Source organism: Sarcophilus harrisii, chromosome 2 (assembly GCF_902635505.1).
Source record: "Sarcophilus harrisii chromosome 2, mSarHar1.11, whole genome shotgun sequence".
Classification (NCBI taxonomy): domain Eukaryota; kingdom Metazoa; phylum Chordata; class Mammalia; order Dasyuromorphia; family Dasyuridae; genus Sarcophilus; species Sarcophilus harrisii.
The window spans coordinates 491,907,194-491,979,282 of record NC_045427.1 but is presented as its reverse complement, the minus strand read 5'-3'; the positions used below and the strand labels follow the sequence as shown (position 1 = coordinate 491,979,282).

Genomic DNA, 72,089 nt, shown 5'->3' with positions numbered 1-72,089 from the left:
TTAACTCCTCTGTTTGACTCTTAAAACCCTTTGTAACCTAAACCACCTTTCTAACTTCATCATGTTTCTTCCTTTCATGTCTACCAGTCTAGCTAAATTGACCTTTCCATTTCTCCTACATGACACTGTTTCCTCCTTCTCTTCACTCTGTAGAATCTCTTACTTCCTTCAAGATTCAGCTCAAGTCTTATTTTCTTTTATTTATTTGTTTGGGTTTTTTCCCTCAATAATATTTTTCCAAATACATGCATAGTTTTCAACATTCACCTTTGCAGAACTTTGTGTTCTAAATTTTTCTCCTTCCTTCTCCCATCTCCACCTTCCCCAAGACAGCAAGCAATCTGATATAGGTTGAACATATGCAATTCTTCTAAACATATTTCCATATTTGCCATGCTGTGTAAGAAAAATAAGGGAAAAAATCATGGCCAAAAATCCCCAAACAAACAAGCAAACAACATAAACAAAAAAGGTTGAAGATACTATGTCAAGTCTTACTTTCTATATGATCCCTTTAGCATCCTAGAATATCACTAATATATATACATGTCATCTTTCCTGACAGAATGTAAGTTCCTTGAAGATAGGGAAAATTATATTTTTGTGTTTGTATCCGCAGTACCTAGCAGGCTCTTAATAAGGTCTTCTTGATTGATTGATTCTCAAAATAACTCTATAAGGTAGGTAGTATAAGAATTAAAATTCCTATTCTATAGGTGGGGAAATTAAAGTGAAGACAAATACTGACTTATTTAGGGTCACATAGTTCCTGGACTTTTACTCTCCTCTAATGGCAAATCCAATTCCTCTCACTCTGCTATGATATTTATCTAAAAAAAGATTCCAAGGAAGCTCATAAAAGAATTTCTGAGACTCTAAAATTTCTACAAAGGCAATTCTACTTCTTATGTAGAAAGGGTTTGTTCACAAATACTGGTCTGAACATGATTTTTGCAAAAGGCCAAGAATATGTCAACATATGGGCTGCCTCTGATACAAAGCTCCCAAAAGAATGAATGTAGGGTAAGCTAAGATTCAGAGGATTTCATATCTCCCATATCATATATTATGGAGAACATGCAATCTGTTACCCTCTGTACAAATAAACTAACATTTCATATTAAATCAGTTCAAAGGGAAAATTTACTGCATGTACGATTAATACCTTGAAGTCAAAACCATGACCTTTCAAGGTTACCAGCACATCTATTTTGTCCTAACATAAGTTTACAAAAAAGACAAATTATAGATGAAAAGGTTGGGGGAAAAGGGGAAAAAAATTATCTTTCCTTTTTGTTATTTCCAGAGAAGAAAAAAAGGTGCAAAAAAGAGAATACGGTATATATTTGACTTACATAGATGTTAGTTACTGATATTTTCTGAATTTGTTATGTGAAGTTTTGCACATTCAGTAACCTTTGCAAAGGACCCTCCTCCACATCCTGATTCTTTGCTTAGTAAAAACCAGCTTTCCCTTTGTAACTCTCCTCCTCCCACTACTCAGATGAGCAACTGCTTCATTTCTCCTGGGGTTATATTATACATGGCTGTATTGATCTCCTTCCAGGTCCTACAGCATGTTTGTCTGATTTTATTTATCTGCATCTCTGTGTTCATTTGTGTCTCTATCTTCAATGTTCTAGAGATGTATGTAATTTCATAGGTTTTTCTTCAGGGAAGTGAGTCTTATTTTATACATACACTCCCTCTGCAATAGTTTTTTTTCTTACAAGATGGAGCCCAAAGAGAAGCTTTGTTGAGTCTTCAAAGCTTTAGTGTCAACACATTGATCCTCAGTGATGTTGCAACTCCTCCCAAAATTGTAGATTTAGTCAATGCCAGAAAAAAGAGCAATGTCAAAAAAACATAGTTCAAGGTAAGTTTACAATTTGTTAAGAGAATTTACTTTATCAAGGGAATTTAACACCTTATTGAAAAGAAAGGAGTGATAAAAAAGATAATATTTTCTTAGGGTAGGGAACTGCTTTGTGGAAAGTGCTTTGAAAACCTTGAAGTTCTATGTAAATGAGAGCTATAGTTGTTACAAATGTGAATTATATTAATCTTCCTAGGAGCATTTGCATTTTAAATTTTAATGTAACTCTAAGGAATGAAAAACTTTGTTCCTCTTAAAGAAATTTCAAGGATAAACCAGGGAAGAATCCAGAAGATACAGAAAGTTTGCTTTTCAGAAAGTTCAGGAGGTAGGGATGTATGTGTGTGTATGTGTGTGTGTGTGTGTGTGTGTGTGTATGTGTGTATATGTTTGGAGTCTGGATAGAGGGATAAAGCTATTCTGCTTCTTCCTTGAAGTTGTATCAAACAACTCTATTCTACTTATAAGCAAGGTCAGCTCTGTCCTAGAATTACAGAAATTATCTGAGTTATAGTCATATCTAAGTTTGATTCTGAAAATGGGGAATTTCTACAGGAATCAATAACCTATGTACTGAGTCTAGTCCCCTCACCTAACAAGAATTCTCCTCTTTTGAATGATTTTTTTTTTACTATTAGATACAACCCTACCAGTAACTACAATGAGAGATTAAATCATATTAAATTATATTATTAAATATATTAAATCATATGGTATAACAAAGTTTAATATCTGCCATGATAGCAATTTTTCACAGATATAGATTCAAATAAATGTTAAATATAAATATTCTTCTAATCTAGCTCTGAAATTCATTGCATATCTATTTAAGCTTTTCTTTTCCTTTTATCTTTCTTTGGTATGTTGGAATGCAGATGGAAGAAAAAGGCTTTTCATGGCCTACCTTATATTCCTTCTCACTGGCTTTAAAAATGTACAATTTTGATGATTTGCCTTTCTAATCTCAGTATCTTCAGGTCAGTATTATTTTATATTCTAATAACTTTCCATGTCTTCACCACTACCATAAATTTACCTGATAGACTGAAGCACCCATGATTTTGGGCAGAGAATTTATGCTTGTGTTCTATTCATATTTATTCTGTATATAATTATATGGGTACTTCTTGTCTGCCATGTTAAAAAATAAATTTGTAGTGAATAAGGATAAATCAAATTTTCTTTTTTTGTATTCCCAGTATCTAATGTAGTTCCTGGTAAAGAGCAGGCACTTAGTAAGTGCCTTTTGACTTTCTGATTCACCAGGCACTATGCTAGAAGTTAGGGATGCAAAGAATTGAATGATCCCTGTTAAAAACAAGTTTATTTTTTAATAGGAAAGACAATAAATACACATAAGTACAAAGAATTAAACAATCCTTGTTCCCAAGGAGCTCACATACTAATGGGAAAAGCTACAAGTACATTATAGATATATGTACCATAAACATAAAGCCAATACATTCAAAACATATTTGTGCAAGACAATTAAATAGCAAGGTATTTGGAGAGGGAAAGCAGGAAAAGCTTCATATAGAAGGTACAGTTATTCAACTTGCATCTTCAAGGAGGAAGGATTCTGAAGTAAAGGTAATGCATTCCTGGAAGAGGAAAGTGCTTGCGCAAAGGCACCTCAATGGGAGATGGGAACATTGTGAAAACATAGAGAAAGTCTATTTATGCTAAAGAATGAGGGAGGGAGAGTAATATTCAAAGAAGCTGGAAAGATAGATTGAGGCCAGATAGTGTGAAGTTTTAAAAGCTCTAAGGTAGACATAAATTAGGTAGCCAATAATAATTTAAGAAAGTAGCAAAGTGAAGCAATATTCATATAGAAGCAGTTTTTCCTCATGGCTTTACTCAGAGAGGAAAGAAGTCATGATATAGATAGACAAAGAGATGGAGAGATAGATAGACAGATAGACAGATATAGAGATAGAGATTTGTGAAAGAGAGATTTAAAATTTTCAATGTTTACCTATAAGGTAAGCCTGCATCACAATAGTAAGCACCCAAAGAATGTGGCCATAATAGTGAATTGTTAGTTGTCAATTGAAAATCATTTTGTATGTGGTTCAGAGAGAAAGAATAGAGGGAGAGCGATTCGCTTAATGAAAACCTACTAGAGGATGAAACCTTGTACTTCAGAGCCAGAAGGATAACAGATGGCAGCTACATTAAAGAGGATTTAATCTACAAGAAACCAAATTTAGGCTATTTCTGGATGGGAAGAGGGAGAAGAAGAGAAAATAAAAAAGAATACAGGGGAAGAATTGAAAGAATGAAAAGAAAGCAAAAGAAGAAAAATGCAAGAAATAATAGGAAGTTTCTTAATAAAGGCAATTAGGTTCTATATTTGCTATCCCTAACCTCTTGTTAAAATAGCAGAATTTTTCCATCCTGCCATTGACCATAAATTATCTGGTCCATGGCACCTGACAATGACAAATGTTACTCCTAATCCACATGTCATTCTGATGTGGGTTCGGTACCAAAAGGATGTGGGTGATGGAGACACAAATGATGGCAGGCACCCAAAGTGGCAGTTAGGTCATGTGAAGAACTCACAATGGTCATTCTCTTTGGCAAAAGGTAGTTTTATTTAGGGGAAGAGGCTACAGACAAAATGAAGAGATATAATGGACACTGGGAATGGTAAATAAGAAATTGAGTGGGAGAGCATATGAAAGACAAGTGCTCTTTCTTGTGAAAGAAACTCACAAGAGTGAAGTGAAACTCACAATTATCCAATGGAGAGGGAGCACCCCCTGAGGTTGGGGCAGGCTAAATCCTGAAAAGGACTTAACCTAAAAGAGTTAGTTAGAACAATACTATATGATGATAGATTCTGATGGACGTGGCCATCTCCAGCAATGACATGAACCAAATCAGTTCTAAGGGAGCAGTAATGAATTGAAGCAGCTGCACCCAGTGAAAGAACTCTGGGAGATGACTGTGAACCACTACATAGAATTCCCAATCCCTCTATTTTTGTCCACCTGCATTTTTTATTTCCTTCACAGGCTAATTGTACATTATTTCAAAGTCCGATTCTTCTTGTGCAGCAATAACTGTATGGAGATGTATACATATATTATATTTAACATATACTTTAACATATTTAATATGTATTGGTCTACCTGTAATCTGGGGGAAGGGATGAGGGGAAGGAGGGGAAAAGTTGGAACAAAAGGTTTGACAATTGTCAATGCTGAAAAATTACCCATGCATATATCTTGTAAATAAAAAGCTATAATTAAAAAAAAAAAACACACATTAATCTTGATAAGTTTAATGGAATTTTGTGAATGGAATATGACTAACATTTTACATCAGTCTGTGTTTTTAATCATTGGTATAAATTCTACTATATTTAATCTAATAAATAAGGAAGAGGTTAACAAAAAAAAAAAAATAAAAACCACAAAAAAATGTTAGCTGTAAGGTGGAGAAGTGGGATTGGGAAGCATGGTGGAGTTGAGATACCACGTGGCATGGAAGAGGGGGAAGGGAAAAGACACCATGAGGTCCCGGAGTGCCATGGTGGACTGACCCAAAGGAGGGCAGTTGCCATAGGATGGCCCATAAGTACTATTTACAGAGAAAATATGTCCTCCTGGACATGACTGGGATTTTTGACAGAGCATGGCAAGGTAAGACTGCTTGAGACCCCTATAGAGGGTTGGATTTCAGATTGGACAACCTCTCCAGAGAGTGGGACCATGGAGCTAAATTGATCTCTCTCAGTGTCTTCTGCTTGCTTGCCTCAGAGATCAATTCTTTAGTTTCTCTTGGTCCAACACACTATTCAGGACCTCATCAATTTGGTACTTTTAACTCCTTTGGACTTTCTCATATATACCATTAGAATGTGAGATCCCTGTGAGCCAGGGACTGACTATACTTTGCCTTTCTTAATATCCTCAGCTTAGCAGAATAGGTTCTTAATAAATGCTTATGGATTGACTGACAGGTACTATTTGCAGACCTGAGGTATCAGTAACTAATTTAAGCAACATGGATAAGTGTCCATAAAGTGTATTCTGTGTGTAGTGTGCTCAACATTTAGTAAGTGCCTGCTACATATGGGGCCCTGTGCTATGAACTAAAAATATAAATATAAGAAGTGAAGTAATATCTACTTACAGCAAAAAGGTAATCCCTATCTATCCTCAAGGAGCACATAATCTAATGAGAGAGACAAGAAAACAAACACTTACAAACAAGCTGTAACAGACAGAAGATATAGATGGGAGTTGGGAGTTAAAGGGAGTCAGCAAATATGAGTGGAGATGTGGAGGGAGAGCATTCCAAGAAAGGGTGAAAGCCAGTGTCAAATGCCTGTTTTCTCTCCCAGATGCCAAAGGCTACTTATTTCTCACAGGGATATGGACCTGTATAATATTTGTTCAATGTTATACAGAACTCTTAGAAGAGATAACTCCTTCTACTACTACAGTACAGGATGGCACTTTCTCTGGCACTTAAACTCTTAGAGAATCGCCTAGAGCAGGGGTGTCAAACTTAAAAGGCATGCCTTTAATCTGTTGCTGCATATATACTTTAAAATGTAATACTATCTATGTCTTTTTACTTTTTTTTTTCTAAATATTTCCCAATTACATTTTAAAAGGAGCTTGGAGAGATTGGGTGAAGTGAGAAAATGGTGCATTTGAAGCATGGGCTAATTTGTGCAAAGGCATGGAGATGGAGATGAAATGTCAAGCATGTATCCTCAAGGAGCATTAAACAGGCCAGCTTGCTAGAATATAGACATTGTGGAACCAACAAATCAAGCAAAAAGCATTCATTAAGTGCCTACTACACATGATGATATTATACTATGAACTGAAAATATAAATACAAGAAGCGAAACAATATCTACTTACAAAGAGCTCACATTCTAATGAGGAAGATAAATAAAAAATATGTATATATATGTAAGATACATATATATATACATACACATATACACACTCATGCACATACCATACCATATTGTTATATATATCAAAGATTAATCTTATATTATGTATTATGTTATATATTACACAAAAATGTATATAAATGCCTAAAAATTCACATTTGAATATATATTAATATATTCACATAGACATACATGTATGTAAACATGTATAATATTTGACACATTTGTTAGAATCCTTACAAAGTGTTAACTCACTGGAATTAATAGAAACAATGCTTATGAACTTAAGTTTATACCTTTGAGAGTTCACACATTAGCTCACACATTGGAGTTCACAAGTCCAGGAGATTCACAAAGTTATACCTCCCACAATTCCACTCTCTCAGAGGAGGAGTCAACCTTTGGGTTCACACCTTTAAGAGATGATATATAAGAAGCTCTTAGAGCCTCAGTCAGGAGTCAATGGAAGGTCAGTGGAGTAAGTCAGTGGAGGAGATTGAGAGCCAAAATTCAGTCTGGAGATTCAGAACCAAGATTCAGAAAGAGCTGGAGGCTGAAGCTGGCAGAGGCAAAGGACAAGCTACAAGAGCTTTTGGAACCAAGCAGAGAGATAGGCCTCTAAGAAAGCTAACCAGGTTATTTTGAAGGAGACAATAAAAGATTTGAACTTTTAACAGTTGGCTGCATTTGAGGTGATTATTGGTTTCACCCAAACCTAAGGCCTCCTCCAGAAGCCCCCCAAGAAACCTGCTCTCCCAGAGAAACATTATATTTTTGAAAAGAAGAGAACACTACAACATGTCTTCTAGAAAAAATATGTAAAGAATATATATGTGTATATATGGATTGTCTATATATGTGTGTATCCTGGAAAGTAAGATAGATTGAAGCCAATTTGTGAAATATTTTAAAAGCCAAACAAAGAAGATTACAAAATTGTAATGTTCTTCTCTAAAATATAATGTTCTCTGGGAGCAGTTTTCTTGGGGGCTTCTGGAGGCAGCCAGTAATCACCTCAAATGCAGCCAGGGATTAAAGTCCAAATCCTTTATTGTTTCCTTCTAAGTCTTGTCTCCTTCCTTGGGTGCAGTTAGCTTTCTTAGAGGCCTATCTCAATACATGGGTCTGAGAGCTCAGGCTGCCTTCTCTGTTTTGTGAATCTCCTCGAATGAATCCTGGCTGAGGCTCCCAGAGCTTTTAATGGGTTTCTATGTTCTGGTGGGCTTGTCCTTTAGTGGGCTTGTCTTTCCTGGCCCTGAGACTTCCTCCTTACATATCCCACACTGAGTATACATCAATTATTATATCACTAGGAAACCATTATTTGTTGTAGGATTAAATCAATGCTAAACTAGATTTAATCATTGTCTCCTCAATTCTACTTAGCACCTTGTAAGAATCCTAATAGTATTTTATCCTAAAGATATGGAAAAGTCCAGAAGCTACTTGGAACTTCTGGAATAAGAGAGTGACATGGTGAGAACTGTGCTTTAGGAATATCACTTTGGAAGCTGTATGCTGCAGTGAGAAGGAAGAGACTAGGGGCACAGAAAGCAATAAAACTTTAGGAGAAAGATCCGGAGAAGATGGAGGGATTATCACCATTTGCATAGAGGTGATAATGAACCCACAGAAACTTTATGTTGTTGTTATTTGTCCTTTTTTGAAGAGAACCAATGACATCTTGGGGTGATATCTTGATTTGTGGGTAAATTGGATTTAAATGAGGCAGAATTGCACAAAGTTGTCAGCCTCAATCTCGGCTCCAGGGTGATAAAAGTTCAGTAGCAAGACAAAAGTTAGGACTACTAGAGACAGCTTGGGATGTCCAATATCTGACCAAGCTCTAAGAACTCCATAGTGCTTGCTTTAGCTGCCTTCATGGATGCTGGAACAAGTTGTTCTCATTCACCATTCTGACAAGGGAAGTTTTCATGTTCTTCGAGTAAATATCCCCCTTATTATTCATGTATGGATTTGAGGATGGTCGGTTATCTTTAACCTGGTTTAACCCTTTTGCCCTGACCAGTATGTGGCTTCTGGACATGCTTCTCAGAGCCACAGAAGAGGGTTGGGTGGAACGTAAATACCAAACAGCCCTGTGAGGGATGTAGAAAACCCTTATCCAAAATGACTACTCAGAGATCACACAGTAGAAAGCAGCAAAGTTATTTATTAATAAATTCTCATGAGAATGAGCAATTCCACTATGAGGAGGGAAAGAGAGAAAGCTCGCAGTAGAAGGGCTAAAGATTTAGGAAAGATATACAGTTTTTATAGGTTTGGTTACAAAGGATTACATCATAGGTTGGGGAGCATTGAGAAATAGGTGCCCTTTCCCCTAATTGAATGTTAAGACATTGGTGCCAAAGGCAGATTAGAACGGAATGCTTTGTTTCCCTGATTCCAAGAGGAATCATCAGTCAGACCTTCAAACTTCAGATTACTGAGCTGATGGCATTTAATAATCTAAATATTGATAACATTGAACAAGGATAAATGTTATCATTTCTGGTTAAGTAAATATATATAAAGTTTTAAGTAAATATTGGCTTGCACATACCGTACTTATGCAGGTCACAGAGACATAGAAATAATAAAAAATTCAGAAAAAGAATTTAAACATTCCTGTAAGTTCTTCACTTTATCTTTCCATTCCACATAGCCCTGAAAAGGGCTTGATACAATCAAGCCCTCACAACGGAGATCTTTGTCTTCCTGGAAATCCCTATATACCCCAGGGAATTTCTAACATCACTGAAAGTGTATAGAGGTGTAATGGGTGAGATAGACAAGAATCCTGCAAAGTAGAAGGAAAACGAGGAAAAAATAGTATCAAAAAACCCAGTTGATGTAATACTACTGTATTATAAGAAATGATGAACAGGGTGATTTTAGGAAAAAAATAGAAAAACTTGCATGAAATAATGAAGAGTGAAATGAGTAGAACCTGGAGAACACTGTATACAGTACCAATACTGATCAAAGAGCAAGTGTGAATGACCAAGCTATTCTGAGTTACATAAATATTCAAATAAACTACAAAAGACTTATGAAGGAAGGTACTATCTACCTCCAAAGAAAAAGCCCTGACATATAGATCTAGGTATTTATTGTATAGTTTCATATCTATATCTGTATCAAATATTGGCTTTCTCTAATATGGAACTGAGAGGGAGGAAGGAAAATAGATTGTAACTCAAATGTAACAACGACAAAAAAAAATAAAAAGAATATTAAGGGGCAGCTACGTGGCTCAGTGGATAGAGCATCACCCCTGAAGTCAGGAGGACTTGAGTCAAATCTGGTCTCAGACACTTAACACTTCCAGCTGTGTGACCTTGGGCAAGTCACTTACCCCCAATTGCTTGGGGGTAGGGGGAGAAATATTTTTTAAAAAAGGAAACTCAGTGAGAACAGGGTATATAGGTAGAGGTTATTAGCAGTGTTAAATGCTGCACAGAGATCAGGAATAAGAAATGAGAAAAATCAACAACTGATTAATAAAATCATTAGTTTCCCCAGTTGATAAATGGTCAAATGATATGAATAAGCAGTCTTCAGATGGAGAAATAAACGTTATCTATAGTCATATTAAAAAATCTAAATCACATTATAAAAGAAATGTGCAAATTAAAACAACTCTGAGGTATGCCTTCATACCTTTCAAATTGGCTTATAATACAGAAAAGGAAGACGACAAATGTTGTAAAGGATGTTGGAAAATTGAGACACTAATATTGGTGGGGTTGTGGACTAATCTAACCATTCTGGAGAGCAATTTGGAAATGTGACTAAAGGGCAATCAAGCTGTGCATATCCTTTGATCCAACATTGCTACTGCTTGCTTTGGGGTCTATATCCCAAAGAGATTATTAAAAAAGAGAGAAAAGCCTACATGTACAAAATAGTTATGGCACCAAAAAATTATAAATTGAGGAGATGCCCTCAATTGGGCAGAACAAGTTGTGGTTTATTAAAGTAATGGAATACTAACATACTATTGAAAAGGATGAGTAGGATGATTTCAAAAGATTCTGAAAACACTTCCATTAACTGATGAAAAATGAAGTGAGCAGAACCAGTAGAACACTGTACACAATAACAGCAATACTGTGTAACGATCAGCTATTAAATGACTGTGGTCTTCTCAGCAATAAAATGATTTTTTTGGCAATAACAACTGGTATTTATTTAGCACTTTAGAGGTTGACAAAGTGCTTTACATATATTATCTCACTTGACTGTTTTTATTTTATTTTATTAAAGCTTTTTATTTTCAAAACATATGCATGGATAATTTTTAACATTCACCCTTGCAAAACCTTGTGTAACAATTTTTTTTTCCTCCCTTCCTCCTAACCCCCTCCCCTAGATGGCAAGTAATCCAATACATATTAAACATGTGCAATTCTTCTATACATATTTCCACAATTATCATGCTGCACAAGAAAAGTCAAATCAGAAAGAAAACACAATGGAAGCAAACAATAACAAAAAGAGTGAAAATGCTATGTTGTGATCCACACTCAGTTCCTACAATCCTCTCTCTAGATGCAGATGGCTCTCTTCATCACAAGATCATTGTGACCAGAATGATCTCATTGTTGAAAAGAGCCATGTCCATTGGGACTGATCATCATATAATCTTAGTGTTGTATACAGTGATCTCCTGGTTCTGCTCATTTCATTTAGCATCAGTTCGTGTAAGTCTCTCCAGGCTTCTCTGAAATCATCCTGCTGGTCATTTCTTACGGAACAATAATATTCTATAACATTCATATACCACAATTTATTCAACCATTCTCCAATTGATGAGCATCTACCCAGTTTCCAGATTTTTGCCACTACGAAAAGGGCTGCCACCAACATTTTTGCACATGTGGGTCCCTTTTCCTCCTTTAAGATCTCTTTGGATATAAGCCCAGTAAAAACATAGTTGAATCAAAGGGTATGTATGCATAGTTTGACAGCCCTTTGAGCATAGTTCCAAATTGTTCCCCAGAATAGTTGAATCACAGTTCCACCAACAATGTATTCATGTCCCAGTTTTCCCACATCCCTCCAACATTCATCATTATCTTTTCCTTTCACCTTAGCCAATCTGAGAGGTGTGTAGTGGTATCTCAGAATTATTTTAATTTGCATTTCACTGATCAACAGTGATTAAGAGGACCTTTTCATATGACTAGACATGGTTTCAATTTCTTCTGAAAATTGTCTGTCCATATCCTTTTTCCCTTTATCAATGAGAAAATGGCTTGAATTTATGGGTAATCAAAATTCTCATATATATATATATATATATATATTATGTCTTATTTTATTGATAGAAACAAATTACTACTATAATCATGCTCTACCACAAAACACTTAAATAAATTCATATAACTATTATATAAAATCTCTGGATTAAGGATCAAAGACCTAGGTGTCATTAATATTTACATGTTTTGCAACCTTGAACAAGTCATCTTGTCTAAGGGAACTCAAAATTCTTTAAAAAATTAATGTTGGCAGAGATTCCAAACATGGTCGCCATGTGAGGACCCTCTGTCCACTGGACCCTCTGTCCAGTGCCCTCCTTATCTCTACCTTCACCTATCTCCTACTTCTAAACTCAGTAATAAACCTCTTTTATTAATCTAAAAAAAATTAATGTTAAAAATTATTTTTACATGTACTTGGAAAAAATAAAATACTATTTTAAAAATCCCCCAAAATTAGTTATCTTGGGGAAAATCAGTTTCTATTGAAAACCAGAATGTAAGAGGTTGAGAAATGAGTACTGGATAATGTTATAACAACTATTATTTCACCTCTAAGATGTCCTCTCTCTACTCTAATCCAATAATGAATAACCCCTCCTTATCTGAAATCACAGGCCTTTGTATCTCTTTATGAAATTATGTTATAATTCCTGTCTCATTACCTTTATTAGGTTGTAAGCCTTTGAGATCAGAATCAATATTTTGTTTGTTTTGTATCTTCCCTAGTACCTACATTAGTTTATTGTACATGGAAGTAACTTAATAAGTATTTGTTGAATGAAAGAATTAGTAAGTGAAATGGAATTAAGGAAAGAATCATTCAACATGGACTATTTTTTCATTATTGTTATTTATGTATTTATCTTATCTTTCCTTACTGGACTATAAGCTCCAAGAGGGAAAAGGCTACAACTTATTTAGTTTTCTATGCCATAAAACTCTAAGCATTGTGACTCAATCAATTAATTAATTACTAAGCATTTATCAAGTGCTTGTTTATTGATTATTATCTCTTTTTACCTAAGAGAGATAACAGAGCATATATAAAATTCATATATTCATTATTGGGAAAGGATTTGCAGCTGCTAAGTTAAGAAAGGCTTCATGTAAAGATTGTGCTTAAATTGAATTTTGAAGGAAACTGGAGATTTTTTGTTACTGCTGAGACAAGTGGGATTAAGTGATTTGACCATAACTAGTAAGTCTTAATTATTAAGGATCTGAGATTGTGTAATTCTGATTCCAGGACTGGTACTCTTTGCACTACACAACCTAGCTGCCCCAAAACTAAGATTCTAAAAGGCTGAGGTAAGGAGTGGATGGATATCATCAATAAAAATAATTAACAATCCTTTACATCAAGAAGACATAATTTAGGGGCAGTTAGGTGGCACAGCCCTCTTTGAGGACCTGAGTTTAAATTTGATCTTAGACACTTAACACTTAGCTGTGTGACCCTGGGCAAGTCACTTAACCCCGATTGCCTGAGCAAAAAAAAAAAAAAAAAAAAAAAGAATTCATAATCAAAAGTCCCAAACATCTTTTCTTTATTTTTCTAAATTATATTCTCCTTCTTACAATTCACAAGCTTTTACCTTTTCTCGCTTCCATATTTTCATAATATTGTCCAGGCTTACTTCTGGTTATATCATTTGGAGTGTGATAGGAGAAAAGATCTGGCACTAAACCAAATGTGAATGTGTTGACAAAGGAAACAAGAGAAAATAGCAATAAGAAAAAATAGGAGGTTTTCAAATGCCATGAGTAATTATCATTATGTTAACAGCCTTTTTTTGTGGAATGTTATCTTAAAATTTTTTTTTACTTTTTTTTAACATTCTTTTTGTAAAACTTTGAGTTCCAAATTCTCTCTCTCTCTCAACCTGACCCATTGAGAAGAAATGTAATTTCAATTATACATATGAAATCATATAAAACATCAATTTAAAAAATTAGAAAAGAAAAAATTATGCTTCATTCAGCACTCAATGTCCCTTCCTCTAGAGATGGAAAGCATTATTCATCATTAATCTTTCAGAATTGTCTTGGATCATTTTATTGATCAGAATAACTAAATCATTCATTGCTGGTCAACATACAATATTCCTGTTACAATGTACTATTCTATTGGTTCTGCTCATTTCATTTTGCATAAATTCATATAAGTCCTCCCAGATTAACCTACTCATCATTTTCATAGGACAGTAGTATGTCACCACAATCATATATCACTACTTGTTCAGCCATTCTCCATTTGATGGCCACCTCCTCAATTTCCAATTCTTTGCCATAATCATAAAAAAAGGGTTACTTTAATATTTTTGTATATATAGTTCCTTTTCCTTTTTCTTTGATCTCTTTGGGATACATTCAGCAATAGTATTGCTGAATCAAAGGGTATACACAGTTATGAATTACATTAAGGAATATTTCCTGGAATTAAATTATGCATTAAATATTGTTTAGACTTCTGGAACATTTGCTCCCCCTTTCCAAAGTAGTATTATTTGAGTAAAGCATTTCACTTCTCTAAGTATTCCACAACTTTTTTTTTCAAACTCTCCCACCCAAACATTCCAAATCTTGTCAGAAAACGTCTTATTCTGCAACTACAGTTTATCACTTTCTGAGGCCATATTATAGATGGCAAACCTTTATGAAGGAACTTCCTACATTTAATATACAGTATTCGCAAACCAATATTAGGGAAACAGAGAAGAGACTCATTTCCAGGAACATCCCAAGGTCATTTTATAGTTTTCCACTATTTGTCTATACATACATATAGTTGACACTTTACATTCAACTAATATGAAGAGAAAATAGTATCCCTGTACTAGTTAAAAAATAATATCCTTGTATTGTTATCTCTGATTTGCATGAAATTAAAATTATATTTCATAGACAAAAAAAATTAATTGAAAATAAGATTATACAATATACTCTAATGGAGGAGTATAAAATTATATTTCTCCCTTATAGAACATAAGCTCCTTTAAGAAAAGGGATAAACAATGAGATGATTGATACCAGTTCCAATGATCTTGTGATAAAGAGAGTCATCTACACCCAGAGAGAGGACTGTGGGAACTGAGGGTGGATCACATAGCATTGTCACTCTTATTGATGTTGTTCGCTTGTATTTTCTTTTTTCACTCATTTTCTTTCCTTTTTCATCTGATTTTTCTTGTGCAACAAGAGAATTGTATCAATATGTTTACACATATTGAATTTAACTTATATATTTTAACATGTATAACATATATTGGATTGCTTGCCATCTAAGGGAGGGTTTGGGGGAAAGGAAGGGAAAATCTGAAACACAAGGCTATGCAAGGGTCAATGTTGAAAAATTATCCATGCATATGTTTTGAAAATAAAAAACTTTAAAAAAAAGGGCAAGGATAGTTTCCTTTTTTAAAAAAAAATCTCTAACTTCTAGCATAATGCATATCATATAGATATGCACTAATAAATGGATAAAACATTTATTGTTAACTAGGTACTGTGCTAAACTTCTTGCTAGTTTGCTAAAGCTAAGGAGCAGTTTCTGCCTCAAGGAACGAACTTTCTAATGAGGCAAGATAATACATAAAATGGTGCTAGAAAGCTGAAGAAAGTCTGCGGTAAAGTCTCAGGTTCCTAATGACTTCTTAAGAAATCATTGTTAATTGATTGATTAATCCCTTTGGATTGCCAAATTTACCAAATAGCTATCCTGTACCTGGAACACCTATGTGATTGACTCAGTAGATAGAATTCCAGGAAGACCTTGTTCCAATCCTGGACAAGTCATTTAAGGCTGGTTGCCTCAGTTTCCTCATCTGTAAAGTGAGAAAGAAATGACAAACTATTCCATTATCTTTGCCATGAAAATCCAATGGTGCCACAGAGTCAGATCCAATTGAATGACAAATGTGTAAAACTCTGAGCTGGATGTTTTAACTGATTGAGAGAAGAATAAAATATTCTTTGCCAACATGGGATTAAAATCTAGAGTGCATAAGGAAAAAAAAGATTGGCATATGGAATTTATGGATTGCCAAATTTCACTCTTTCAATGTAGGTAAGTTCCTTTCCTTTGAATTTAACAACTTTATTTATTTGGTTTTTTGTTTGTTTTTATTAAAGCTTTTTATTTACAAAACATATGCATAGGTAATTTTTCAACATTGACCCTTGCAAAGCTTTCTATTCCAAATTATTCCCTCCTTCCCCTCACCCTCTCTGCTAGATGACAAGTAGTCCAATACATGCTAAATGTATTTAATACCTTCTATATTATTACTCTTCTTCCTTTTCTCTTTCAACTGGTTGAATTTGGCTTTCTGTAACACATACTCTGCACTTGTGCTGAGACTGGGATCTGGCACCAAATGATGAGGTTAATCACCAAAAGATGGAGCTGAGGTACCGCACCAAATGTTGGGGTTTGGTAGCAATTCATATGTGAAGAATTCACAATAGCTTTCTCCTTTTCAGAGCATATTTTTATTTACAAGAAGCGTTTATGGACAAAATGAAGAGGTAAAATAGACACCAAGAATGGTAAATATGAAATAGATTGGGGAGAACATATAGTTAGCAAGGAAAGTGGTAGAACAATGGAACAGACAAGTGGAATTCAGGATTAATCAGGAGAAAGGGAATATTCCATGATGTGAGAGTACATCACTAACAGATTGGCTATATCCTCAGAGGAATTTAAAAAACGTTAGTTAAGAGAAAGACCCCATGAGGCAGAATGCTGTGGTGGGCTAACCCAAAAGAGCTTCAGGAAAGATAGCATGGGTCACAGACAGATTTATAGCAGGAGTGGGAGGTGGGGTGGGGTGTTTGACTTCATAACTTGGCTTTCTGATTGGATACAGAAAGTTAGGATTACCCCAAACTTCATGAGGGGGTGGGATGAATAGGCTGAATTGATCCCCACCTATGCCCTTCCCTGCTTGCCTCAGGAAATATTATAATTTTATCAGTACTTCAAGGCTTTCTCAACTAATCCCACCTAGTTATCCAGGCTCTTATCATTCTCAAAATATACTTTGTAAAAATGAAACAAGGATAATAAAATTTTCTTACTCCTTGATTTATATGGATGCTAATTCATTTGAAAGGTTGAGGTAGTGATCATATAGCTTTTTCATGTCCTTGAGGTCAATGATTTTCACAGGGCTGTTTTACTTTATTTGTTTGTTTGTTTTTAACCAGGGATTTATAAATCCAACTTCCTCACAATCTATCAATCAACATTTATTAAGTGCCTGTTATTTGCCAGGCCCAGGTGCTAATACACTGGAGATACAAAAAAGGAGACAAAAGACAGTCGGATCTTAAGGATCTTACTCTGCTGGCTTTCTAGAACCCCTCAAATGAATTTCTGTTTTCCACTCCATTCCTGGTCAACTTCTAGCAAGTCTGTAATCATTTCTTTTTCCTTTCCCTCATCAGCATGGAAGTAGAAGGTTTCCTGGAGGAGTTGGTACATCCCACTGCTAGACACTCCCAAATCAGGTTAGACTTTCTTTTCAGGCCTCAATTTTCCTCTTGGCTAAGTAAACTATTATGCAAATTACCTCTGATTGATTTCAGAAACTAGAGAAAGGAGAAAGATTAAATTAGATCTTCCACTTGGAGAAAGGGGGATTTTTGTAATCTCCTCCTCTATTTATACAGAGAATAGGGTGAAAGTCCATAACCATTATCTAGCTTTGCAGTTGCCTAATGAACAGTGTGAGCTATTCAACTGGGTTTGGGGGAGTAAAGAAAAGAGGATTTTTTTTTAGTGGAAGACAGACCTAAAGAGCAGAAAATTCACTTTAAATGGGCAAACAGTTATGGAAAACTGCTTTTTAACTTCTTTAGAGGAAAATCTGCTATTGAAAGGAATGGGTTTTGTTTTCATAGTTTTGTTGAGGTTGAGAAGGGGACCCCAAAAGTTTGAGGTATGTTATCGCTATACATCTCAAAAGAATTTGCAGGCTTAAACTCATTTCTTAGTCAAGGGGCAAAGTTTTATTGTAATTGTAACACCATTACAAGTAGGCTAAATTCTGAAAGAAATTAGAAAGGAAACAAAAACAGAGACACATTTATCCAGTTTTCTATCATTAACATGCTAATTTATGGCCCAGGAGTGGTCTCTAGAATTTGTTTATCACTGACAACAGATTATCTATCTGACAATCAGCAATGAACTGAGGAGTGGTCTATTCACTATTGTTTTAGGAGTTTTTGAGCAGTGGGACTATCCTGAGGCCAGAGGCTATTTGACTGAGGAGTCCTCTGTATGAAATCAGAGAGAATGAGTGTGGGAGTTTCCTGAGGCAGACTCCAAAGCCAGAAGATTTAGGACTACTGATTTGTTAGAACAGAAGCCTTCCTAAAATCAGGGGACCACAAAATCATTGCTATATTACAACAGTGTCATCTAATAACTAATAGGTGACAAAGCAGTTTTAAACTGCTTAACAAATTGTGGATTTAACAAATTAACAAATTTCTTAGAGGAAATCTAGTGAAATCTTCTCATTTGCCAGTTGAGGAAACTGAGACCCAGAGAATTAAAATATCTTGCCCAAGATCTGTGGAAAGAATGCACAACTTCCTACTCTGCAAAGAGTCATTAACAGAAACATTTCAATAATTCTATCATAAAATGTTCATGGTATATAGATTTATCACTTGTCTGGTGTTTATACTATTCTGTAGTCTAGACTCCCTTCAAAGCTGTCCTGGGTAAGAAGCTGGGGCATTGTCCTTGGAGCTCAAAATTTAAAATAAGAGCTCTAAACATGGATCCTGTGAACCTATTTTAAAATTTTCAACAACTATCTCAATATGATTGATTTCTTTTATAATCCTTTGTATTTTACTTTAAGCATTTACAACATTATTCTGAGTATGTGTTCAGGGGTTTCACCAGACTTTGATTTAAAGAAAGAAAAAAAGAAAGAAAAAGCTTATAGGGTCCAAAATTACCCAAACCATAATAAACAAACAAACAAATAAACTGAAGCAAACCTCTGAGCCAATAGCACTTTATTTATAGGAACTTGGGTTCCTATAAGTGGACCTTAGATTTTCTTCACAATCTTGAGATGCTCCCTGACCCTTAGGGCTTTACTTTTATAGGATTCAGTATCAGATCACAAAAGAGGCAAAGGAAAATATAGAATCTCATATGATAGATCTTGACTCTTGACCTTCCAAGAGGCCCAGAAATGAATTATCAGTATCAGAGTCACAGATGGAAAAAGCAGAGGTCATCTCCACTAGTTGATCATAAGATTGTTTCCTCCTCATGCTGGGCAAGAGAGGGTGGTCCAGAAATACAAAAATAAATTGGAAGACTTTTCATATCATGCCAAAACTGGATACCCATGCTGAGTTGGTCACATTAACCAAAATAGAGTGGAGATACCCTCATCAATTTTCTTGTGCTTATGCAAATGAACTTTATAATTAGTAAATAAGTAGTGAACAGTGAATTTGTAGATTTTAAAGTTTGAGGCCTACTATAAGAAAAAAAATCTATCTTATTTAGTTATTTCATATGATATATATAAAATATGCATTGATGTCATTCTCATACTAATATTAGTTGACCAAACTGACTAAATGTAAAGTAGTAGTTAAATATATCATTAATAATTGCTTACAATCATTACCCCTATGAAAACATACTGAATTGATTAATACTAATTGAAATAAAACAGGGATCCAATCATTTCACTTAGAACCTCTGATTTAGAGGACACAAAAATTAAAAGTATAAACTTAAAAGACTGTACAATTTAAAATTTTTTTCTATTATATCTTGATAGCATTGTACTCTTTTAGCAGCATAGAAATGACTGAACTTCTAGATAATATTGGTTAAAATAAGCTACCAAATGGTTCTATTATTAATGTGAACCTGTTATAATCTCATATTATTATTTCACTACTAATTGCAAAATTGATTTAAGTAAGTTTTTCTTGAGGCTTGTCCTGACTGCTAGAGTAAAAGTTAGCTCTAGATTCCCTCTGTATTTCTTCTGTAAAAACGTTCTTCTTCAAAGTCCAGCTCAGATGCTACCTTTTTCCTTTTCCCTTTCTTCCCTCCCTCCCCCCAGAGATTTTCCTCATTACTGTAGCTAGAAGCGATCTCCCCTCTCTCTTATACACTTTATTGTATTCTAATGTGTATTATACCTCTTTATGTGTCTTATTCCAATTACTACAATCTCACTTTTTTCCCCCAGTTATTACATTTTCTAAACTAGCATTGACATTTGTTTTTCTCGATGGTATTTTATTTTCCCAAATCCATGTAAAAATAGTTTTCAATATTCATTTTTGTAAGATTTTGTGTTGCAAATTTTTCTTCCTCCTTCCCTTAAATCCTCCCTCCCAAGACAATAACCAATATAGGTTAAACATGTACAATCTTTTAAACATATTTGCCATGTTGTCATGTTGTGCAAGAAAGAAAAAACAAGCAAACAAATGTGAAAATGCTATGTTTTTATCCACTTTCAGTCTTATAGTTCTCTCTCTGGATGCCGATGGCATTTTCCATCCCAAATTTTTGGAATTGTTTTGAATCCCTGAATTGTTCAGAAGCGCTAAGTCCATCACAGTTAATCACCACAGAATCTTGCTGTTACTGAGTACAATATTCTCTTGATTCTGCTTACCTCACTCACCATCAGTTCATTTAAGTCTTTCCGGGCTTTTTTGAAATCATTGGCTCATCATTTCTTATAGAACAGTAACGTTCCATCACCTTCATATACCATAAGTTATTCAGTCATTCCCCAAGTGATGGGCATCCACTCAATTTCCAATTTCTTGTCACTACAAAAAGAGCTAGCATTGAAATGTAATATGGGATTGTATTGTATTTGCAATATTTGACAGGGTAAGGGTTTGTTACCCGAGTTTTTTGCACACGACTTGGTAAGTCAAAAATACTTTTAAATCGCTGTTATATACCATAGCCTATAAATATGGTAAAATAAAAGGTAATCTTTGTATCCTTCGGGTCTCTATAAAATGAATAAGGCATAATGGAAAAACAGAAAATATATCATTAGGTCTTACAGGTCCCTATCCCCTTCCCATCCCATTTGTTTTGGTGTGTGCATTTTTTTTTTTTTTTTTTGATTCATTCTAGCATGTATGTTGTAGGCAAACACAGATACTGTTTTGCACAATGTGGCAGACACAAAAAATCAAAGAAGTCGGGATCTTTGCTCTGAGGAAGTTTATAATTTAATAGAGGAGATACGGAGTGCTGCGAACAAGGATATGCACAACCTCTCGGGTTATCACCCAAGATAAACAAAAGTGCTTTGGCAAGTCAGAGAAGGAAGAGCCATCTTTAGGATGCTACTGGGTTTGTCAAAGAAGAAAGGCCTGTTTAAAATGGGCTTTGGGTATAGTGGTTTTCACAAGACATTTCCGAGAGGTACAACAGGGGCAAACGCGCAGGAAAGCACAAGGTTCGAGGCACTTGGGGAGAGATTGGGTGCACGGAGCAGAGAAGGAGGGGAAAGCAGGAGAGCCCTCAGATTCTAGAGGCCCTCGAATATCCTCTTTAGGGGGGATTTTGGAATTCATTATGGTGGCAACGGGAAGGCAGAGAAAATCTTTGAGCAGGAGAAACGCATTTGTATTTGGGAATCAGGAATATTATTTCAGCGGTTTGGGAGGGTAAGCTTAGTGGGGGGGCGTGACTAGAGGCGGGCACATAAAGTGGGGAGCTATGGGAAATAGGACATCTCGGTGGCTGTAAGGGGAAGAGATGGAAGCCCAGACTCATGGGAAATCCTGGGCTTCTAGATTGCTTGGCCCGTGTTGGCACGTCATTCACAGCAATGCCTTTCGCGTACACACGCGACCCTCGAAGTTTTCTTTTTCTCTGGTTCTTCCCACCGCCACAAGCCTGTGCTGTGGGTGGGGCATCGGCCGGGAAGCGCGTGCATATTCTGCAGCGCAAGGCGCAGAAAGAGGAGGAGGAAAAAGAGCGATTCTTGGAGGCCAGTTAAGACCCCTCACAACTGCCCCAGAACGCCGCGGGAATTCAGAAAATGGGGCGGGCCTTCGAACTCGCGCGCTGAGGAGGAAGGGGGTCAGGAGGAGCTTTCGCAACCTCCAATCAGAGCTCACTTTTAAAACGAACGAATACCCGGATGTGAAGTCCTGCGCGGATACAAAGGCAAATCTCTCAGTCGCGTCTTCGTTTTCTCCACTGACCAATGAACACCTTTTTGAATACAAGTGACAGTACCTCCAGCCAATGAAAGACCAGTTTCTCCCTGTGGTGCGTAATTATTTCAATTTTGTGTAACCCATCCATGATTTTTATTGGATAAGCCTATGAATAGCAGTAGAACGGCCTAATCAGGAGTAGAGACTGAGAACAGAATCAGCCAATAGAAAGGCCTTCAGGGCTGGGGCGGAGGTCTCGGTTTTCGCGGTGTCGGTGGACGAGACGCGGGGGCCATTTTGTGAGGAGACGGAGACGGAGAAGTAGTAGTAGCGGCTGAAGAGACAGTCTGGAGCAGTAATCCGTTTCTTTACCGGTGTCGGACCGGGGAGGTGGAGATTTAGAAGCCAACATTTTCTCCCTCTCCCCACCGGGTGAGTGGTGAGAGTCGGCCCGGGAGAGTCACTGAGATCCCTGGGGAAGAGCAGGGCGGGGGAGGGGAGGGGGAGGGAACCTGGGGGAAGAGGCGCAGAACGATTCCCTCCATGATAATAGCGCGGCCCAGACTGACTTTTCACTGGCGCGGCTTGAGTTTTTGAGGTTTGGGGGTAAAGGGATTCGAATTGGTCTTAGGTCTGTCGTGGGTTAAACGTAGTTCGAGACATCCCGTCAGCATGTGCTATATAACGGCACCCAGGAGTAGAAAATAACCATCTTTTTCCTTATGTTGGTCTCTCCTCCCCTCCCCCCATATCCTCCCCTCCCCCCGTGGTAACGGCTGCCGACCGCCTCCCCTGTACGACAGAGTCGGCTCTAGGGAAAGACCACGAGATGAAAGTAGTGGGGAGGGAGGGTGGGAGATGCTCATAATATGGATGAACTTGTTCGTGATGCTGATATTTTTGCTTTCAGTAGCTTTATTCCTCTTCTCCTTTTCTCCCTAATTAAAGATTGGAAAGGGGGCGGGTTACCCTGGAGATACTCAGTTCCATTCAGGTCCCTTAAATTCTGGAGACCTGTAGACGGGTGGGGGTTAGCAGATGTGTGGAGTGTGCCTGGAGAAAGATAACGAATTTTGCCGGTAGTGTGCCTTTTATACACATAATCAAAATAGCAGTTGCAGAATACTAACGTAAAATATTTTTTTCTCTCCTCTACAACAGAAAAGGTGGCTTTTGCAGTATTGAGCTTAAATTGCATTTGTTGGGGAAATACTCAATTAATTGAAATCCTAGATTATTTACTATTTTTTGTCTGCAGGTTACAAATCATAGTTAGTGAAGCTTTGCTGTGAGGTAGGTATTACTGCATTTCTTAGATGAGGAAATTGAGGCTTACAGTATGAATTGTCAAAAATCATACTAAGTCATTAGTGGAGACCTGAAAAAAAGTAAAAAATTTAAGCAATAAGGTTTTGTTATGCAGTTAGTACTACAAAAACCGTGTCGGCCTTTACAGTCACTTGCAAAAGTACCCTTTAGAAACCAGTGGAAGGAAACTGATCAACTTCCAAACTGTATTTTCCGCATATAAATCGTCAGTGAGATTTTAAAAATCATATTAATTTGGGTTTAATAATAATTACGATTTTTAGCTTAATTTATTCAAAAATTGAAGCTATAAAAAATTTCCTAAAAATTGAGTCTTGGGGATGGCTATCTTTAATTTTCAAGAAGGGTAAAATGTAGTTAAAGTAGAATCCAGAAAATCCTTTTTATTTTATATCTCATTAGAACTAATATTGTTAACTTTTGGTCACTGGTGACAAAATAAATTCAAGATCAAAGGAAATCTTTTAAGTGAGAGTAGAGGAACAATTTTATGCCAAATGGACCTGTATTGGATGGCTATCATACTAACAACATTTATATAGTGCTTTAACATTTGCAAAGTACTTTACTATGAGATAGGTGCTGTTGTTCTTATTTTATAAGTAGGAAACATTAAATGACTTGATCAAATAGCTTTGTGTCTGAGGTAGGATTTGAACTCATGCCATCCTGATTGCAGGACGACCATAATGTCCATTGTGCCCCCCAGCTGCCTGTTACGAATACTAATAAAAATCCTTTGTACTATCAGAACACAGAAAATAGTGGAAACAGTATTGCAATTTATTCACAAATATTAAACTTTTTCTAGAAATAGAGAATACTCGATGGGTTAAAATGTAATAGGTAGTCTCCATCTTTCATAGAAACTTAACTAGGTGCATTTGTCAGAAGTAATTAGTAAGAGATAAAAATTTTAGAGGACTCTTAATTCTGGCTACATGGATACTGGAGGGTCATTTCTGGCTCCTAGCATCATCACATACACCTTGAACTATCTGACTGGCCATAGATTTTTTTTTTTTTTTAATTTAATATTCAGATGTACTTTACAATGTGGGGTAGAGGCATCATTTTAATATTGTGGTGCCCAGCTAAAGGAATAAATGAGAAAAGAAGAGATGTGTATATATAATATATATATATATATATAATATATATATATATGTTGCCTGCACATTATACTCAACATGTTGTGACACATTTCTACCACCCTGAAGATCTTAGGAATTCTAATAGTCCAGTATCCCAAATTTTAGATGTAGGAGCTGAAGGACAATCATTTAGTGTTCTTGACATTATTTTACTCCTCTTCTAGAAGTTGTTACTTCTGTAAGGTAAAAAAAAGACTAGAATATAATACTTAATAACTTTTTTCTGTGTAGCCATTAGTTAAAGCCTATAACAGAAGTTTGTTATATGTCAGCAGATTTTATAGTATCACATTTGAAAAATGAAAAGTTTTAGGTCTTGATTTATATAAAAGAATTGAATGAATGTTTTTCCTTATTAAGACTCATTGTGAGAAGGAAACTTAGGAATTAACATTCCATGGGGAGGCAGTGTGGTACAAATAAAAAACACTGGATTGTTAGTAGCTCTACTATTAACTAGGTGTTTGAATTTAGTCAAGTTATTAATAACCTTTCTGAACCTCAGTTTATCTAAAGTGAAATAAGAATTAGATGATCTTTAACATGTGTAATGTATGATAGCCCTCTTTATTTGTACAAAAGATTTTTTTAAAAGTGATAAACGTTCATCAAAATCAATCACAGCTACACTATGAAAAAATACTGATTATATCTCTATATGTAAGAGTGGGATTCATTTTCTCAATTTATCCAGGGCCAAGGTTGGTTGGTAGAAGCTTTTGTTTTTGGTTTTTTAAATGAAGTTCCTCAATTAAAAAAAAAAAACAAACAAACAAGAAAACCCCAACCACTCACCTATCCTCTATTTATAAATAAACGAGTGTCCTAAAGCAATCTCTTGAATAATTAGGCTATTTTAAATAGTTAAATTTTCTTAAAGATTTGTTTTTGAGATATATTGTTTGATCATGCCTAACTCTTTTGTGTTATGTTATTTTATATTGGGAATGTTAGAGTAATAAGGACTTAGGCCCCAGGTATAGAAATGGCTTTGGGACAAGAGGGAACTATTTTGAAAAACTGTCCCTTATCCCCCAACAGATTTGTGGTATTCTTGTAATACCTGGTGTCTAAAAATAGATTTAATAAAATATGATATCCACCTTCCCTTTTCCATTTCTTTCTCCCTCTAAAAACAAAACTAAAACTATAAAATTGGCCCTAAGAATTTTCTTTAGTAAGGTACATGGAAATATTTGATTGGTTATGAAATTTTTGGCATACATGTATAGATCAAGATATATTTATAAAGCTGCCTTAAAGGAATACCAATTTTCTTGATTTTTCCCCCCCTTTTGTAATTCATCAGTTTAACAAAATCGAACTTGAGCCTGAGTAAGCATTAGTGTTGAAGATTATTTCTCTTTGTAATACTCCTCTTGCTCTTTTTTAGTTTCTGAGAAAAGGGATACCATTGCAAAAGGGTCTTGAAGTTGACGATTCAAATTGTAAGCACTGGCTCCAAGTAGTTTTTTATTTGGCCTCTCAGTGTTTAAAACTAAAACTAGTATTTGAAAACTAATTAAAGAATTAATAAAATAAAATTTACATCTTCACAACTTTCTAATCCTGGAAAGGTTATTCATCTGACTCCAAATCTGGTCTATATACCTTTTAATTTCTATCTTGCATGTGTAGAGTAAAAGTTAAAATTACAAGTCATGCAATTTTATTTTGGGCATTACAAACTCAAAATTGGCATTAGAAGTTCTTGGCCTGAATGAATTTCTTGGTTTTATTTGTGTTAATTAAAATTTGATTTGGAAAAGAATCTTTTGTTGTATATGATAGAAAATTTACTTTTTTAAGTTCACTGATAAATGTGGAGTGCTGGGTCAATGTTCTATGTCATTTTCATAGGAGATGAGGTAGCTGCTTTTTTCTTTTTATAGCCATAATACCCTGGGTCATAGTAATCCTTGGATACTAACATAGTAACTAGTAGTTGAACAAGCCTGTTAATTTGTCTTTGGTATTGGTACCAAGTGCTGTTTTAGGTGAAGGCTCAAAAGTTTCCTGCATTTTATTCAGTTACCTTATGGGATTTCCCTCCCCCCATTGTCAATAAATTGATGATTCCTTTTTAGCCTATGGAGTTCCATTGTGCATGCCTTAATACATGTTTGTAGAGTTAGTATATTCTGACTTCTTGATGTCTTAAGACTTAAAGATGAGCCTTTCTTTGATATTTCTTTGTAATGAAGTAACTTGAAAATATAATCTTAATAAAAACCTTTATTTTAGTATATAATCATTTCTCCATTCGTGGCCAGTTTTCCCTAACTTTATGATAAACATCCATGTTTACAAATGATCTTTTTTGAGAGTCTCTTCAAGGTATATTCTGTTGCCCCAGTATTTTCTTGATTTATTCTGGTTACCTTCCTGTTTAAGAATTATGAAAGACAGAGGTAATGAAGATGATTGAAGCTCATCTTTTATCATATCTATCCAGTGGGATACTTATTTATATTTGCCAAAGTGGGGTTGGAGTTGAATTTAAAACTTCTTTCCAACAGTCAAGTGCTTCTGTCTTGGGGGTTTTTTAGGGCACAGTATTTCTGAGGAACTTTGACTCAATCTGTCCCTTCTCCTTTCACAGGGCAGCAAGGCGAACCCCATCCCTACTCACTGGAGCTCAGCTTTGATTTTTAAACCCCCTCCCTGCCCTTCCAAAACACACACACTCCCATCCAAAAGCCTGATTTTGTAAAGAAATTTTAAACATAATGATGCAACTTGGCGCGCACTGCGGCAAACTTGTAGGTGTTTTTTTTTAAAAATTGTTTTCAAAAACGAGACCTGGATTTAAGATGTAATTTTTAAAATTTCTATTTCTATTTTTTTTCTGCAGCAGTTGGGTTAGAGGAGGAGGAGCCTTTTAGCCTCTCATAAACTGACCTCTCTACTTCCTCATGTATTTTTAAGATTGAAATGATGATGTGAAAAGGGCTTTGCTTGTCTGCTACTGAGAACTTTATACCCTTGCGGTTTTTGTGGAAACTGCTTTTGGAAAGAAAAGAAATAAACTTTACTGACTTGACATTTTTGCACCTCCCGTTTTTCTAATCTGGGCTATTTTTATTTTTGTTTTTTTACAGTGAGATTTTTTTGATCTTCAGCTACAGTAAGTTATTCCAATTTTTTTTTTCATTTTTCCTGACTTTCCGCTGATTTCCTTTTTATTGTTGTTACTAGTTACTATTATTATTATTATTTATTATTATTATACTTATGATGGTGGTGATGATGATGATGATAATGGCACTGCTGATTTTTAACCGGATTAAATCGAGTTTTTCTGAATGTTCCTGAGCATTTCTCCTGCCTCCTGATTGACTTGGGAGTTTTGCAATATTGGAGAGAGAGCTGAGGCATTAGCATTTTTAAGTGGATTGATCCCATAAACCTTTTCTCTCCCAACCCCACCCTCACCCCCATCCCTTTCCCCACACTCAAAGAATTTGACTGGCTGCTTAAGTCTGTGACCTAATTTTTCCTGATCTATAACTTAACTGTTTTAGAGCATCTCTGGACGTCTGTATTTTTAATTTTTTTTATTTTTATTTTTTATTTTTAATCTTTCATTTGTTACATTTTTAAACTGTGCTGCAATAAAATGTGTGTGGTACTTCTGATCACCTATGGTGGTGATGGCATTTTCCCCGAAAGCCATCTTCTTCCTATGCCCCTTGAAATCCCCTCCTGCTCTTCATGTACACTACCCCTCACAAACTACAAGCTGCAACACCATGGATTCCCAGTCTGGAGCAGCAGCAACCAGGATCACCTGGAGCCAAAGAAAGGGGTTCTTCGGAACAGATGCAAACCCATCCTGGGTGATGGTAAGAGGTGTGAGGTCCAGTTGGTTTCATTGAAAAGACTAGGAAATACTCCCAAGTTCAAGTGTCCTCATAATAGATGTCTTGTGGAAATAACATTTAGGTTATGCCTTCACTTTGGAACTCAAAAGACTTTTCTCTAGGAAAGGTCACCCTCATTTCTATTTTGAAGCTTATAAATCCAGTAAGACTTACTAATTTAGGAATTTGTATTGGGATAATTGGGGAAAAGCAGAGTTGAACTTTGCCTTTAGAATTAAAAAAAGATATTTAAGTAGTATCCTTAAATTTTTAGTATAATTTGTAACATCTAAGAGAATGATTTTTTTTAATACTTTAGAAACATCAATTAATAAAATTAAAAATCTTATTAATCTGCTAATTAAAAACCCAAAGGGACCTCTTAATAGCTAACACTGTGCATTTAATATTAAAAAATTTAGATTTGTAAAAGACTTTAAAGGTTTTCTGTTCCTTGTGTGGTAGATGGGGAAAGCTACATTTCTTTAATTAAAACTCAAATTCCTCACTAATTTAGAATTTTTTACCCAAATTAGTTCAAATTATTTTCACTATAAATTTAGTTGATAGTATAATGTGAGACATCTGATATGAGATATACGATTTTCACTTGTTTTGAATCTTGTAATTTATTGTGAAACCTTTATTATAATTTTATTATTCAAAACACCTCAAAATTCAAAATGACAACCTAAACAAAGTAGTTATAACCAAAATAATTTGTAAATGAAAATATCTTAAGCATTTGAGTAACTCAATCCCTGCAAATAGGGGGGAAAATTTAGTGTTTATAGTCATTCAAAGGAAGAAGCTATCTGACTGTTACTTGTGATTTTTGTGCTTAATTTAGATCCTATTTTAGAATAATGTGAGACAGGCTTTTCTGAGATTAGACATTCATAAAAATTATATATTTACAAATGAAGGTGCTGCCAATAAGTACAGTAATGAGGCTGTATCATTTTGGACATTAAAAAGTATAGAAGATTTATTTAAATAGCATGTAGTGTTGGATGTTCAATAACAATGAAATTCCCTAACTGATTATTGTTAGAAACCTATACTACAGGAGGTTATAACACTTAGCAAATTATCGCCTGATTCTGTTTTTAATAAATTTTGCTTTTTTTCCTCCTTTCAAAAGACCAAAACAAAATCATAAAGCACTCATAACTATATCAATGAAATCTGATTAAAATAAACTGGAGCGAAGGAGAAAAGATGAGATGGGATAAATCAGTAAAAGGCAACTTTGAGTCTTAAGAAGTTTATGAGAAAGGGATTGGAGCATGATAATCAGGAAGGCAACAAACCTCTAGTCCTGATTGATAACTTTATATAGACCACCTCCTTCAGGTGTGTGATCTCCTTAAACACCTTTAAAAATACGGATCCTGGGGCTAGAATTTTTAAATGCTGCCTTTGGATAAGGTGCTGGCATCATTTTGTATATAAAATTATAGTGAGGAACAAATTGGCTAGGTGACAGTGGCTGACTCTGGGGAATTGTTGGTTCGTAAACTTAATAAATTCATTGGAAGTGCTTAGAGGTAGTAATAATAGTCCATTTCTGGCTTGTAAATAAAGGAAGAAAGAATCTGTTGTTTCTTGCCAAAATTCTCAGAAACTATTTTATGGTATTTTATATTATTTACTATTACGCTTTAATGTTGGCCATTCCTAATGGAGGGGAATGATAGCCTACTTAACCTCAAAGCAAAATGATCAAAAGAAATTTGTACATTTGTATGAAGGTATATCAGATAATAGTGATTATATATTTGCACAGATTCCCGATTTCATCAGTAAGGATAAATAGATCTACCCATTTACGCTTTTTTACCTTGTGTAATAATCTCCCCAGAGAAGCCTTTAAGGACCTTTTGTGCAGGGTGTTAACCTTAGCCTTTGATTATTTGGTTAAAAAAATGAATAAACTAGATATTTCACCAAGGAAAAGGTTGGAAAGCCATTAATTTTCTTTGTTTTTTTAAAACTATACTTCTAGATAAATAGCCCCTCCAGCTTTATGCTTTATGTAGTTTAATTGGTGGTCTTTTTTACATTTTGTCTGAGCTTGGGTATAATTTTGTTTTAAAATATATCAACCACCTGGTTAAGCCTATTTTAGGATGGCTAAGCAGATGGTCATATGAACAAGGAACTTTAAAAGTTTATAATTGATGTAATAGAAAACATAAGTGAAAACAATTTGCCACAAGATATAGATAATCCTATTTGCTGACAAGGCCTTATTCATAGGTTTCAAAAGTGTAGCTTTATAGCAATAGGGAAACAGTCACATGATCAGTTGATAGTTGAGTCCCATAACTAGCTCTAGTCTGAGTGATGGTTAGTAGCACCTGGATCAGTGATGATTTAAAGGTTTACTAAAGAAAGCTAGTCTCATTCTGCTTAAATGCTTCTCCAAGATTTTTTTCTTGGGGATTAAATTAATAGTTTAATCTGGGACCTTTTTTTTTTTTTTTTTTTTAATTTAATAGCCTTTTATTTACAGGATATATACATGGGTAACTTTACAGCATTAACAATTGCCAAACCTCTTCTTCCAATTTTTCACCTTCTTCCCCCCCTCCCTAAAATGGGGATGACCAGTAGATGTTAAATATATTAAAATATAACTTAGATAATAAGTATACATGACTAAAATATTATTGTGCTGTACAAAAGAATCAGACTTGAATTATTGTACATTTAGCTTGTGAAGGAAATCAAAATGCAGGTGTATAAATATAGGGATTGGGAATTAATGTAATGGTTTTAGTCATCCCCCAGAGTTCTTTTTCTGGGTATAGTGGTTCAGTTCATTACTGCTCCATTAGAAATGATTTGTTGATCTTGTTGTTAGATGGCCTGATCCATCAGAACTTCATCATCTAGATTGTTGTTGAAGTTATAATGATCTCCTGGTCCTGCTCTATTTCACTCCGATCAGTTCTGTAAGTCTCTCCAGGCCTTCTGAAATCATCCTGTTGGTATTTCACAGAACAGTAATATTCCATAATTTTCATATACCACAATTTATTCAGCCATTCTCCAACTGATGGAATCCATTCAGTTTCCAGTTTCTAGCCACTAAAAAGGGCTGCCACAAACATTCGTGCACATACAGGTCCCTTTCCCTTCTTTATAATCTCTTTGGGATATAATCCCAGTAGTAACACTGCTGGATCAAAGGGTATGCACAGTTTGATAACTTTTTGTGGGACCCTTTTTTTGAGGTCAGAATTGATCCAGTATGCTAGAAGTCTTTGATTGTTAGTGATTGAGATGAAATAATTTCTGGTCTGAATCTTAAGAATGTAGGGATTTTAACTTAAGGACTTTAACTTAATAGAATTATTTCCTTAGCATCAGCTCAAGGCAAAATTTAGTTTTCTAATCAAAACAAACATGCATTTTCTGGCACTTTTTATAACCATGGTGTTTTTGTATAGACATCATCCAAGGCTAGGCTAGAAAGGATTATATTGCAAGTAAAGATAGTAATCTGAGCATTCTTATCTTTAATAGGTAGAGAAATATGTTTGCTAAAAAGATAAACTTTAATTTCTGTTAACTGCTTTAAACCTCATTTACTTTTGGGGGGAATTTATTAGAGCTACAAGATAACATTGCATCTTTTAAAAGTTAAATATGTATTTATACCCTAAAGATAGAAGAATGAAATTCTGTGGGGTTTTTTGTTTTCTTGTAATTTTTAAAAATAAGAGCTTTTTATTTTCAAAATACATGGAAAGATAATTTTTTACGGTTACCTTTGCGAAACCTTATATTCTGAATTTTTCTCCCTCTTAATCCCTTCATTTCTCTCCCTTAGACAGCAAGTAATTCAACATAGGTTAAACATGTACAATTCTTTTAAACATTTCCATATTTATCATGCTACACAAGAAAAATCAGATCAGAAAGGGAAGAAAATTATTTTACATTTAAGTTAGTGATACATAATGGTTTTGAAATGAACAGTTTAAAGAAAATGATGCCTATTTTGTGTACTATCCTGAAGAAAAACAAAACAAAAACCAAAACCTGTTTTAAATATAACTCTTGAGGTTTATAAGGCATTTTATGTAACATTCTCATTCAGTCCTCATAACTATGCTGTGAAGAAAGTGCTTTCCTATATTTTATATATTTAGAAACAAAACCTTGCTCAAAGTTCCAAAACTACTTTGAGTTAGGTTTGCTTGTATAACATCCAAATCTAGTACTCTAGCCACTATAAGATGAAATTTTTGTGTAGTCTTTTCAGTATTGCTAGGTTATGTAAGTTATTAGATTTAGGACTGGAAGGGGTTTTAGAGATTGTCTAGTTTTAACCCTCCCCCATTTCTGCCTCACTTTTACTGAGAAGGAAACTGGAGTCCAGAAATTTGCCTAAGGTAATAAAAATAATGCATTGATGACTAATGATATATCCCCAGATTCTTTTTATGTTGCTTGACTGACAAAAATCTCTTGATGAGTAAGTGAAATTTTCATTCCTGGGTATTAGAATATTGTTTTATTTTAGTACACAATATTGGGAACAAGGTTTAAAGGTAGAGTGGATAAAAATCTGACTGCTTAGGCCAAATAATAACAGGAAACAATTATGAAGCTTCTGTGTTTGAGTACCATATTAAAAAGTGGCAGAGAAGATCTAGCACATTTTTCATTGTTGTAAAATCCTAAATTGGTAGGAGTCAACACCAAATAATTGTTTGATTTTAATTAAGTTTGGAGATTTCAGAAGGGGGTAATGGGGGCAGGACTTCATGGAAGTTGACAGGGATAACCTTGTGGAGTGAATTTGCCGAAGTCATAGGTTAATGATACATATTAGAAGGGGAAAACAAATTTGTGGAAAGGAAGATAAACTGTAACCTACTTAAAAAGATAGGTTTTCTATACCTTGTCCTTCCACTCCATATGGGGTCCTGAAAATAGCTCCTTTAACACAAAAGATCTAGATGGATGTTAAAATTCTTTTATTTCTATTTATATGCAATTGTGACTCGACAGTACCTTTTAAAAAATTATCTTTTGATATGAACCATCTGAGTTTTAGAAAGCTTTTTTTTTTTTTTTTTTTTAAATTTAATAGCCTTTTATTTACAGGATATATACATGGGTAACTTTACAGCATTAACAATTGCCAAACCTGTTCAATTTTCACCTCTTACCCCCCACCCCACCCCCCCTAAATGGCGGATGAATAGATGCTAAATATATTAAAATATAACTTGTACACAATAAGTATACTGACCAAAACATTATTTTTCTTACAAAAAGAATCAGACTCTAATTATTGACAATTAAATTTGAAGGAAATCAAAAATCGGTTGCATAAATTAAGGGATTGAATTCAATGTAATGGTTTTAGTCTCTCCCAGAGTTCTTTTTTCTGGGTATATGTTCAGTTCATTACTGCTCCATTAGAAATATTTGGTTGATCTGTTTGCTGAGGATGGCCTGATCCATCAGAACTGGTATCATCTATATTTTGTTGAAGTATATAATGATCTCCTGGTCCTGCTCATTTCACTCAGCATCCGTTAAGTTAAGTCTCTCAGGCCTTTCTGAAAATCATCCTGTTGGTCATTTCTTAAGAACAGTAATATTCCATAATTTTTCATATACCACAATTTATTCAGCCATTCTCAACTATGGACATCCAAGTTTCAGTTTCGCCACTACAAAAGGGCTGCCACAAACTTCGTACATACAGGTCCCTTTCCCTTCTTTATAATCTCTTTGGGATATTCCCAGTATAACAATGCTGGATCAAAGGGTATCACAGTTTGATAACGAGCATAATTCAAACTACTCTCCAAAATGGTTGGATTGTTCACAACTCCAAACAATGAATCAATGTCCCAGTTTTTAATCCCCTCAACAATCATTTTTTTTCCTTCATCTTGAATTGACGGTGGTTATCTTAGAGTTGTCTTAATTTGCATTTCTCTGATTCTTGTTTGGGCATCTTTTCATATGACTAGAAATAGTTTCAATTTTTCATCTGAAATTGTCTTTCATATCCTTTGACCATTTTCAATTGGAGAAGGTTTTTTTTTAAATTAGAGTTAATTCTCTATATATTTTAAATGAGGCCTTTTCAGAACCTTTATGTAAAAATATTTTCCCAATTTATTTTCCTTCTAATCTTGTTCATTATTTTGTTTTTACAAAAACTTTTTCAGTTGGTATAATCGAAATTTTCTATTTTGTGATCAGTAATGATCTCTAGTTCTGCTTTGGTCATAAAGACCTTCCCCTTCCACAGGTCTGAGAGGTAAACTATCCTATGTTCCTCTAATTTATTAATAATTTCATTCTTTATGCCTAGGAGTTTTAGAAAGCTTAAAGAGTTTAGTGACAGGAAGATACTTAAAGACATCTATTTAGGTTTAATTCCTTCCCTATTCTAAGAATCCAAGGGATCAGTGTTGTAACATCTGTTAACAGGAAAACGCCTAAATTAGGTGTTTCTATTAATGACTAGATGGTTTTTCATCAAAGGAGAAATAACTTTGCAGCTAATAATGATTCAAGACCTGTGTCTGTTGTTCTAATAACCATTTCAGTGTGTTTATAGTCTTCTATGGTTTTAGGAAATTAAAGTTTTTTTTTAATACTTTTTTGTATTTGAGATACTAATTTGGAATAAAAGGAAGAAAAACAAATGTTACATAGCAGTGAAATTTAGGAGGTTTTAGAGACCATATACAGTAACTATACAAGTACAGCTCCCTAAGCCTGTTGAAATTTGCTTTAAAATTTAATAATGTATATATTGTCTTCCTTACAGTGATAATAATAAAGATTACATACCTTGGATTTTCTACTTTACAATTATAGTGTTCTTTGTCATTTTATAAGTTTTAAGTTATTTTCCCTTCTTGTTTTTATTTGCATTGTAAAAATTAATCTTCACTCTTATTCTCTAATAGAATAGGCTAGACAGCATGGAACCTGTTCTATCAATTTTTTAAACTCGTGTCTTAAGAACTTAATTTCCCCTGGTGTATCTGAGCATCTGGGATAAGCTGTATAAGAAAGACTTTTAAGTAACAAAAGCACCTAACTTTTGAAGTTTGCTCTAAACCAGCATCTATTTTATTTTCCTTCCACTTCTTAGACTTAGAAGTAATGTGGGTCTGGAAAATATAGCAACGTGAACCACTTAACTGCACTTGAATTTTGATTTTTCTTTGTCCATCACCATAATAAAAGAAGGAGGGGACAAAGATGATTTTGGGGACATAAAAGGAAGCACTTAAGCTGAACCTTTTTACTTAAGAATTTTTTTTTGACTTCTATAGGATTTGCTGTGTTGTCAATTGTATTTTATCTGCCTAGTTTCTAGTAAAGCCAAAATAGAACTGAAGAATTTTAAGAGCATATGTTTTTGCAACCCCAAATCAGTTAAAAGATGGATCAGCCAACTTTTTTTCATTCTTAACTCTTTGCTGCCATCTGGTGATAAATATTTTGAAAATTCAAATATCTGTGATATCAGTGCTCAGCACATCTTAACATTTTTCAACTCTTGAAAGAAGTATTCATGTTAAACCAGCTTGTAGCTTCTGAGTAATCTGTGGATCTTGTTAGGTCTCTTATTGATATCTACCTATGTTTACGTGTGTGTAATTAACAGAAAGTATAGTCTTTTCCATGTGCTCACCTTTGCATTGAAATCAAGGTATCTTGTCTTAATTTAAAGGTTTATGTCAGATCTTAATTCTCTCCTATAACAAATGTAGATGTATTAATCTGCAAATATTTTCTAATTGTTTTCCATTTCATGGAAACCTTGAAACAATGTTGCCTTAGGGTGCATGATGACACCAACTTGAGTTATCTTTTCATTTAGGTACAACTTCTGTCTTCTGGTTTCAGAATGAAAATATTGATGGATAGTTTAAAAAAATTCTTGTGTATCAGTTCAGTCACTGGGCAAAGAATATACATAGAATACCACAGGTAAATTAATACTTGCAGATACTACCACTGCCCTTTTCCTTCCTCTTACCAAAGAAGGGGGCCAATCATGATTGAAGTCTATTTAGTATTTTTACTTTATTGTAACTTATGTTTTATTACCTAGTGACTTTTGATGCTGAGCTCTGTACTTCTGGTTTGAAGAACAGATTAGGTTTTCTGTTTTTTGCTTTGTTTTTTAACTAACATTTTCCAGTGTAGATATCTTTTAGCACTTGTGTACTTTTGAGTTAAAAATTAAGAAACCGGGTATTTTGATCAAATTTTGTCATTAGAATATGGAAATAAATGTTGGGGAGCTTTTATGTGTCCAAGTGATAGACATGAAAGTATTGGAAGTCCAAGATGCATTGCATAAGTTATTGTCTAAGGAAAGTCATTTGTTTTGTAAGTATTTTTAATTGTAAAAATTTGAAAAAGCTGTTAGAAATCATGTTACTGTGTATGCTTTCTGTTAATTTTTTTGGAATTGGACAAATGAGAAATGCTAGCTTGTGGGAATCTAAAGTGGGGAAAAATATTATTGTCATGTTTTCATTAGAAATATGGTCTTAAGAAGGTTCTTGTTTTCATCTTTTCTTTTTTGCTTAAGCAGTCCAGTTTGTAATCCATGATAGTTAATTTTTGACTGGTATCATGTGTTGGAACACATGATTATACTTAATAATAACATTCAACATTTATTACCACCACAATTTCTTTTACCCATTACAGATCTGGTATTTGTGAATTTAACTAAATTTTATTTAGAAACTTTTTAGCTCTTGATTAGTGATGTGTAAAAGTCCACCATTTTTATTTTTTATTATTATTATTTTAAATAATTATAACTTTTTATTGACAGAACCCATGCCAGGGTAATTTTTTACAACATTATCCCTTCTACTCACTTCTGTTCTGATTTTTCCCCTCCCCCAGATGGCAAAGCAGTCCTATACATGTTAAATAGGTCACAGTATATCCTAGATACAATATATGTGTGCAGAACTGAACAGTTCTCTTGTTGCACAGGAAGAATTGGATTCAGAAGGTAAAAATAACCCGGGAAGAAAAACAAAAATGCATAGTTTACATTCATTTCCCAGTGTTCTTTCTTTGAATCCACCATTTTTATTAAGTAGCACTTATGTTTTAAAGTAATTCTGTGGTAAAGTGTACATGTTTAGGAATGTTGACCATCACTTTATAAAAATTAGAAGCTTTGTTTTATATATTAGTCACTATTGAATGTTTACTTTTTTGTGTCTTTTCCTCTTTATTTGACTTCTTAAAGACCCAAGTTAAATGAAACAATCAGTGATTTATGACAAATCCTGTTTGGCTTTCAAAGCCTTTATAACTTAGTCTCCTCCTATTTCTCCAATCTTAAACCTTTTCTTACAGCTATATACTCTCCTATTCATTGGCTTTCATTTTGTTTTTCCTCAGATTGAAACACACCTATACCTGCAAATTAACTCCTTTCTTGGTTTCCTTCCAGTCTCAGCTACATTCTCACCTTTCCCCGTTGACCTTAATGAGAGTGCCACTAATATGAGTGCCTTCCTTCTTAATCATCTCTCACTTAATGTTTATATATCTTGTTTGTACCTGGTTACTAGGCTCTGAAATCTGGATCTACTAAAATCATTAAACCCTTTTGGATTCCCCAAGTAGAAAGTAAGTTCCTCAATGGCAAAGACACTTTTGTATTTGTTGTATCCTTAATTCCTGGCACATAGGTACTTTAAATGCTTGCCAACTTCAAATGCTTGCAAACTCTTTTCTATAGTAAAATAAAAAACTTATAACTGAAAAACTACAGAAGGCTGAGAAAGTTGTTTTGGACTTTGTTTATGCTTTGGGTTCTAATCAGTTATCTTTGACTGGCATGGACTTAAGTTTGCATCTGATAATTGAGGATATGTTATTAACATTCCTAGAATTTTCAGAACATCATAGTGGAGCTGATAGAGACCTCAAAAATGATACAAGCATACAATCCCTTATACACAAATGAGGAAACTTAGGCTAACAGTAATGACTTCCCCTAGGTCACACAGAAAATAAGAAACAAGTGGGATATGAATTCAGCTCCTTAAAGACTTCAAAACCTATCCATTGTATGATACAAATTGTATTCAGAATAACTTGAAAAAGAGTTACAACAGATACATTTTCTTAAAAACCTATTAAAAGAAATTTGTAAGGTAGAACCACACTGAACTAGCTATCCTGCTACTGAAATTTTCTGTCTTACGTTATTAGCCATTTCTGGAATTACCCGTTTACCTACCTAATCATCACTTGCTGCCCATCCCAGTAATTTTGCACTTCTAGCTACCTTTATTCACAACTGATTCTTAGTCGTCCATCAATCTTGCTCTCATTCCCATTCCCTCATTTAACTTGATGTCCCATTTTAAAGGCTCTCTTTCCCTCTGTCCCACCTCCCTCCCTCTCTTGTCCCAATGGTTTCTGGAATGCACACTGCATATGGAATAAACTAGCTTTTGATCCTAAGTATTTGCCTTTTCATTTTTCATTTAATGAGACCTTGCTTCTTCCTGGTGACATGGCTTTACACTCCATATTTTTCAGTCCTGCACACTTAAGTGTGTCTTATCACTCGGTAACATTTCTTCTCGAAGGTTTATTTAATTTTTATTCAACAGTCAGTTAAGATCCTGGTTGCTATTGTTTTTATTACCTACCAGACTCTTTTCCTTTCAACTATATCCTTATATCCCTCAGCCTATCACCTCTTGAACTGGCTATATATTTGCTTTTTATTTTTGTTTTTTTGCAAGGCAATTACTTGCCCAGGGTCACACAGCTAAGAAGTGTTATGTCTGTGGCCATATTTGAACTCTGCCCATCTATTGCCCCTGTAATTTGCTTCCCCATCTTAACCTTTTAGTAAACCAGTTCAACTATACATTCTCTCAAGTCCATTGCTCCCCTATCCTATCAGAAACCATTACTTTAGTGCAGAAAGGCAATTATTACACCTTCTAAATTGATTCACGAAGACACAGGTGAAAATAGTTTTTTGAAACTTTTTATTCCTCATACCACCCACAACTCTTCCCTCAGTTCCACTTAGTTGAAAACCCTTGTCTCACAATTTGCTGAGAAAAATTAAAGCTATTCCATGAGAACTCTCACTTTTTTTCTTTGTTTTCCCACTTATTCTCCATCCCTGTCCCATGAGAAGGGGTGAAACTTTTATCTTTTTTAAAAAAGTTTTTTATTTTTGAAACATGCATAGATAATTTTCAACATTCATCCTTGCAAAACTTTGTTACAAATTTTTTTCTTTTGCCCCAACCCCTCCCTTAAATGGCAAGTAATGTAATATTTGTTAAACATATGCAATTCTTCTATCTATACATATTTGCACAATTAAGCTGCACAATAAAAATCAGATCAAAAAGGAAAAAATGAGAAAGAAAACAAAATGCAAGCAAACAACAAAAAAAAAAAGAATGAAAATACTGCAATTCTGATCCACAATCCCAATTTTCCTCCCTAGTTACAGATGGCTGTCTTCACATTGGAACTGGTTTGAATTAAGAGGTGGAACTTAATAAGGCAAACTACTATAGCAAATTATTCCTACCCAGTAATTTTCATTTTCTTCCCTGTTTTATTGGATACTTTCATATTGCCCCATCTTCAAAAAAAAGTTTTAATTCATCCATTCCTGATGGTTTTTCATTTTATGAATTTTTTTACTTTTATGGTGAAATCATATGGTGCAATTGACCTCTTAAGTACTTTTCTCATTCTCTTTAATTCTGTTAATTATTATTCAACTGAAATTTGTCTTTAAACTTAGCAAACTGTCAGATTTAATGGCCTTTTCTCTTTTTTGTCCTTTGCATCCTTTGAAACTTGATCAGTCTCTTCTCCTCGATACTTGTAAGTTTTGTGGCACTTTATTATTTCCTACATTTTTGACCATTCCTTCCTGATTTTTGCTGGATCTTTATCTGGGTCACATCCACTAACTGGGAGCATCCCCACAGGGCTCTTTTCAATTTCACTTTATGATCTTTTTTTGTCAAATTTTTTTTCCCATCTTTTAGATCCTATCAGCTCACATGGAATTCAACTTTATGTAGATAATTCTTAGATATTTGGTGTTCCTGATTTTCACTCTTCTATTAAGCATCTCAAACTGAGTATTAATATAAACATCTTGAAACATGACTTGTCCAAGTCTGAATTCATCCCTTTTGATTTCTCCTATTAATGTCAAAAGGTATTTCTATTCTCTATCTCATAAATTTACAATCTAGGTTTCATAACCACTTCCTTAATCTCTTTTCATCATTCCTTTATCTTAAAATTAGCTAAATCCTGTCATTTGTTGCCTTCAATATACCTCATAGATAATGAAAAGGTATGTGCCTGCTTCTGTCTAGTTCATGTTTCTTCCTGGATTATAGCCTTCTGGAATTCCTGGATTATAGCCTTCTGGTTTGTCTTCCTGCCTATTAAAGTATAATTCTCCATTTATCTGTCAAAGTGTGATCTTTCTAAAGTACAGATCTGATCGTATCATGCCCTTGTTGAGTGAACTACAGTGACTTCCTTTCACTCTTAGGATCAAATGTGAAATCCTCATTGGCTTTTTTTTTTTAATAGCCTTTTATTTACAGGATATTTGTATGGGTAACTTTACAGCATTGACAATTGCCAAACCTCTTGTTCCAATTTTTCCCCTCCCTCTCCCTCCCCCAGATGGCAAGATGACCAGTAGATGTTAAATATATTATTAAAATATAAATTAGAACATAATAAGTATACATGACCAAACCGTTATTTTGCAGTACAAAAAGAATCGGACTCTGAAATATTGGACAATTATCCTGTGAAGGAAATAAAAAATGCAAGTGGGCAAAAATATTGGGATTGAGAATTCAATGTAATGGTTTTTAGTCATCTCCCAGAGTTCTTTTGCTGGGCGTAGCTGGTTCAGTTCATTATTGCTCCATTGGAACTAATTTGGTTCATCTCATTGCTGAGGATGGCCAGGTCCATCAGAATTGATCATCATATAGTATTGTTGAAGTATATAATGATCTCTTGACCCTGCTCGTTTCACTTAGCATCAGTTCGTGTAAGTATCTCTGGGCCTTTATGAAATCATCCTGTTGGTCATCCCCTACAGAACAACAATATTCCACAACATCCATACACTACAGTTTATTCAGCCATTCTCCAATTGATGGGCATCTACTCAATTCCCAGTTTCTGGCCACTATAAAGAGGGTTGCCACAAACATTCTTGTACATACAGGTCCCTTTCTTTTCTTTATGATCTCTTTGGGATATAAGCCCAGCAGTAACAGTACTCATTGGCTTTTAACGTCTTGCAGTAGGCGTTCTCCTACCTTTTACAGTATTGACAAACCTTATACCTGCCCTTGTCCTCTTCACTGCAGTGATACTGGTCTCTTGCCTCTTCTCAGTATCCATATATTACTTCTCTGGGCATTTTCACTGACTGCCTGTACCTCTCTCTTCATTTTACCATGTGTATTCTCTGACATCCTTTGAGTCATAACTAATAATAATCTACCTTATACAGGAAGCCTTTCTTAGTTGGCATTAGTGCTAGTCCTTTCCCTTTGATAATTTTCAATATAACATAGATATATCTGGTTTGTGTCTAGTTTTCATGTTGTCTTCCTCAGAGCCTCCCGGGAAGCCTTTGAGAAGGAATGGGAAAAAGAAGGAAAGGGAAGTAGTATTTCCAGTGCTTACTTAGTATAGATCTTTTTTTTGTTTACTTGGGTACGACTCTATGGACTAGTAGTACATTGGCTTTTTTTGGCAGAGACACTGGAGTAGTTGGCCATTTCTTTTTCCAGTGGATTAGAGATTCAGTGACTTGCGGGAGGTCACACAGCTAGTATCTGAGGGTGCATTTGAACTTGGGTCTTCCTCATAAGCCCAATTCTCTATCCACTGAGCCATCTTCCATGTACATACATAGCAGGGGCTTAATAAATATTAATATTAGTTCATTATCTTTTGTAATATGTTTATTTGAAGTCTTAGGCCGTTTCTATGATATCTTTTCCAATTCCTGCAAATTAACCATTTTTGTGTCACATGACAATCTGAGTTTGGGTTTGAACCAAGTCAGAATTCAGGTAGTGTGGCATTTATTTCATTGAAGTTTGCAAATATTCTCTTTTTAGATACTTAATTTCTTAGTCAACTACTTTTTAAAATTCAGGATTTATATAATAGTAATTTGAACATGTTCAGATTGTTCCTCTTGATTATCTGGGAAGACTTAAATTGTAGAATTTTTTGGAAACAAGGTAGTAGATTTCATGCTGCAAAGAAACTAAAGTTATTTAGATCAAATCCTTATCTTCTGCCCCCCCTCCCTTTTATTTTTTAAGAAACAGAAATTGAGACCCACACCTAGATAGTAAGTAGTATAGATAGGAATTATATCCTCTGCAAATTCATTGCTTTACCCCAGCCTATCATATAGTTTCATTCCAGAAAAAATGACTTGCTATCCTTAAGGAGCATTAATAAGCCATGAGCCTATTACGAAATATACTATGTAACAGATCTGATATGATGTAGTTTACAACATTCATTTTTGTAAGATGTTGTGTTCCAAATGTTTCTTCCTTTCCTAACTTTTCCCCCTCCCTAAGACAACAAACAATCTGATACTGGTTAAACGCATAATCCTTTTGAACACATTTCCATATTTGTTATACAAGAAAAATCAGGTCAAAAGAGAAGAAAATGATGAAAAAGAAAAAGCAAACAAAATACTATACTTCATTGTACATTCAGTCTTCAAAGTTCTATCTCTGGATGTGGATGGCTTTTTGCATCTCAAGTTCATCACAATTGATCACATAATATTGCTATAATTATGTATGATGGTTCACTGATTTCTGCTCACTTCACTCAGCATCAGTTCATATAAATCTTTGCAAAAGATTTTTGTCTTCTGAAATCTGCCTGCTCATCATTTCATATAGAACAATAGTATTCCATTACATATATTGGCCACAATTCAGCCATTCCCCAAGTGATGGGCATCTCCTCACTTTGCCACCACAAAGAGAACTGCTTTTGTACATGTGAGCCCTTTTATATTTTTTTTTATAATTTCTTTGAAATAGCTAGTATTACTGGATCAAAGAGGTGTGCAATTTTATAGCCCTTTGGGTATAGGCAATAAACTCTTTTATTAAAACCTAGTCATCCATTTTTATACCAAAAGGCTTAAAGTGGATTTGAAAATAAAAAACATGAGAATTTCAGAAAAGACTTTTAGGTAAGACTAATGATTTATTTGAAATCAGAATAGGCAGATTATAATGGGTTTAATAAACATCAGGATTACTAAAAGCCCCATTAGTAAAGCAGAGGAACCTGTTGCTGCTTCAAGCCCTATTTAGAATCAAAACACTATTGTATATTGTTGGAGTAAAAGGACAATGGAAGGAAACTTGATAGTTTTTGAAATCTTCAGCTTTGTTGCTACAATAGCATTTATGTAGCATTTTTGGTGTTTGCCAAGCATTTTAAAAATAATCTCATTTGATCCCCGGAACAGATCTGAGAGATGTTATTCCTATTTTCCAGATGAAACTGTAGCAAGGTTAAGTGACTTGATAGCTAAAGAATGAAAGTGTTCCTGATTTGACATCCTTCTATTCACTTTTGTCACCTAGCTGCTTCCTCAGATTTAGATATTTGTGCTGTGTCACAAAAGCAATTTAGTGTTTTACAATCTTAGCTGCTGCTAGGTATTTTGGGCAATTAAAAAAAAAAGCTAGAAAGGACTGTGTCTTGGAAGAAAACGTTTTTCTATGTGGTCCAAATGTTCTTGTCATGACCTTTTTAATCGGTGTGATTCAAATGGTTGAACACCATTTGTAGTTTAGGGCTACTAACTGTGGCTATTCAGAAATGATTGCTTGGTTAGGTGAATTCCCATCAGATCTTTTCAAATTATATATAATTGTCTTAACACCAGAATTGACTGGGCTATCCTTTGAACCCACAGATTAAATGAGTTCAAACTTATTCATAAGATCCTTTAGAAAATCTTGGCATGGCTAGAATGCCTTTAACAAATTTAGCTTTCACTTACAGTTCCATCTACAACATTTCTTTAACTTCTCTTAAAACGCTTCTAATAACAAGGAACTTAGAACCTTGTAAGACAAGACAATTCTATTTTTTGGTAGAAAATTGTAGTTTACAGAACTTTCTTACTAATTAATGCCCACTGGTTCTAATTAAATTTCTATTGCTTAAGGTTTTATAAAGAACTTTAATCAGCTATGTTGTAGTAATAGTCATGGCGGGTAGTAATGCTAAAGTGATAGTTGTTTTTATTTATGGAAGTGAAGGTTAAGGAAGTAAAGTGACTTCATCAGTGCTCTGGTAAAATTGCAGATTGAGATTTGAAGTCAAATGCTGTTATTCCCAACAGGATGCCTTTTCCCTCTATACAGTTAAATCGTTGTTTCATAGACCACATATATTTGGAGATACCTAGTATTATTTCCTTAGACCAAATGTTGCAGTTTGTTCAGTTACAATTTTTCCAGTCTCCGTTTACCTTAACTCCCAAACTAGATTTTCTTGAATTAATGGTTTTTATGATGACTTTTGAAAGCTTTGGAAAAAGTGAAATCTTTCCTATAAAGATAAAATTACATGGGACCTACGTAGCCGTTTGCCAAGGAATATAGTAACTATCATTTACTGTTCCAATAAGCATGTGATAGGTATGTACACATATATCCTTAGGCTTACCATATCTTATGGCATTATTGCTTGGATTTTAGCAGTGAGCCATTACCCTATTTCTATTCTAAAACTTAATTCTTATAATTTAAATGGCTAATCTTTGCCTCTCCCTCCCCCCAAATGTATTTACTATTTAATCTTTCACACAATATATGTGTGCAGAACTGAACAGTTCTCTTGTTACTCAGTGAGAATTGGATTTAGAAGGTAAAAATAACCCAGGAAGAACAACAAAATTGCAAGCAGTTTACATTCATTTCCTAGTATTCTTTCTTTGGGTGTAGCTGTTTCTGTACATCCTTGATCAATTGAAACTAAGTTAGATCTAATCTTTGTTGAAGAAATCCACTTCTATTAGAATACATCCCCTCATACAGTATCATTGGTGAAGTATATAATAATCTCCTGGTTCTGCTCATTTCACTCAGCATCAGTTCGTGTAAGTCTCGCCAATCTTCTCTGTGTTCATCCTGCTGGTCGTTTCTTACAGAACAATAATATCCCATAACATTCATATAGCACAATTTACTCAACTATTCTCCAATTGAGGGCATCCATTCATTTTCCAGCTTCTAGCCACTACAAACAGGGCTACCACAAACTTTTTGGCACATACAGGTCCCTTTCCCTTCTTTAGTATCTCTTTGGGGTATAAGGCCAGTAGAAACACTGCTGGATCAAAGGGCATGCACAGTTTGATAACTTTTTGAGCATAGTTCCAAATTGCTCTCCAGAATGGCTGGATGTGTTCACAATTCCACCAACAATGTATCAGTGTCCCTGTTTTCCCACATCCCCTCCAACATTCTGCTATATCTTTCCCTGTCATTCTAGCCAATCTGACAGGTGTGTAGTGGTATCTCAGAGCTGTCTTAATCTGCATTTCTCTGATCAATAGAGATTTGGAACACACTTTCATATGCGCGTGTTTTCTTATTCTTATAGTCTTGATTAGAAATAGGAAAGTATATTGGTTGATGCACACAGATGTCACTGCCTCACAATGAAGGGCAAAAAATGAAGTAAACAGCAATTTTTGGGCAGTGTTTAATAGTCCTATATCTTGTAAGGATTTTGCACAAAAAAATAGCTTATAATGATGGGTCCTGAGTCATCAAGAAAATATTAAATTGTGTTCAATATATTGTATTGAAGACAATGAGACATGACTTTTTTTTGTTAAAAGCTTTTTATTTTCAAAACATGAATAGATAATTTATAACATTCACTCTTGCAAAATCTTGTGTTCCAAATTTTTACCTTCTCCCTTACTCCCTACCCCTTCCCCTAGATGACAGGTAATCCAATATGTGTTAAACATGTACATTTCTTCTATACATATTTCCACAGTTATGCTGCTGCACAAGAAAAATCAGATCAAAAGGGGGGAAAATGAGAAAAGACAGACAATGGAAGCAAACAAATAAAAAGTGAAAATACTATGTTGTAATCTACACTCAGTTGCCACTGGCCTCTCTTCTCTAGGTGCAAATGACTTCATCACAAGACCATTGGAACTGATTTGAATCATGTCATTGTTGAAGAGAGCCACATCCATTACAATTGATCATCTAATGATCTGGTTCTCACATCACTTGGCATAAATTCATGTATGTCTCTCCAGGCTTTTCTGACATCCTGCTGATAGTTTCTTAAGGAACAATCATATTCCATAGCATTCACATACCATATCTTATTCAACTGTTCTCCAACTAATGGGCATTCATTCAGTTTCCAGTTTCTTGTCACTACAGAAAGGGCTGCCACAAACATTTTTGCACAAGACGTGACATTTTTGAAAGATTTGTTTTAAAGCTGTTTAATTAGCAATGTTTTGGAACTTAAACTTCAGTAATCTGAGAATTAAGCCTGACATTTCCTTGAATGTTCTGAGTAATTGAAATCTTATGATACTGTTAATGATAGGCCTTTGAGTTTTTCCCCCCAGTCCATGATAGTGTTCACTAAAAAACACAAATAGGGAGCAAATAGTGGTTTTATTTATTTATTTATTTTTGATGATGTTGCCTTATTTTCCATGTATATTTATAACAACAGTGCTGGCACAAATTTAAGGAACTATCCAGTTTTCCTACTTCCAGGCAGAAACTGCTAAATTACTCTGGATGAAAAGGTAAATTTTAGTTAAACATTGTTAAGGAATAATTTGCAATAATTTTCCCCATGTTAAGTGTGGCTGTTGGAATACATTAACAAGGACTTTATAAATGATCTTAACCATTTCCCCTTTCCATTTTCACATTTCAATCTTTTTCTTAGGACTCCTATTAAAATAAACTTTGAGCATCAATCCTGAGAAATGGTTGTGAATAATTAAATTAGAATATTTTATTTAGTACTAGACCAGAGCCAGCCCATTTCCTCAATTCTTAAATGTTCTGTGGCTTACTTTGTACAATAAAGTTTTCCTGAATTATGTAAATTAAAATTTGTTTCCTTTACATATCAAATTTTTAAAATATTAAAATTTTTTTTTAAAATTTCAATAAATTTTTAAATGTCAAAGTTATTAAAGAATTATTTTAATTTTGTAGTTTCAGTTTGATAGGAGGTTATATGGTGCTCTGCATATTTCATCATGTTGACCGGTAGTGTCTTTCAGTAGTCTCCCATTTGTTCTTATATATCACTTTGAAAAAAGGTAATACCTCATGATTTATATAGGCTGTTGAGAAGAACTGTTTTCTATCCTATTCTTAAACCAGTGATTCCTATTGCAATTCTAGAATTTAGGGAAATTGAGTTTACAGATTGCCTTGATGGTTTTCTTAGGGCAATCTCAGAAGGTAATGAATGGCACTATTTTGGGGGTCTCCAGGAACACAAATGGAAGGTAATTTTGATTCATTTGCTTCCTGTTCCTTAGTTTCTTTAGGGACAATGCACCAAGCCTGAAATTATATCACTGTCTTTGACAAGATTTTTTTTTTTTAATGAATTTTGATCCAGTTTGAGAGTCATTCTAATTTAAATCTTTCAGTTACTACTATTTTATTTTAAGATACTCAATCTTAGAAGCATTTATTGAACATCTACTCAGTGCTAGCTGTTGGGAAAGGGGATACAAATATAATGAAATAATACCTACTTTTTAGGAGCTAACCTACTTTTAAATGATGTTGCATTGAATACTTATTTCTTTTGAGATTTTGGTGAACCATTGCTTTAGTCCTCAATTTTTGTTAACTACAAGTTTGTTGTGGTTGATAGGATTTAGTGGATTATATTTTCAAGTTTTTTGGGGGAGGGAATGCTATCTTATATCTTGCCATAGAAAATTGAAGGTGTGATTGGGAAAGAAAAGGGGAGAACCTGTTGGTCCTAGATATATTCTGATAAAAGATCTCACTTTTCTGCTTCCATTGCCTCATGCAGTTTTTTTGTGTACAAGAGTAGTTGAGTTCTTGGTGTTCTGGCTTTACTTAAACTCAGGATTGAATGATAGCAGGCTAGAAAATCTACCTCTTAGTAAGGCTTGTATTAGTGTTTTGTTTGTTTTTTAGTAAGGCTTTCATTAGTTATTTTGTTGTTGATTTTTTTTTGTTGTTTATTTTTAATGTAGAGACTTAATCTTATTTCTCTTATATCCAACTAGTTCCCATTATTGTAAACATTTATGAAGGTCATCCAATATGCAAGATACTGATGAAACTAAATTAGAATGGAGTGTTTTTCAATAAGAAAATTTAGAAGGGAGGGGATAAAGGTTTATGAAGCTGACTATTTAAAACAGTGATATTAGTATCATGATGGTATCAATTGCTTAAAATCTGTTGGAGCAGCCTTAGGAACTAAATTGAGTGTCAGATATTTTCCCAATTATTTAATGATTTGAGGTTTTTCTGAACATCTAAAGTAAGAATTTGTATGTAAAACTGCTCTGTACATAGAGCAGGGTTCATTTTAAGGATCTAAGGTGGCTTAGTTAAGAAATATGGAAAGGGCTTGAATGTTCTTAAATGTAATGCAGTCTAAACAATTTGGCTTTTCCCTCATCTACCACAGAATAGAATCCAGTATATTTATAGACTTTTGTTCCAAAATTGTACAAAAGCTAACATGTATGTATAGACTACTAGTAGTGTCAGCTAATTAACTGAATGAAGTTGACTCTTAAAGGAATCATTAGTTTAAAGGAATTTCTATTTTCTTAGTTTTACTTTCTTTTAATTTATGCAGTGTTCAGCTAGCTAGTTTATCATCATCATCATCAATTATTTATCAAGTTCTATACGTGTGTACTAGGTGATTTATATAGATAGGTTAAGAAATAGTCAATGAACTCTACAAAGAATTGACGATATGGACATGCTGATTATTACATAAGGTATCTATAGTGTGTTTTAGAAGTGATTGTATATAAATAGAAATAGGTGTTAATAATTGAACAAATGCTACCTTATGAATAGCTTTCAGGTGTATTATGGGTATGAATCCCTGGAGGGAAAGCTGGGGTTTCTTGGGGGTAAGGGCTGAGAGTTTCTGTATTTAGAAAAGCAGAATATACTAAGAACTATTTGCAGCAATAGAAAATGGTTCGGTTAGCATTAATTAGTCAAAGAAAGCACAAAGAGAAATGGATAGTTTGAGTATAGCTAAGTTGCTAATTTGCAAGGGGGAAAAAAAAACCTTAGGGAAACAAACTCATTTGAGAACTTTAAAATAGAGAAAAATTAAGGCCCAAGAGCCAAAAAAGAAATATGAACAGTTGTTTTTAAATTTTTTTTGGCGGGCATAGCAGTAAGGAGACTGTTGATGAAATTTCAACGTTGGGACGATCAGGGCCTGTATACATACTTTGAATGTTCCTGATCTATTTATTGCTACTAGAATCTTTTAAGGCAGCACTTGCTGGGATTAGGAGTGAACTATCATCCTTTGGGATAGGAAGGGTTATTTAGGGTTTTTTTTAATTTGTTCTTCTGAATAACTGTTCTTCTTCCTGATTTGATAGCTTGTGGCTGTTTGACTTTTGCCATCAAACACCATGGCCAGCAATGTCACCAACAAGACTGACCCCCGTTCCATGAACTCCCGTGTCTTCATTGGGAATCTCAATACTCTGGTTGTTAAGAAGACGGATGTTGAGGCCATCTTCTCAAAGTATGGCAAGATTGTAGGCTGCTCTGTTCATAAGGGTTTTGCCTTTGTTCAATATGTTAATGAACGAAATGCCCGTGCTGCTGTGGCAGGAGAGGATGGCAGAATGATTGCTGGCCAGGTGCTAGGTAAGTTTTTAATTGATCTTGGAACTTATACATACCCATAGCCATTTTTGCTAGTGCAAGCAATTGAAAAATATTATGTGTGATAATAGTATGGTATACATTGTGAATTTATCTAATGCTCTGAGGTCATGCTAGGTCAGTAGGAGGAGGAAGGAAAAGATTATCCTTGTAAATTTTTAAAAAATAAGTAGTAGGTCAAGTAGCAAAGTAAATTTGTTTTGTGTGTAATAGAGGTTGTACAATCTCAAATGGTCTGGTAAAGAAAAAAATATTTGACCCAGCTTATTTCTTGTAGTTTGTTAAATTTTCTCTCATTTCACAATATGCAGAATATAACAAGAATACTTAAAATTGTACAAAACAGCTTTCTGTCTCTGCGCTTATTTGGACAGTGACTCCCCATGGAGGGTTCTAGTGCTTAGAAAATTGTTGAATTTTGAACTAAAAGATGAGCTAAATTCTGCTTCCTGTTAAAGACTGAATATGGGTGGTATTAATGGATAGTGATAGGATAGAGATATATAATGTAGGCTATTTTAAATTGAGAAGGGTAGCACTCAGAATTGTGATCTTTCACCAGCATATTATATTGGAATGCCTGTAGTATAAGATATTGGGTACCTAGATCAAAGAGGTTATTTAAAGTCAAACTTTACCATGGTGTCTGAAGGTAGACAGCAAATAATTAAGCAATTAGTATACTTAATAAACTGTCCTTTTTTGTGTGTGTGTTGAGGCAATTGGGATTAAGTGACTTGCCCAGGGTTATACAGCTAGGAAATGTTAATTGTCTGAGGTCATATTTGAACTCAGGTACTCCTGAGTTTAGGCTGGTGCTCTATCCACTACACCAACTAACTGCCCCTCATAAACTTTAAACCATGTTAAAGACTCAGTCAGGCTCCATAGCGTTGTTTGACCTTCCAAATAGGCAATTATGTTTAAGAGATTAGCCACTATTGGTCAAAAATGTTTCGTAATGATATCTGAAACGAGATCCTTTTTTTCCCCCCAGTTAAATGTAACCATCTATCTGAAGGTCTCTTTTAGAACAAAAATATGTCCAGTGGATAATTATACATTAATCATTAAAATATTGCATTAATTTTCTTCCATGATGAGGAAGATCATTGAGTACCAGAGTGAGGAAAGGTAAAAGATGTAGAGAATAACCTACTTTTAAAATTATTTTTGACTTTAATTATCTCCTATGTGCAAAGCACTATATTGAGGGTTAAGGGATGGAAGTGTTGTAAAAGGGAAAGAAAGACCATCTCTCTTCTGTATATGTTATTATATGTTCAGACCTTTTTACATATTCCCTTTATTAGTTTAATACTGGTATATATTCAGCTATTTCGTAAGTACTAAGACACTGTGATATTGAGAAATTTGGGAGTTATTTATGGTTTTTGTTTTTTTGTGAGGCAGTAAAGTGATTTGTCCCAGGTCACAATTAGTGAGTGGTACTTGTTGTAAGATAGGATTTGAACTTGAGTCCTCTTGACTCCAAGGCCAGTGGTCTATCCACTTGACATCTAGCTGCTCTCTGTGTGTAGTATATGAAAGTGACTGATTCCACCAAGAAAATTTACCTTTTAGAAAGTTTTTCTCTCAATAGATGGTTTTTTTGCCCTCTTGATGGAGTTATCATTCAGATTTATGGTTCTTTTCAGATATTAATCTGGCTGCAGAGCCAAAAGTGAACCGAGGAAAAGCAGGTGTGAAGCGGTCTGCAGCGGAGATGTACGGGTCAGTACCAGAACACCCTTCTCCGTCCCCTCTACTCAGGTCCGGAACTTTATTATTTATAAATGCATTGCGTCCATCCATGGACATTTTCTTCTCTATCTGTTTTCTGGAAGTGGGAGGGCTAAATGAAGTTTAATGTTTATTCTTTGTACAAATTAGCTTGAATGTATCTTAGAATGTCTTTCTAACCCTCCATTCTTACTTTACACCCAAGAATTATGATTCTTTCAGTCTTTTTCCTTTAGCATTTTAGTGTCTAGTATAAATGAAAGTTAGTATTAGGGTTATACTTTAGCTTTTCAGGAAATAACTCTTTAGAAATTGGTAAAGGAGTATTTTTAATGTGGAAGGGGGTAAATACTAGTGAAAGTATTTCTATGACTTTTGGGGCCTGATATTATCTGAAACACTATAATTGTGGTGTATACCTGAAACTAGCATTTCATTAAGTTTTTCTCTATCTAGAGAAGGCATATTGTAACAACCCACCCTTCCCTCCCCGCCAAAGGTTTTGAAGAACTCATTTATAGGCAAGAAACTTTTGTTTAAGGGATTGATTGTATGAGTGATTTAGGAATATGTGTTGAGCCATTTGCTGTCTTTTGGCCTTATTTCATCCAGTCTGCTGTTGTGATATTGTGGTAACAGCTCCACACTGACAGTCTTTTTTGGCATTTGTCTTTCAGCTCTTCCTTTGACCTGGATTATGATTTTCAACGAGATTATTATGACAGGTATGGGCTTTATTCTCTTCTGAAGAATGAATCAGATTTTTAGATTAATCTGCCTCTTGAGATGCTAAAACAAAACATTTTTAAAAGTCATTGCCTATGATGTGCTTTCAAGTGAAAAACCAAAACTGTCAGTTTAATTGATTGCTATAGTGTGTGTGTTCTTGACTTTGTGTAGTGCTGTATGTTCACTTGTAAATTCATATTATCTTTATATTCCCAACCAAACCAAGGTCAGGCTATGACTGTAGTCATGCAGTCAGTGGTAAAAATGAGATTAGAATATGTGTTAGTGCCATAGTCCTTCACTTATTTTCTCCTCCCTCTAATTTTTTTAAAGTACTTAACTGAATGCTTCCTTATTGACAATATTCTGAAATAATACTTGAAAAAGGAACACTGACTTCTCTGAATATGCCTCAGGCACTTACCTAGAACTAAGTTACTAAGTAAGAATTGTTTAAATTGTTATTTGTGGAAGAAGTTACTTGAAGTTGCTATAATCACAGTTGGAATATGTAGTCAACACTTGGATTGAGCATTAAGAGATAAGATGACAAAGGTGTGTGTCTCTTGAGTTCATAGAGTAATGGAGGTTGGGATAAAACCCAGACCAACATGTGAAATGGACCAGGGTAGAGGATATAAATTAGGAAACAGTAGAAGGTATGAATGGAATATACACAATGAATTTAAGAAATAATAGGATATGGCCAAATTATGAAAATTCATATAAACCATGAAGACAAAGTTAGGTATGAGGAGGAGGTCAAGAATTATTTATTAAATGTATTTGAGTAGTGGATGTGCTAAGAATGATATTAGTATCTCCAAGCTAAGCTTTCTACCATATGTGGATCTGCATACATAATAGACTGCTCTGGTGAGAAGAAATTTGGTCTCTGGCTAAACATTTATTCTTTAGTTACAGAAAAGGAAATAAAATAAATTGTTTGAAGTGCAACATAATACCTACACCATTATTTTTATTAATAGATTAAATTATTTGCTTTAGAAGAAGTGATAGTTAATGGGTTAAGAGATAAATTTTCTTGCAATTAAGTATCTTTTATTTCATAACAAATTTTGCATTGCCAGCTTGGAATCTAGTAGTTCCAGATTGTATTCATGATCATTTAGCATCCTTTTGATTACTTAAAAGTAGCATAGTAGTCTAGGTACTAGGAACATTAATTTTTTTGATGAGAAAACCTTTTTGGATTATTTAGTATTTTTTTTTTTTAATTTTTCCTTAAAGAAGTATGTTAATACCTTTTATCACCCTGCAAATTAGTTTGCCTTATCTTAGTTATGGGTATTAGACTTTTTCTTTCATTGACATTAGAGACTCCTGATGAGTAAACTTGTAAAAATGCAGATCAATATCTTTTCTAGAACTTAGAATTTTAGAATTGCCTAGAGCAGGGGTGTCAATCAAACTCAAGTAGAAAGATATCCCTGGGCTGCAATATTTAAATTAAATTTTTCCTAATTATATTTTAATTTGGCTCAGCCCCTTTTGTAGTTTGTCTTACAGCCCTGAACTGTTAGGCCATTCTGTATCAGAAATAGTATAGGAACTGGCCTAGGGCCCAGTTTATATCCATTCAGCCATACTTAAGCTTTTTCTTAGTTTCAGTCCTTTTTCCATCACCTTTCCTTTGTATATTTTTCTTTTTCTCAAATTTTAATAATTTTTTTTTATCACAAGAATTTTTACTAATATCCCACTTTACAGAAAGCTATTTTTACAACAAATAAATTTTTTTTAATCTGAAGAAATTTCCCCAGCAAAGTTATCAGTATCAGTGTATAATTTCAGATTGATTTCCAGAATGGTGATACAGAATCCATCAATATTGGACTAATGTGCACAACCCTTCAACGTTAGCTTAGACTAGCGTTTTACACCATTCTACAATATATTGGAAATAAATAGATGACCTTAATATTAAAGATCATACTATAGTAATTCAAAGCTATAGGCTCTGAGAGATGTCCCTGTCTGCAAAGGAATAGGGACAATTATGAAAGTAAAATAGTTACCTTGGATTATAGGAAATAGAAAAGTTTCTGTACAAACAAAACCATAGTTACCATAGGAAGGGGGGAAGTATTTGAATGATAAAAATTTGTTGCATTTTTGGATAAGTATTTGATATTCAACATTAGACATTTAATGAAAAGAAATAAAGGGGCTAAATGCCATTCTCTAATAGGTAAGGATAAGAATAAAAGTTCCAAAATACTAATCACTATTTGAAATAATTGAAATCATTAATGTTATTGTGATAAGTTGTTTATCTTGATCTTGTTTTCCCCATGACATGTATGTATCTTGAAAACAATATCTACCATTTGGTTTCTTGTTCTTTTCAACCATAAGAAATTTTACATATTATTTCTATCAAGCTATTAGTAGTTTGGTGACTTGCTCTTATATTAGTCATGTCAGTTGTAGGGCAGACCCCCATGGAGGTCACACTGCCAACTTCTTGTGATCTAGCTCTCTCCTTTACCAAACATGTCCATCGAAAGACAACAGTTGATTTAGAAGAAAAACTAAAATAGCAAATAGTTTATGAATTGAGTTTTAAGTTAATAATAATAGTCTGACATGTATGGTGCTTTTGAGTTGAATTGTTTTTACATACACTATTACACTATCTTATTGATTCCTTAAAACAATTCTGTGAGATAGTCACTTGGTGTTACTTCCATCTCTGGCAGATAAGACAGTTGAGGAAAGAGAAAGTTGAAATGATTTTCTCATGTTTGAATTAGGTAGTGCTTGAAGTGGGATTTTGAACCTCAGGTGTGTCTTATGACCTTGATTAAAAGCACTAATAATGTGCAACATGATGCCTTTGCTTTGCCTTGAGAAGGCAGTATTTTATCTCTTTGTCTTTTTTCTCTTTTTTTCCTTTTCCTTTTCTTTTTTTTTAGGTGAAATGAATTTTATTTAGAGGAAGAAATTATAATTTGAAAGCTATACCAAATGAATAAAATTATGAATTACACATTGGTAACAGCTTTCACAAAGCAGTGGACTTGAACACTGAGAATAGAGTTTGTCCCTGCTTAGGAGATAGCATAAATCTGTTTTATTTTTCTAATGTAACTCAAAATAGCATCTTTGTTTAGAGAGAGTCTATTTTTTTCACTTGTGCCAAGGCAACTCAGTTAATTTTAGTTTTTTAGTGATATGTTTATTAAATTTTTTATTTAAAATTATTTATTAAAATATTAATTATTATAATATTAAAATATTTATTAAAATATTAGATATATTTCCTTGTAATTTATCTTATTTTATTAACTATTAGTCTTTTTCTTTCCACTCAAAAAAATATAGTTCAATGATTCCATAGTATTATGTAATTAACCCATATGTGGAAGGATGTATGGGGGAAAAGTGCTTGCTAGAAAGTTATGTTTTTTTTTTTTTTTTTTAATGAAAATCTAAAATTTAAGAAAAAGTTAAAATAGTATAGAATGAAAAGCAGTTCTCTTATTATACTACACCTTTAACTACAAAAAAAATTCAGCAACTAATTTATAACTGGTGAAACATTACCTTTAATTCCCACTATTTAATACAAATGTTAACAGTAGACTTGAATTTTCTTTGTTAGTATATTCAGTGAAGGATTTACAAACGGTACTAGTTTGTTGCTTGCAAGATGTAGGAAGAATTTTCTATTCTGAAAGTAGTTTTAAGAATTAAATTCAACAGATACAGTAATTTAGCAAAATAGATGCTTTTCATCTGTTCAATCTGTTTATGTAGTTATTGTTTGGCTTTCATTCTGAAAGAGGATCATGCCATGTGCTAGCATATGTAAGTGAATTGGATTTAAGTGAGGGAGGACTGTGCAAAGTCACTAGCCTCACTCACATTTTCCTCCAGATCCAACAGCCATAGGAAGACAACTGGGAATGGCTCTGAATGCAGTGGGAGACCTTGAACTTAAGCTAACATCTTTTAATAGCTCTTATTTTGACCAAGGTAATTACCCATTCAATGATTAAGACTAGGTAGGCTGCATAAATTATAGTAAATTAAATGTCAGAAATTCTAAGTTTCACTTCTATCTTTTGTAGCTTTTTGGGTAAGTCAACTCCATTTCTCTTGATCTCTGAAAGGGTAGGAGATTGAAGTTTCAGAAGAATTCTAATTTCCTCCCCCTCACGTTCCCCCAAAAAGAAAGCTTTTAGTAATGTAGATTATATTACTTTTTATTATAAAAGTAGTTTTGTCCTCATGGGTCCCCTGAATGAGTTTTGGGAATCTTCCCCCACCTCTCATTGGACCAACCTTTTTGAAAACTACTAGACCAGATGTATAGTATCATCTATAGTATCATAGTATAGATCCCTTCTTTAGAAGTATCATCATCATCTCTAGTTGCCTGTGGGATTTCTCTACCTATGTGTCCTATTTCACATTCAATATGTCCAAAATGGAACTATTTATCATTTGCTCTAAAATGCCTCCTCATTCCAAATTCATTTGCTGTCTAGACTCTGAGACATCACTATTCATCATTTTTGTAATCTTCAAAATTCTTCTTTCACCTTATCTAATCAAGTCTAGTTGATAAGGCTCTTACAACATCCTTCCCTCTTTTTCTTTGTTCTTATTGCTACCACTCTAGTTTTTTCCTTATCTCTGCTTCATCTTTCATGCTACAAATAGATCTGAAAATACTCCTACTTTTAATCACCACCAAATAAGAAAAGCATTGCTTTATTTATATTGCACAATAAGGAATTATACACAAAACTATTTAGCTCTATTATATACAGTTTATTTTTTCTCCTTGAATATATGAGAAAAAATTTTTTTAAGTGTAAAAGAAAATAAAAACAAAATAGTTGCTTCAATGCTTCCTCTTAACTCTGTTAACTTATTTTTCTTCCTCTAAAGCAGATGCCTAGCCCAAAACCAAATTGGCTTTATTTTCACAATGAAAATTGACCGGAAGTCATACCCATTGATAATTGTCAGGATTTGAAGTTAGATTCTCTGACTCATTTATTTACATATTTCCCAAGATATTGCTGTCATTGTACTTCCAACACATATTCAGTGCGAAATCTGTTTTATTCCCAAACATGTTTTTCCTCTCCTATCTTTAAGCCTCTTTTTTTATGCTACCAGAGAATGGGTCATAATGCTTGAAGGATATGGAAGCAATTGACAATGCATAATAATCTCTTTCACTATAACATGTTTAAATTTTCTTTCTCTGCTAAACTCCAAGGTATTTGAATTTATTTTTGGACTGACTTGATATTTTATATACACTGTTTCAGAGACTATTCCAACATGATTTGAATTTCTTGTTGGGTTGACTTGATACTAAATTATTATTATACAGTTTCAAGGACTATTCTGACACAAAGTATTTTAAAAGTTTTTTTCTGATTTTTTTTTTCACCACCATGTGTCTCCCTAGTAGTATCCTCCTTGTTTCTGCCAGAGAACTGTCATATAAGAAAGTCCCCCCCCCCCCCCCCCCCAGGCAGTTGGGAGTTAAGTGACTTGCTCAGGGTCATACAGCCAGGAAGTGAGTGATTGAGGTCAAATTTGAACTCGGGTCCTCCTGACTTCCACTGAGTCACCTAGCAGCCCTAACAAATAGTAATTTTTAAAGGAAAAAAGAGCAAGAGAGGAAATGGGAATTGGCATAACTGGTTAATATACAGTTTGTAATTTTTGTGCACCTTTTTTAAAAGGGTGAATTTGGGAGTATTTTCTCATAAATTTATCAAGCTATGTGTTCTTTGCAGCATTAAATTTGTGTATGGAGGTGTGTATGTAGAGGCTCTTGTTAGTTGTGCTTTATATCATTTTATGCTTCTAATTTCATCATATTTGTCATTTCTTATACTGCAATGTATTACATTTATGTATGTTTTATTTAGATATTGCCTCCAAAGTAGTGGGTATCTATATTGCTTCCAATTCTTTGCTGTCCACCAGCATGCTATTTCATTTTTGGTTTTGGAGTTGTAAGATCTGGTTAAATGAAATTACTACTTTAGGGGTAGTTAGGTGGTGCAGTGGATAGAGCACCAGCCCAGAAATCAGGAGGACCTGAGTTGAAATCTGGACTCAATCACTTAACACTTCCTGGCTGTATGACCCTTGGGCAAGTCACTTGACCCCAAATGCTTCAGTTAAAAAAAAATTACTACATCAAATAATTATTTAATTATAAGTGAATTGGAGAAGAAAATGGCAAACCATTCCAGTGTGCTTGTCAAGAAAACAACAAATGGGATCATGAAGAGTCGGACATGACTGAACAACAATGGCTTTTGATTTTATACAGTCCTATTCATTGTTCATTTTGTCTTGGACATCAAGTTCTTGTCACAGATATTTGGTATAAAGTTTATTTTTCTAATTGGTCATTTCCCTTCTTAACTAAATGTAAGCTTTGAGTAAGCAAAAACTTTGCATTTTCATGTAATTGAAATGATCTCCTCATTTTTAAAAATTGCCTCTATCCTTTGATTATTCTTCCCCTACCCATGAAAAATGTATGATGTTTCTCTTTTGGTGTGTGTGTGTGTGTGTGTTGAATTCGTGGATGGGTAACTGTAAATTAAAGAAAATTAATACTTTTAGATCCTCTTGGCAGTCTATTTAATCTTATCAACTTCAGTTTTCTTTTTTCTAAAATAGAGCACCACATACAAGTTACTTGAGGATATAAAGCACTGTGCACTCTTATAGCTCAATTTTATTATTATTTTAACTGAAAATTGTGAATCTTGAGAATCATACAAGTAACCTTATTCATAGTAGGACTTAGATTTGTATTGTTAGTTTACCATGTAAATTTAATTTTTTTTTAACCCTATTTTGATTTTTGGGACCAATGAAAATTCCCCATACCATCCTGAAATTAATAAAAGTTTCTATTAGTATTGGGCATATTATTAGTATAGTATGTAACTTGTGTATCAATTGACACTTCGTTTTCTTGATGAAGTAGAACGAGAGAATTAGGGAGTTAAGTGGGATATTATCAGGTATTAAATCCCAATTTTCAAAGCCTAAATGTGATATTCTTATAAATCACTATGTAATCTATTGAATCACATGACTATTTAATGTTATGCTAGTGATACTAACTTGTTATAAATCCAAGAGTTGTAAGTCCATTTTATAACAATGTACATTGTTAAGTCATTGTAGTTGAGAAAATAGATGGTATTTTGACATCATCAGAATCTAGAGAATAATAACTATAGAGCTATGATTTTATTAGTGGAATGAGCTCTTTTCAATCAGTGTAGCTCAGGATCTTGCAACATTTTGTGATTTGGGGAGGGGAGCGGGGAGAGATGGGACGGTGCTCAGGTTGACTTTGCTAAGGTCACAGCTATTATGTCAGACAGATTTTGAGTCCATGTCTTGATGATTCCAGAAGCCCTTTCTATTTCCCACACTACATTGCTTAAGAAAGATAGAACAAAGATAGAAATCCAGTACAAAAATGATTACTGATCCCTAAAGATACAACTTATTAAGTATTACTTTAACTTCACAGCTGAGAAAATAGAAGTGCAAAGGGGTTAAGTTCCCACAGTCAAAAAAGTTTTATTAGAAAGTATTGTTCTAAATTCTCTTCTGGTCCTACTTTTGCAAGGATATTATATAAAATGGGAATTGGCTTTTAAATGTTTTGAGTACATTAATGACTTTTTCAATCCCCCTTACACCCCCCTCCCCCAGTTTAAGTACTTTAAATAATATGTTTCTCTTTCTGCAAATGTAGGAAGAAAGAAAGAAGTTTGTATTCCATTTGAAGAAATATCAGAAAGAATAAAATTTGACATTTTTGGAAAGGGTAGAAAATTTTATCAAAAAGAAAAGGAAAGGACCTAATTACTAGAGATAAGAATCCTAGAAACCCTTTTGAATAAATGGTAGGAAATAGCCTTATCTTTTCTCAATCATAGGATTATATTTTTGCTAAAGGTTTTCACTAAGTGAAATGTTACAGCCTTTTAAAAATTAACTATGGGTCTTTCTATTATCTTTGGGTTCTTGCAGTTACAGATCTTGATCTATAATACAAGGCTTTGCAAAAGATGAATGTGAAAACTATTTTTGCATGAAATACTGCTTTTTTTAAAAAAGTAAAAAAAACTTCCCTTCCCTTTCCCCAAGACAGCAATCAATCTTATAATAGGTTAAATATGTGCAGTCCCTTTAAACACATTTCTACATTTATCATGCTGCACAAGAAAAATCAGATCAAAAAGGGAAAAAAATGAGAAAGAAAATAAATTTCAATAAATTAACAACAAAAGAAATGAAAATGCTTTGTTGTGATTTACACTCAGTTCCCACAGTCTCTGAGTGTAAGATAGCTCTCTTCATTATAAGATCATTGGAACTGGCCTGCATCATCCCACTGTTGATCATTCTGTAATCTTGCTTTTGCTGTGTATAATGATCTGGTTCTTCTCACTTCACTTAGTTAGCATCAGTCCATGTAAGTCTCAGAAAGGCTCTCATATGAAAGGTAATGTTTCAGCTGTGTGTTTCTAATCATAGTGGTTAGGAAGAAAGCATTTCAGGCATGGAGGACAAGCCAAAGAATGTCATGCCATTCGAAGATAGAATGTATTGTCATATGATAAGTAACAAGTCATCCACTGTATCAGGATTGTTGAATTGATTGAAGAAGATTATAAAAAGACTAGAAAATTAAAAGGGTTACTGTTTTGTGAAGAGCTTTAAGTACCAACAAGTTATTTGATTCTGGAGGTTATAGATAACCACTGAATTGATAAGTTTTACATGAGGTATGAGTTATGGGCTGTGAGCATGATCAGATTTGAAGCTTTAGGGGAAAAAAAACCCATTTTGGTAGGAATACCAATTGGGAGACTTTTAATGTTCTCTTATGAAAGATATAAGGCTTGCTGGTAGTTATGTGAATGGAGGAAAAAAGGACATTCTTAAGAGTACAAGTGGTAGAAGGAATAAGGGTTGGCACCTAATTGGATATGAATTGAGTTGTAGACCAGTCTGATCTTTGTCCATTCTTTGGATCTTTTTCCTTTTTAATTTAAAAGATATTTCTAAACACTGTTTTAATTCCTCTTTTAAAACTGTTTAAAAAGAAATAAAGCAAGAACCTTCACAAACTAATATTAAAGTGGCTTCTTGAAGAAATCAAGTTTCTACAGGAGCCTTTTTTTGGTTGCTTGAAATTTACTTTTATTTACTCTGGTTCTTGTATTTATAAAAGACCTTATAATGGTGACATTTAAAATGTGCTTATGTTTTTATAATTAATATGATATCCGTGTGATGGTCTGGCACTCCGGGCCATCAGTATGAAATATGCTAATCACTTCTTAGTGATTGAGTTCTTAGTGAATGAGTTCTAAAGTATAATCGGGTCTAGTAGGGTTTTTTTTTTTTTTTTTTTTTTTTTTTTTTTTTTTTTTAATCAGTTCATAGAAAATGTATGGCTGTTTTGATTGAAGCAGTTGGGTGTGTGTGTGAGACAATTAGGGTTGTGTCTTCTTGCCCCTGGGTCATAAAACTAGTAAGGGTTGAGTGTCTGAGGTTAAATGTGAATTGATTTTCTCCAGACTCTAGCAGGGCTGGTGCTCTATCCTCTGCAATTTAGCTGCGGCCTCTCCTCCCCCCCCCCCTTTTTTTTTTATTTTTTTTTGGTAGATCATGTCACCTCTTGTTAGATTAATAAGTATTAAACTATGCCTGTAATTTTGATTTTACAGTAATTTCCTTATCTCTAATATATATTGATCACTAATTCTAGGCTTGTTGAAAGGTGACTTAAGCTCCCTTCTTTTTTTTAGCATATTCTTGACTGGCTAAGTTCCATCTGCAATGAAGTATTTTTTTTGCATGTGAGATTTTTGTTTATTTTTCCCTAAGAATGACACTGGTTTAGTGGGAGGATAGGGGAAGTTCATGCACATGTGTATCCAAAGAAAGTTTGAAGTAGATAAATTGATATGGAAAAAGAACAACAACTAAATAGTTACTGTGTAGTCTATGTAGCCACATCAATTTTGGAGGTACTTGGTATGGATTAAATGAGAAATATTCTATAAAGTAAAAATGGCATTTACAATAAAAATTAAGATTTCAAAAAAAATAACAGAAAAAAGAGCATAAGAAAAGAACCAAAACAGAAGAAATCAATGTGCAATTTCCATTTCCATATCCTTGAACTCACAAGATTGCACTGCTTGGCACATATATTCTTCCCCCTCTTCCCTCCAAATCAAAGGCAATCAGTTTCATAACAAAATAGTACTTTTGGTATAAAAGAATTGAAAACAAAGCACCCATTAACTGGGGAATAATTAAAGCAAACTGATTCACAAATGTAATGAAAGATTACTCTATATAGTAAAAGCATTCTAAGCACTGAAATAGTAGTTATTTAAATTTAGAGAAGTAGGGAAAGCAGTAGATAAAACTGGTACAGAAAAAACAAACTGAAAAACAATATATATTGTTCTATTCAAAAATTATAAACAGGAAAACACTTTTCCTATGTCTAAACCAATTTTTAAAACAAGTTTTTTAGGTTTTGGTAAAATATTCTCAAATATTTTCTCCATTTTGAAATTACTAAAATAAGATTCCCTTTCTATTGCTACTCTTTAACAAACTGTTATTAAAGGTTTTTTGAAGCTACCATCTCAAATACTATCTTTACTGATTAGTATATCATGTAACCAGTAAATAGGTACTGGTTTATTTTTTTCTTTACCTATCTTTTATGCGATTAATTTCTTTTTTAAAAACTTACTTTCCTATCTAATAAGTGAGGAAATTACATATAATGCTAATTTTTGGTTTTAGGTACTTTAATGATATTAAAGAATGAATGATATTAAAAAGGCCCCAATGCCATGTTTTTGTGTCAAAGGCTTTTAGTAAATCATGAAATTTGGAAATTTTTAAACAATCATAATTGAGAATATCTTTAAATTATTAATTATGTTAACTTTGTTAATTTTCCACCTGAGATTTATGTCAATAAATCTTTTTAAGAAATAGGTCAATGACTTTACTTTTATATTTCACTATTGTCAGTCGCTTATTGGATTATGTTAGGGTGTTGTTATAATGTTTTCTTGATTCTTTTGAATTTGATGCAGATTTTGACCTTTCCTGTAGATAGTCTATTTGGTTACTTTGACAACTAACTTGATTCTGAAAATATTCCCATGTTTTTAATTATCAAAATTTGTTTTTGCCATATTTTTTTGCCAAATCTTCCATAAGATTCCATGATCATAATATCCTCTCTTCTCTACTTTTTATTTTCTCCTTTCTCCTCTACTTTTCTTTTTCCCCTCCCCAATTTCCTGATTCCTATCTTGAGGTATATTTGCCTTCTGTGGTATTTTAGGGAAAAAGCAGGCTAGTAAGAAGGTAAGAATATTATATGTACCAAGTTTTGAACAATTCATCCTGGTCCATGAATTGTTTATGATTAATTTAAAAGATCCAATCTGTGTTTTTTATAATTCATCAGAAGTTTTAAGGGCAGCATCAAGTCACCATTTTTACATGTACTTGTTCTTTTTTTCCTCTTCCTCCTTATTTTCCCTTTTCTTCCTTCTCCTCTGGCAATTGGGCTTAAGTGACTTGCCCAGGGTCATACATCTAGGAAATGTTGTGTCTGAGGCTAGATTTGAACTCACATCCTCCTGACTAAAGGGCTGGTACTCTAATCCTTTTCCTTGCCTTTCCTATCTTCTTTAAGTTCAGCAATATATAAATGTTGTTTGTCAGTGAAAATAAAATCTAGAAAATTTAAGATGTGCATTTTGGCAATGAAGGATAGCTGATATTTATAAAATGTTCATTTACTAAGATTTTCTTCATCAACAACTCTGTGTATTAGGTCATTGAAGTAAAAGCACTCCATAAATACAACCTTAATTAGTTAATTAAGAATTAGTTTAAAATTCCTTAAGCCTGATGACATTCAAAAATGATAGTAAATAACTTAATAGCAGTTGACATGCTATTGTCATGGATGGATGACAACCACATCCATATGTGGTTGATATGGATGGTAATGATGGTTGGTTGACCAATCTCTTTCCACTTTGCACAAACTGGCTTTATAACTACTAGATAGTTAATATCTGTAATTGCTTCTGAATGGAAGGTTATGTTACATTTATACAAATTAATATTAAATGTAGTATACACATATTTGAAGGACAACTGCATTTTAGTGGGTATTTTATATTATCTGATGAAATCATTGATACCTTCTCTTGAGGGTTTATTTTAATTAAAATATCTGAAATTAGCATAAATATTTGCTATAATGAAAAGTTATTTTAGAAAACTTAAGTTCTAAATAATTTGGATTTGTACCTTGTCTATCTATGAATTGTATTATATCAACTAATAAGAAATGGAAATTTTTTTTCACTCATTTTTGCTAGGCTTGAAGGACATAAATGTCTCCTGAAAGCCCCCAAAAAGCCATGGAGAAGACAAAAAGTAAATTAATATGGAAATTTACCATATTTATTTCTTATAGGATGTACAGCTATCCAGCACGTGTACCACCACCTCCTCCTATAGCTCGTGCAGTGGTACCCTCAAAACGCCAACGTGTGTCAGGAAACACTTCCCGCAGAGGCAAAAGTGGCTTTAATTCCAAGAGTGGGCAGCGGGGCTCTTCATCTAAATCTGGCAAATGTATGTTTTAATTTCAGATAACCGTATCTTTCTTAATTTCAGTTACTTGGGATGTTGATTTTTGTTAGAAATAGGAATTTTAAGGGGTGGAGAATCAGTTTGTAGTGGATGACAAGAAAAGTAATTTTGATATTCCTTTTGTGTGCCTTCTTCATTAATCTATTTCACAGCATTAGGATGTTTTTACATCTCAGGATGTTTTGAAGCAAATACTGATACAGAATAATAAAACTAATCCTACCATAGTTTTACTCTCTGAGAGGTCACAGTTTAATTTTTAAAAATCTTTGTATAGAGGGGAAAAAATGATAGTGTTTATTTTTAAATGCTTTGGGAGAAGTGTTTTTGGTTTTGTTTTTATTCTTTTGAAGTCCTGAAAGTGTTGGTATTTTTTAGAACAAAAAAGAGGAGCAAGAATCCATAAAATAAGAAGTTGATGAGGAGAGAGATATTAGAAAGCACATTACCTTTATGTAAATTTCAATTGATTCTAACTCAGACTGTCTACTGATGATAATTTGGTGTCTAGTTATAGAGTCCTATGGGGATGTATTATATAAATACATTCAGTTTGTTTTTTGAATCTAACTTCATGGTTTGTTTTTTGGGGTTATAGTGAAAGGTGATGATCTTCAGACAATTAAGAAGGAGTTGACCCAGATAAAACAGAAAGTGGATTCTTTATTGGAGAGCCTGGAAAAAATTGAGAAAGAACAAAGCAAACAAACAGGTAAATGGTGTTCTGTCTCTCAGATGTTTTTGGGTACTATTATCATCACAAAAGGTAGTTGAAAGTATATGCTGGAGTAGTGGGATATGAAACTTTGTGAAATTGGGAAGGGAATTTTTGTGGGAGGATTTAGACTCGTGCTGCAGTTGTATGATCATTATCTGGGGATTGTCTACATCCTGTGGACATTACTTGCCCCCTAGACAGACTTGTCCTTCTCATCCCCAGTAGAGATGAAGAATGATAAGTCAGAAGAGGAGCAGAGCAGCAGCTCCCTGAAGAAAGATGAGACTAATGTGAAGATGGAGTCTGAGGGGGGTGCAGATGACTCTGCTGAGGAGGGGGACCTACTGGATGATGATGATAATGAAGATCGGGGGGATGACCAGGTGAAAACTGTGGGGGAAGGAAAGAAAGATACGGTGGAAGGGGGGGACTAGGAACACCTGGAATGCTTCTAACTCTTTCCTTTTGTCTTTTTTGTAGCTGGAGTTGATCAAGGATGATGAAAAAGAAGCTGAAGAAGGAGAGGATGACAGAGACAGCGCCAATGGCGAGGACGACTCTTAAGCACATGTTGGGGTTTTAGAACTCTCGTCCCATTATTTCTTTATCTAGGCGCTTGTCTTTGATCAAACTTTTCACCAGATCCTCTCCCTTAGAATCTTCCAGCACATGTTCACTGTTGTACCCAACTTTATCCTTCCCATGTTCATTAATTCTGCCCTGCGCCTAGTTCCTTTCCTACTTCCTTCAATTCTCCTAGTAGTTATATTAAGTCTCCTGTAATTTTGCTCTTTTAATTTTGATACCTCTTTATGACTTAACAATAAAAAGGATGTATGGTTTTTATCAGCTGTCTCCAAAGGAATCTCTTGTTATGCAGGGAGTAAGCACAGTTCTCTATTCAATTCAAACCTGAGACTGATTGCTACTTCCAAAAGTGGAAAGGCAATCAATCTCATTTAAATCAGTTCCTGAGAACTTTGAGTGTCTTCTCCTACCTAGGATTACAATGTGGGGGGCTACAAAAATGTAACAGTTTTTATTTTATTTTATTTTATTTTTTTTTTGTGAATGACAGTTGTCAGTAGAAATGCATAAAGAGGTACATTCAGAAGAGGAATTAGTGTGTGCTTATATATTTTTTTTAAACAAACTTTGTTTTCTAAAGTTGATATTGTGGGTTATTCATGTGAAACAGCCTGATGTTTGAAACTTTTTTTCCTCAAAATAAAAAAATATTAAACCAGGAATTTGAAGAAGAAAAACATGACCCCAACCCCTGGATTTTCTTATTACAAAATTTTTCAATGTTTTATAATTGTTTATTGAACTTATTGTAATTTTGTTAGGAGTTATTACTTAAAGATTTAGCACTTATGTCATACCCTCCCGTGCACATGCCAGTTATTTGTTGCTTTATTTATTTTTCCCCCAGAAGGCTGCGAATGAGTAGATAACTTCTTCCCAGAGTTGGGGGTTCTTTGTTGAGGGAATTTAGGGAGTTTATATACCATCTCATTAGAATTTTTTGTTATGTGGATCCTTTTGCAAATGTGTACTATTTATTGCATATTTGAGAATTAATTTTTACAATAAATTTAATACTAGTCAGTAAATAACCAAAAGATACAAGGTTGAGATAGGACAGTGAAATTTGCATAAGATTATCATCATATACTAAAGGAGAAAGGGGGGATATCATTAAGCTTACTAAGGATTATGAGTCTGCTCTTGATTTTCTTTAGGAAGAGAGTAATTTCTCCATACAGCAAAAGAGATAAAGAGGACTGAAGTAAAGTTAGGGGACAAAATGGTGTGTCACTTGATGGGTAGGGCGAATGAAGTCCTTGATTTAAATATTCTCCTTTGTAGGTGATCCTGTTAAATCAAGGAATATTGATCTTCATGTACATTTGTCTTTTTCATACTTGCAATTTACTAATAATAATGGTGACAGAATCATTTTGTGAAGGAAAACTCAAAATAGATTGGCTTAATATTATACATAAAATGCTCAGTGATTTCAGCTGGCACATTGCTTAGTAAATGGTTGATTTAGTAATTTTTTGTGTCCTGACTCTCAATTTGGACTTTTTGTCATTAAGATTTTGGGTAAATCAATCTATGCTTTCCTATTTGCTCATTGGTATTATGAAGAGATTCAATTAAAAGTCAATCTTAAATGGATATGATTGTTCTTTGCATATAGGATGAATGTAAGAGGGGAAACGAGGAAAGTAGTTGAATATTTTCGGATGACTCCTATCTTTGCAAGTACCCTATGCTTTCTTGCTATCTTCTGAGTTTGAATAAAAAAAAAATCCCCCAATTTGACTGCTTCAAAATGCCCCATGTTTTAATCATCTCATTCAAAAAGTCCATTTCCTTTGTAGTTTTATTTAATATAATTGACGGAGGAAAATTGTCTAACATGTAATTCATGTTAAAGGTTTAATCTTGTAGAGGATGTTTGATTTTTAAAAGAGAAATACTTTTAACTCAGTTGAACCTCTTCTTGCTGGTATATGCCTTGATGATAGGAGTATTCCCACTACTTAAACCCTGCTACATGACTGGAAGTTGATAAGAAAATACCTTTGTAATAGGCACTTTGTGAATGTTTATTGATTTGAAAGAAATGCTTGACTTGGGATACCAAACAACTGGGCCTTGGATTTTGCCAAGATAAATTGAGTGTCATCTGAATGAATTATAGAAATCTTAGAGCTACTGCTGCTGTGTAATCTAGAAAGAATATTGTAGAAAAAGATTTTTAAAAAAATTTTTTATTATAGCTTTTTATTTACAAAACATATGCATGGGTAATTTTTCAAGAATGACCCTTGCAAAACCTTCTGTTCCAACTGTTTCCTCCTTCCCCCTACTCCCTCCCCTAGATGGATGGTAGTCCAGTACATGTTAAATATGTTAAAGTATATGTTAAATCCAATATATGTGTATATATATTTATACAGTTATCTTGCTGCACAAGAAAAATAGAATCTAGAAAGAAAAAAAACCCTGAAAAGTAAAACAAAAATGCAAGCAAATAATAACATAAAGAGTGGAAATGCTATGTTGTGGTCCACACTCATTTCCCATAGTTCTCTCTTTGGGTGTAGCTGACTCTTTCCATTATTGAACAATTGCAACTGGTTTGAATCATCTCATTGTTGAAGAGAGCCACATCCATCAGAATGGATCATCGTATAATTTTATTGTTGCCTTGTACAATGATCTGATTTTTGCTCATTTCACTTAGCATCAGTTCATGTAATTCTCTCAAGGCCTCTCTGAAATCATCCTCTTGGTCATTTTTTACAGAACAATAATACAGATTTTTAAAGAACTTTTAATCTCTCATTTTAATATTCATAAAAAAGGCCTACCAACTCTAGAAAACTATATGATGTAAGACTTACTATGAGTGTCAGGGTTTTTGGTAAACATTTTCTATAGAATTTCTGGTTGAAAGCCAAAATGCACCCTTTTTACCCTTCCATTCATTTCTTACTGTAGGCTTTTTTTTTTTTTTTTTCACCTTTATTTTCAGGTTACCTTAGGTATCTTTAAGTAGAAAATAATATCTCTAGGGAGTGGACAATAATGTTTAGTTAGGGTTAATTAATATTTGAGACAGTTAAGTGGCACAGAGAATAGTCAGGAAATTCTTGTGTTCAAATATGGCCTCAGACACTTAATTAGATGTGTGATCCTGGGCAAGCCACTTGAGTAATGTTTATAGCTAAGAAAACTCCATTTGAAATCATGAAGAGTTGGACACAACTATGAAACTACTGAAGAACAAAACTAAAAATTTGTAAGTGATAGAATGGAGCAGGTGAGGATCCACATTAACCAAAGGACTATGTAACGGGGTAATTTTTTTCTGTTGCTCTTTTAATTGAATATACAAGCATGCATCTAGACACGAGCACCAATGATAAGTCAATTTTAAACTGGAAGTACATTGAGCAGCAATCTCATCCAATTATCTGATTTCACAGATGAGGCCTAGAGTAGCTCTTAATTTTTCAGTGTCCCATATGCTCAAGGTCAGAATTAGTCGTTAAAAGGGTAGTTTTAGGACTAGAATGCAGATATTTATGTCTTTTCGTTGGTGATTACATATTATAATATCAAAGGATTGTATCAGATAAAAAATACATATAATTGCTTTATAATGATGAAGTGAATTCATTTGAAATGAGAAAAAAAGGAATGGGATAACATCACATGTCTATTCAAAATTGGTCAAAGTAGGAACCGAAAATGGAAATTTGATGTGAAGTTTAAACAAGTTGCAGTTCTGACCATTTTTCCTCATCACTTTGTGCAGTCTTCCACCTAAAATGCTGATTCATAAATATAAAGAAAAGGTAATTGACAATATCAAGAAGGTATTATTATTGGTTATTTTTATATGTGTATATATTATGTATTAGCTATGTCATTAGCAGGAGTCTGCTCTCAAATTTATTGGAGGTTTTATTCTGCTTGTTCTGCTTCTAGTCCTTTACTCAGGCATTTTGCCAGGTGCCCTTCTACCCCCTGTAGCTGTGGGAAGAGGTGTCCATGGATTGCCCTTTCAGATTATAGAATTGTAAAAAGCTAAAATGGGTCTTAGGATGACTGAACAAGCCTAGGAAGGTTAACTAAATTACCAACTGTCATTTTTAAACACTCCAAATAACTTTATGACCTAATTATCTCTGTGACTTAAAATGCCATTCCATCATGACACTGATTTGTCACAGAGTCGTTAAGATATGGGGAGTCAAAATGGAAGAAATGAGGTGGTGGGCATAAGTATACTTTGTTCCAGAAAAGCAAAGGTCAAAAGGTAGCTTCAAATCTTAAAGATAATACATTAAATGTAAGAGGGCCTTAATTTTGCAAATGAGCAAATTGACTCTCCATAAATTTACTGTGTGGTTTTCTTGGCAAAGACATTGGTGGTGTTGGCCATTTTCTTCTCTAGCTTATGTTACAGATGAGGAACTGAGGCAAATAGGGTTAACTAATGCCCAGAATCCCACATTTAAGTGTCTTGAAGCCTGGAGCTCAGGAAGATTAGTTTTCCAAACTCCAAACCCAAGGCTGAATCTGTTACCTATGTAATTTGGGCAATTAGCATTTATTAAAACATCTGCCATTTACCTGGCACTGTACTGAGGATGTAATTACATCATCTGCCCTCTAGGAGCTTAAAATCTAATGATAAAAGAGGGTTGGTGGGTGGAAATGGAAAAGTAAATGGTGCAGATGTCAAAGTTCAAAATTAGTGTAACTGGAAAATGAGATGTTAGTCCTGTTCTCTTTAAAATGGAGTGAGAAGGCCCACAGAATCTTGAAAGATGTTTTCCAAAGATCTGGAGCTTGGTGTGAAAAAGCCAAAGAATTGTAAAATGAGTTAAAAATTCCACTACGTGTATCATTTGATCCATGGTTATTGCCCTC

The 72,089-nt window shown here is 34.1% G+C and overlaps 1 protein-coding gene across 7 annotated transcripts; it reads left to right on the top strand.

The window, feature by feature from the left end:
- The first annotated feature begins 22,523 nt into the window (after nt 1–22,523).
- On the top strand, nt 22,524–68,812 carry HNRNPC (heterogeneous nuclear ribonucleoprotein C). Of its 7 annotated transcripts, none has more exons than XM_031954998.1 (10): nt 22,531–22,702; nt 27,356–27,515; nt 27,608–27,880; nt 50,392–50,665; nt 52,342–52,456; nt 53,104–53,151; nt 65,733–65,893; nt 66,510–66,623; nt 66,855–67,012; nt 67,110–68,812. In XM_031954998.1, exons 4-10 carry the CDS (start codon nt 50,425–50,427, stop codon nt 67,191–67,193), a joined length of 921 nt encoding a protein of 306 aa, XP_031810858.1. In that variant the 5' UTR covers nt 22,531–22,702; nt 27,356–27,515; nt 27,608–27,880; nt 50,392–50,424; the 3' UTR covers nt 67,194–68,812. The 7 variants fall into 7 exon arrangements, with proteins under 7 accessions (XP_012399936.1, XP_031810858.1, XP_031810860.1 ...); XM_031955000.1 differs by having other exon boundaries at nt 22,532–22,702; nt 52,342–52,417; XM_023499091.2 differs by having other exon boundaries at nt 22,533–22,702; nt 27,855–27,880; nt 66,852–67,012.
- The last annotated feature ends 3,277 nt before the right edge of the window (nt 68,813–72,089 follow it).

Excerpts from the sequence above, each read along its gene's own strand:
- HNRNPC (XM_012544482.3), top strand. The coding sequence starts at position 50,425 with ATGGCCAGCAATGTCACCAACAAGACTGACCCCCGTTCCATGAACTCC. Across the intron at positions 50,666-52,341 it reads GATTGCTGGCCAGGTGCTAG|ATATTAATCTGGCTGCAGAG; the intron begins GTAAGTTTTTAA and ends GGTTCTTTTCAG. Across the intron at positions 67,013-67,109 it reads AAGATCGGGGGGATGACCAG|CTGGAGTTGATCAAGGATGA; the intron begins GTGAAAACTGTG and ends TCTTTTTTGTAG.